Source organism: Uranotaenia lowii, chromosome 2, assembly GCF_029784155.1.
Source record: "Uranotaenia lowii strain MFRU-FL chromosome 2, ASM2978415v1, whole genome shotgun sequence".
NCBI classification, from domain to species: Eukaryota; Metazoa; Arthropoda; class Insecta; order Diptera; family Culicidae; genus Uranotaenia; species Uranotaenia lowii.
In genome coordinates, this window is record NC_073692.1 from 258,406,276 (window position 1) to 258,478,364 (window position 72,089).

The 72,089-nt window shown below is 34.1% G+C and overlaps 1 protein-coding gene across 1 annotated transcript; it reads left to right on the top strand.

Annotated features, from left to right (window-relative positions):
• The first annotated feature begins 10,497 nt into the window (after positions 1-10,497).
• Positions 10,498-57,169, top strand: LOC129746563 (uncharacterized). Its single transcript, XM_055740261.1, has 2 exons — positions 10,498-11,108; positions 56,354-57,169. Exons 1-2 carry the CDS (start codon positions 11,095-11,097, stop codon positions 57,165-57,167), a joined length of 828 nt encoding a protein of 275 aa, XP_055596236.1. The 5' UTR covers positions 10,498-11,094; the 3' UTR covers positions 57,168-57,169.
• The last annotated feature ends 14,920 nt before the right edge of the window (positions 57,170-72,089 follow it).

A 72,089-nucleotide genomic window follows, 5' to 3' on the forward strand; every position in this document is an offset into this window, starting at 1 on the left:
ACGACACTTCAGTGTCTGTTATTCAAAGTCTAAGAAAAAACCCTAAAAACTTTTTAGTAAAAAGCACGATTCGGGAAAAAGACTGTAGATTAGCTAAGGAATGCTAAAAAAAACTCGCTTAGTGTCAAGCAAGCTGAAGAAAGAAGCTGTACGGTGCACATAATAGTTTTTTTTTTAAATAAATTTAAGATCATGACCACCAAAAATGTAAAACAGTGGCCAAAATTGTTTAAGTCACACCAGATAAATTTTGAAAAAGGATTGAAACGTTTACGTTATTTGGCCCTTTTTCGCATTTTTAAATTGTAAAAATACGAAGCACAGAATGTTTGACGAATTTCCAAAGGTAGCTGTTTTTCAAATTTTTTATCAATTTGCACTTTTTTTTTTAGATGTTCTTGCACTTAAATTCAACTTTGCTCTGGATTTTTAGTATGTTTACACAAGATTTCCGCAATATTCACAAGAAAGCCAATTTCATACCGATTCTAGTAATGTAATATAAGCGTTGCGATACTTCACAAAAATATGAAAAGCAATAACATCAAAGATATTCCTATTTTTGTGTAAAATGATTCTTCAATTTTCAAGCATTCAAGTTTCATTGAGTCCAAAGACTCAAGAAACAGCTGCTAAGTTTTCATTAAAATAGTTCGCTAGCGAATAATGTTGAATTTTAATTCTACATTATAATTATTGTTTGTTTTCTCATGAAAATAAATTTATCAAACTGTTTTTTTGGAGAAGTAGCAAAGCACACCGGGTAAACTAGTCTTGTTAAATCTTTCATTTTGCTTATTGATATGCTTTACTTAAATTTAAAACCAATTGCTTTACAATTTTTGGACGAACACAAACAAGAACCTACAGGACCTCAATGAAACTTCATGTTTTGGCTTAGAAGACTTCGAGGCTATTCTCGTGGCGTAGACGCCACGGGTTGCGGTAGATTACGTTCTATTAGTAAGTTCATATCAAGATTTAAAAAAATCATAGATGGATAGAAGAAGATTAGAAGAAAATGACAGGTATTGAAAATGAGCGAGTCGCGAAAATGTGTTGAAATGGTGCTGAAAATGATCGAATAATATTCATCGATCAAACCGATATAAGGCGAATTTTTCAATATCGGAAGAAATTTAAGCATGCTTTTTATCACATATAAGCTTTATTAAGTTTAATCTTAGGAGTGTAAAGACTGTAGGTCAAAATAATTACATAACTGCTGAACCAACCAACCATAACATGCATTGATTTATGTTTTCATTAACTGACATCACATCAGAAGCCAAGCATTCTAACTACTGAGCCCGAGCCCGAGCCCAAATCCAGAAAGTGTAAACAAAAAGTATTACTTGTCACAAAAAAAAAAGAATTTAGATCTGAAGTGTTCCATCTTAAAAGTCAAATGCTGACATGTTGATTGAAAATTATAACTGAACCGAAACTGGAAATAACCAATCTAATTAATATTCACAGTGATCACAAATAAAGGCTCGCGTGCACTAGCAAATAATTCCCACCGCTGCTGCTGGCGTAAACAATAGTCCTGTAATAATCTTTATTCAAACAATTCCCGAGTTAAAACAAAAAACATCTAATGTCAGCTTCATTTGCCATTAAAACAGATCATAAACATTTGAAGCACTAAATTTACACCACGAGACCCTGGCGTTAGCTGCTAATTTTCTGACGACCACGATAAAATTCAATGTTTAGAATCAGAATGGCGTAACGGGCGTTTTGGGGTTTCTCTCTGTGTCTTTCTAGTGTTCACGGGTAAGTGGAATTAAAGTCCATTAATACGTACGACTGTTTAGTGGTCACCGCATATCTACCGTTTGCCGTTTGCGGGATCCGTTTATGAACAACAACAACAACGAGATCGCCTGGCGGACGGAGCTTATACTGTTAGGTAGTTTGCTTCACTTCTATAATGATCATTTAGCCACTGTTCGGCAATTAAAACTAATGCTTCGGCATAAATCAGCCGTAGTCTTTGCGAAAAATAAAGTGAGAGAGAGAGGGAATGATTCGTTCTGGCTACTGCTGAGATGGGGCCTGACGGGATGAAATTTAATTAAATCGATCAATCATCGCACTTTTAGACCGGATTTTGTACTAAACTCAGAAATTTCAGAAAAAAACAATGTGATTATCTTATCAACATCCGTTCTGCAGCACTCGCTCGAAAACGATCAACTTTTATTTCTTGATCTTGAAAGCAGATCGCAAAACTTTACAGTTAAAATCTTTTGGGTATGCATCAATGCAATTAAATTTTTGTTTTCGCAAATAAAATGTCAACATTAGAAAGACATCTGTGATGTGAACAATTTCAACGGTTTAACCCCTTCCTTAAGATTCATTGACGAAATAAACGTAGATACAAATTAGGTCACAAACTTTTTGTTGTCGAATTACTTTTGTAGCTACATTTTTAGTGAGACATTGAACAGAAAAATCCGCTAAGTATTATTAGTTCCGTAGTTTTTCAATTCTATGCTAGTTTATTTAGTTATCTTCTATCTTCTATCTTCTAATACTATATAAGGGTATATACGGGCGATTTTTCAATAACATGAACACGAAAAACACAATGAATAAATTCAATAAAAAATTTGAAAAGACTATCAAAACTTACTTGGCCAAACATGGGCCAAATTTCTTATAATGATAAATATAAAGCTTCCGAAATTTCGAATAGTCAAACAATTCATTTAGATTTATGTTTTATGTGAACCCGAGCAAAGCCGGGTAAATCAGCTAGTTAGTTTATAAATTTATGAGTTATATATGTACATGTTAAATATATATACATGAAACTTCACATTTTGTTTAAATATTCAAAAATATTTCAGGTACTTCAGAATTACCAGTTGTAATTGAAATCAGTTTTATTTATTTTTTAGCTTCAAGGTTTCGCTTGAACAAAAATGTGATGCGAAAGATGGGAATGATTTTAAAAAGATCATTTTTTCCTTCATGATAAGCTTGTCTTGAGAACTGATGACTTCTTGACGTGGAACTGAGCGAGAGAAACTTCGATTGCTCAAAAACATGCGTTTTCGCCTTACCCAGAGAAAGGGGTTACTGCAACGCTGGATTAAGCGAGGGGGAGGGGCAATAAGGACAATTGCCCTAGGCCTCCCGGCTTAGGAGGCCCCCCGCGGAAGAAAAAAATAACATAGCGAAAATCACACTGCTTTTGATTATAGAAACAAGAATTGAAAATTAAAATTTAAAATCTGTATTAAAACGTTAAATAAAATAGTATAGCCCTCCCCCCCTCCTGAAATTATGGTTCGAAAATTTTACACTTATAGAAGTTTAGGGGGCCCCATGTTTCGAATGTTTTTTTTCTAAAAAACTTGAAAAATCTGTAGGTTCAATTTCAAATTTTTATCGAATCGAAATCCGAAAGCAAATTCTAGCAAAATGCAATTTTCATAACCGAGATCCATGGGAAAAGTGAAGAAAATCGTACTTCTTTCAAATTTTTCTTTGAAAATCTGGACAAGTCCAGAAAAATCCTGCTTCCTAAATTGCTTACTTTACAATAAATAAAACAACATTTTCTCTTCGTTTTTTGTAACAAATAATTTTTTATTTCATAGCGGGTAAAACCATGTAATTTTTAAATCTTTCTCCACATTTCACGATACAATTTTTCAGTTCACACTTAAACTTTGGTTGATTACGATATTTGGAAAAAAAAAACTACTATAATTAGCAGTCAAAGATTTGAAATTCGATTTAAAACTTACTCAAAACTTTCGATGTTTATATTAGAATTTCTATTTTTAAATTACCCTCTATTCAAGCTAGTACAGACCCCGTTCGATTTTGGCAACATGCCCGTACATTTTGTGTTGCCAAAATCGAATGTTGCCAAAATCGAACGGTTTTTTTCTCATCTTGTTTTTTCAGATATTTTTATAAAATAACTATGATTATTATCAAAAACGTTTTTTTCAGTATATTTTCGACTATTTGTAGTAATTTTTTAATTTTTTCATCATGTTTTTGATGCATTTTGCACTTTTCTTGTTTTGTTTATAACATTTGTTTTCTTCTGTCATATTTGTTGTTTTGGTTTTTATTGTTGCTTTTTATCACCATTCCAGAGTATAAAAACGTTTTTATGATGTTTGTCTGAATTAAATTGGTCAGAAGAATCTTAATCTGAATTTCGCATTCAAATTCAAAAAAAAAATTGTCAAATCGCTTGTAAACGAGTTTTTGGTGCCAAAGATATGAATTTAGAATAAACATTTAAATTTTGTGTATTAAATTTGGTATTTCCTACTTTGGCTTTGATATCGATTTAGATTCTCATTTTTTTCTCAATTTGTAATTTTTTTACAATTTGTTTTCGCTGAATTCCCAAACCGACATAAAGAAAACATAAAAGAAAACAAAAAAAAAACAAAATTTCTCTGAAACGTGATATAAAGTAATAAAAATTGACGAAAAATTGTCAAAAAATGACCAAAAAAGTACTCAAATGGTAATAACAATGGTTCATTTTTAGTAACAATTAAAAAAAACATTTTCGATTTAGGCAACACAATGTATCTTGCAGGGGGCTTCGACAAGGTGATGGTCTATCCTGCATGATGTTCAACGTGGCGCTAGAAGGTGTTATTCGACGAGCGGTGGGCGAAATGCGGGGCACGATTTTCAACAGATCCAGTCAACTTATCTGCTTTGCCGATGACATTGATATAGTCGGCAGTTCATCTGCGGTGGTGGAGGAGATCTACCGCAAACTGAAACGCGAAGCAGGAAGGATTGGGTTGATGATTAATACGTCCAAGACGAAGTACATGCTGGCCTGCGGATCCGAGACCGACCGAACCCGCTTGTCCAGTAATAACAAGGTCACGATCGACGGCGACGAGCTGGAGATAGTCGAAGACTTTGTCTATCTCGGCTCACTGGTGACCGCAGACAATGACACCAGCCGTGAGATCCGGAGGCGAATTATCAGCGGAAGTCGTGCCTACTATGGACTCCACAAGCAACTGCGGTCGAGAAGACTTAGCCCTCGCACGAAGTGTAACCTGTATATGACGCTTATTAGACCGGTTGTTCTCTACGGGCACGAGACATGGATATTGCTAGAGGAGGACCTGCGTACACTCGGAGTATTCGAGCGACGAGTGTTAAGAACCATCTTTGGCGGCGTACAGGAGAACGGAATGTGGAGGCGAAGGATGAACCACGAGCTCGCGCGACTCTACGGTGAACTCAGTATCCAGAAGGTGGTGAAGGCTGGCCGGATACGCTGGGCGGGACATGTTGCGAGAATGCCGGATGACTGTCCTGCGAAACAGGTGTTCGCCACGAATCCGGTAGGAACAAGACGAGCGGGGGCGCAACGAGAGAGGTGGTTAGACCAAGTGGAGCGTGATCTGGCGAACGTGGGGTGTCCGAGAAATTGGAGAACGGTTGCCATGGACCGAGTGAATTTTAGGAATTATGTTCGTCAAGTTATGTCTTAAAGCTTAGTTCTTTTAGAAATGGGACACTTTCATTTGCTAATAGCTCGTTAACTAGTTATTGGATATTAAAAATTTTGACAGCATTTTGTTGCCTGTAAAAAGTACTATTCGACCTATTTTTTTCAAAATTTAAAATTTACTCGTTTTTGAGATATGTACGATGCAAGAGAAAAAGAAAAAAATAATTTTGCACAGTTTCCTTTAAAATTCGTCATTATCAAATTGATAGCTGACAAAACCGTTGATTATTCAAAGAATTACTGAGTTTTTGTGGTGGATAAGTATGCAAACACTGTCAATAATGTCCACAAAGTTCAAATCAAGTATTGGAGTGAAGCACATGATCGGCAACAACGGTTAAGGGTCATCAAGGAAGTCAAGTCTCATACCAGCCTTTTTAATTTTCAATAAACGAAAAACTAAGGGTAGATCGCTGAAATGTCCAAAACAATTTTCTCCGATAAGCTGAAAGTGTTGCCTAGTGATGACTCATTGAAACTCAACCTCAAACAACCATTTTTTGATAGTTCCAAAGCTCTTAAGCTGTTAAACCGGTACAAAAAAAAAAACGTTAAAAAATGTGATCAAAAATAATCAAATTTGTTCATTTCGAAACAACTGTATATTCACTGAAATGCTTCCAGTTTCTTTTAAAAGAGAAGTATTGGACCGAAAAGTATCAGAAATTGAAGAAGGAAGGTGAAGCCACCTAAAATATAGATTTTACGAAGTATAAGTTGAAGAAACTGATCAATACCATGACTGAGAAAAGTGTGCGCCGGCCAATGGGAGATACCAAAAATAAAGTAGAAATTTCCTTAACAAAAAACAGTAAATATTTTTTTTCAAATTTTTTCATGAAAGATCATAACATTACCTTCATTTTCTTCATAGAAACTATTTCGTTCAAACGAATAGTTTTTGAGATACAGGCATTCGTAACTGTCCCATTTCTAAAAGAACTAAGCTTTAAGACGGAATACTATGTAAATAAAATAAATAATGTATTCGGGCGTTTTGCAAGAATTGAAAGGGGCTTGTACTTCTTTTATTGTAGACTAGGTGACTAAATTAAATTTTCTAAAAAATATTCAAATTTTAATTGTTTTGTGAGCATGGTTTTAAAAAAAAATTACAACATAAATCAAATGTCACCGCTATAGAATGAGAGATGCAGCAGAAATTTCTAATTTCATTACAAAGATTACATGAATTAATTTTCAGAATCTATCTGAATTTGTTTTGAAGCTTTGAAATTTTCATCCTGTTTTTATAAGCTGCATAATTTCGTTAAATTTATTAATTTATATAAATTTTCCACTTTCTCCCCTTTCCAATTGCGGTAAGGGCTCACGTAGGGGAACATGCCCTATTATGCGCCACCTAAGCGAATCGCTGATTTTCTGTGTATTCCACGTACAAATTGTGTTAAAAATGGGTGTAATCGTTGAAGAAAAGTGTTTTCTACAAATTCCTATGATTTTTCATTACTCAAATTGCTATAGTTTCTCCAAAAACATGATTTTTAAAAACCATATTCAAAGCCACAGAACGAAACTGTGTTGCGAATACGCGCCGCTGTGTATTCAATACGCGCCTAGCAGCCGAACACACCCGAGAGCAGCCGAAGACCGAAAACACACCAATACATACAGACACTTTTACTGAAAAGAAAATCAAAATGGACTAATAGAAATTTAACAAAAAATGAAAAATAGATTTTTTGGGCTGAATTAACGCTCAAAATATGGCTTTGAACTTTTTGTTCATTTTCAATGGAAATTGGCCTTTTTGAAAAATTAATGCTATTTTCAGCCTACTACGATTGGCGCGTTATAAAGAGCGCATGGGCCGTGATAGAACATACCCATGAAAAGCATACCTTAGCGAGTTCAGTATGATTTTTTAGCATAAAATCATAATTTAGATTCTCTTCTATCGATGTGTCAGAAAATATTGTCTTATTCGTTTTTCTCTGCTTGGTGACACCTTATTAAAAGTGTTTTAAAATTTAGATCAAAATGAAGAAAAACCTAAATTGTTAAATTATCATGACACAGGGGCATTTTAAGGAAAAATTCATACTTGCCATGACCAATCACAGCATTTAAAACAAATTGGTAATATTTTGCAGGCTTAAAATGTGTCAGATTCTTCAAAACAAGAGTGGCGCGTATTAGCCACATGGGGCGTTATATGAACTTTTCCCCTATTTACTTTACCTAAGAACATATACAACAAAATTTATATGGAACCCTTTTCCATGCCATACTTGATTCCATTTGCTGGTTTCGTCAACATCAATTGAGAATTTATGCTAACAAAATTGTATTGGATCATCCTAAGCGCTGATCTGGTCTAGCGGATAGGCTGGCGCTAGTCTGGTAACCCTGGTGTTCTGGGTTCGATTCCCATAAATTGCTTACAGGTAAGATGTGTTTAATTGTGTAAGTAACTAAAAGCACTAAATATTTCAGAGGGAATGCATCTGGGATTTATCTATTGCAAGCGGAGTGGATTGACAACCATTTTAGGTCTCTGAAGGTTGGATGTCTTTCCTCGACGAACCATCGGCCGTGCATAAAAAGGAATGATTTCAATAATCTTAGAAATATTTCAATGCCATGCCAAATTTGTTTCTATTTGCTTCGTTAGTCGAGTTATGCAAAAACATGTAAGAGAGTCACATTTCCCTCTTCACTCTCCATTGGATGGAGAGGTGAGTACTTAATATTCATAAAAATAGTTTTTTGTGCTCAAATACCCTTTGATGTCAAATTTGGTTTCATATGCTCAATTAATTCTCAAGTTCCGCTAAAAAATTGTATGAAAGCTCCTTTCGCCATTTATATTTCCCCGCTGAAAGAAAGGAGGGGCCTCAATATTTCATACAATGATTTCTCGTGTTACAATACACTCCCATGCCAAATTTGGTTTCATTTACTCTATTAGTTCTCGAGTTATGAAATAACCATAGAACCATTCCTCGTGTTGAAATACCCTTACATGCCAAATTTGGTTCCATTTGCTTGATTAGTTCTCGAGTTATGTAAAAAAAAATTAAGAGAGCACTCCTCCATCCTTCCTATCTCCCCACTGGAAAAAAGGAGGGGTACCAAACCATCATACGAACATTCCTCGTACCAAAATACACTTCCATGCCAAGTTTGGTTCCATTAGCGTGACCAGTTCTCGAGCTATGAAGACTTGTTACTTCTATTCGAGAGACCACCTCCCTACTTCTAGTGAGAGGGAGAAGTCCCAAACTATTAAAAGAACCTTCACCGGCCTCAGAAGCTTCCATCTGCCTAGGTTCACGTAAATCGGTTCAGTAGTTTTCGAGTCTATAGGGAACAGACAGACAGACAGATAGACAGAATTTCATTTTTTATATACGTATAGATATAACTGATTTATGGAGACAATAAACTTTCGGTTGCTTAAAATATAAGGTATTTGGGATTACTTTGAAAAAAAAAACTATTTTGAGGGCCTCCAAAAAAAAATGCACAGGGCCTCCCGAAGGATAATCCGGTCCTGGGAAACTGGTTACAAATTTGGTTTTCAATGAGAAATCTAATGAAAACCTTTAAATATCTATGCATAGCTGTGCCATGAAGACCGTATCTACGTTTTTTTAAATTGATTGCAGTATTTATTGTTACGTTTTACACTTTTCATGTCATTCAAGCTGACATTAGAAAATGCATAATGGGGTTAGGAATGTTCGATTTTTTATTGTTTTATGTAGTTTGAAACTTAAAAACAAAAGTTTCGACGGAGGAAATTATAATGTTTACAAACGTGTGTTACAAAACAATCATATTCGAGCGTGTAGAAACGACAGGAAAAGAAGTTCACATGACATTACATTTTGTAGCATCTTTTCCAAATAGGAAATCGAATTGTAAAAATACTTATTCAAAAATACGGTTGTTTTCAGGAAAATATTGTTTCATGTTGTTGGTATGGAGTATCCGAACCAATATGAAGTTTGGGGGTGTGAATGTACGTTATAATTTTATTTAATTTTTTTATAATTTTTTTTTATTTTTGTAGCGGCCCACCACACTCCCCCACACCAAAAAGCTCATTAGAGCCCCCTGGTAATGGACGCTACTGTTCTCAGCATGTCTGGCAGCAACAAAAACTAATAAAAAACGCGAGCAAAATTTTACTCATGCTGAGAACTGAAATGTTTAAATTTAGTGCGAGGAAATGTTTTTATTATTATTTTACAATTATTTTTGGAAAATAAACAAAGTTTTGTTCGAAATACTTAATTCCATCAAACATGGAGCCAGTTCCAAAGTAGCTGTCCACGCCGTACAAATTAGTCGTTGTTTTTTACTCTCCGTACGATTACTTAGCTTTTCAAACTTATGCTGCTTAATCTAGAAGAGCTGACGATTGGCCAACCGGATTATGTCGAGCCGATGAGCGAATGACCACTACACCGCACCTCACCGGCCGACAATTTTTCATTCTTGCGTCGTTCTTGAGTTCTTGAGAGTAGGTACGGTACGGTTATGTTCAAGGAGACGAGGGCAACTTTTGGGAGGTGGTGATTCTTTATTTTGCACTTTGGAAGCTCGCTCTTGTTCTAAGCTCAAATTGCGAACCGCGCCACAAATCAGTCTTTGATTTGAAACTCTTTCGCGCGCATTGCTTCTAGACACGAGAGCACTACCGTTGTTTGTTGCTAAAGACTTTTTTCCCGGGTCCCGGGCCAGCTTCGGCAAGGCAGCCAGCCCAGCCTTCTTCTTCGCACATGAAGACTGCGTCGTCGCGTCGTCGTCGTCTGTCCTACTGATTACCTGTGTTGGGCCATTCTCTCCGGCCGGATTCTCGATTCTGGACCCTGATGTGATGAGGTTTGTTCAGGTTCACATGAGGAGACCTGGCGAAAGAACGTAACGCCACTAATAGCAACAACTTAGTCATTACCAGTGTGCCTCTTGCCCTGTTGGATGGAAGAAATAAAGAGAGAGAGGAGAGATCGAGCAAGGTCTACGCGGAGGAAAATCTTAACTTTGGCTGGTTAGGTGGTGTCAAGATCCAGACCAAGAACAAACCACCAACTCGGGAATCCAGGGACCCATCTTCATCATTATTATGCCGGGCCGGGAATAAGAACAAGCCAGAACCGATCCGTTGTGTTGTTGTTCTGTTGTATAAAACTAAAATGTTGAAAAGCGTTTTAATTCATTGCGGTTTTGTATAGCGTAGCGAAAAGATGTTCGCGTGGCATTGAAATTAAGCGATTCGAAAAATCGCCAAGTACCTACCTGATTGATCAATGAAAACAAGGACCATCAAAAAACTCTTCACTTACCCTAACTGTATGAACGAAGCAAAAAAAACTACTGCAATAGACATTAAATCGCCGGTTGATACTGTTGAAATCTAGCCAAAATCGTCTATCTCCTCGAGTGAACCGAAACAAAAAAAACCATTCAGCAAAGTTTTCGATAACAACAATCGAATGCACATGTGAGCAGATCTTTTGATTTTTTTCCACCGGCAGCAGTTTGAGAGAAGAGCTTTCTAGTGAGATCGAGAATTTGTTTCCAAAAGAGTAGCAGAAATGTGGCTTCTGAAGTAAGTTTTGTGCTTAATGGAAATTATAAGTGTCTGTATCGGGTGTAATATGATGGTGAATAAAACGAAATTTGAGGTGATTATTCTATCTTTGAAGAAATTGTGTATAGAAAAGCTTCAACAGATAGATCTTTCTAAATCCATAACGGAATTCCCTGAAAATTAGATACAATTACACCTAACAAGGTGTTTTTGGTGAGTGTAAATCATTGTTTGTTGAAGAAATACAACAAAATGTTTAAACTTCAAGTGGCGAAATGATTGTTTATTGTAAAAATAGGTTGTAGGGGAGATAAGTGCATATTTAACGAGGACGGACACATATTTAACCATAGGAAAAAGCTATAATATGTGAGTTACATCATTGTTTCGTGCTCAGACACTGAAAAAGTCTATTTCCTAACTGGCTGGAACTTGAAAAAGTAAGAAAAACGTTATAAAAAGCAATATATTTTTTTTTTGCCGAAAGCTGAAAACAGTCATACAGGGGCATACGGTCCTACGCCGTTTGGCCTAAAGTCATTTGGCATAAAGCCGTTTGGCATAACGCCGTTTGGCATAAAAGTCGTTTGGCATAAAGTCATTTGGCATAATGGTCATTTGGCATTGTTGTTTATTGTTGTTTATTGTTTATAAAAAACCATCTGACGTAAATGTCTTAATGGTTTACTTAATCTAGGTCTATCTTGACATACATTCAAAGTTTTCTTATTAATTAGTTCTTAATTGGTCACTTATGCTGGATTCGATCAAGCGTTTAAAGGTTGCAGTTGAGACATTAAAGTCAAAGAGAGCATAATTGCGTAAGAAGCTTACTTTTGCAGAACGCAGGGGGTCATTGCTACCATAGCGCGTATTTCTTGATTCCAGTGATAGCCAGTCACGATTTCGCAGGGTTCTTTCTGGAGCATAAATATGACAGCGCGAAAGTATCCAAGAGCAATCGATTTCGTTTTTGAGAATTTTCGCCACAAACAGTGATTGGCTAATATCATGGCGATTCGACAGCGTATGGAGGCCAAGCAAAGCGCAGCGTTGTGCATAAGGTGGCAGATTTCGAGGATTATCCCACGGTAGATCACGCAGAGCATAACGTACGAATTTTCGTTGAACCGCTTCAAAACGCGCCACCCATGTAGTTTCGAATGGCCACCACACCAGATTTGCAGATTCTAATATTGAACGAACCAGGCAGCAATACAGAGCTCGTAGACAAACAGGATCTGTAAATTCTTTACTCAGACGTATGACAAACCCCAGCATTCGATTGGCCTTTTCAAGTGTAACAGAGTAGTGTTCCTTGAATGTCATATGACTATCCAAAACAACGCCAAGGTCCTTTATTTGATTAACACGATGTAGAAGTTCGCCCTGGATATAATAGTCGTACAAAAATGGAAGTTTCTTGCGTCCAAATGTTATGATACAGCACTTAGAAACGCTTAAGGCCAGTAGGTTGACAGCACACCAGTTCACTACTGTATCGAGGAATTGCTGTAGTATCTGACAATCTGCCAAACTGTTAACGTTCAGAAAAATTTTCAAATCATCCGCGTACATAAGTACTCCGCATCCAAAAAGCAGCATATTAATATCATTGCAGAACAGGGTGAACAATAAAGGGCCCAAATTACTTCCTTGCGGTACTCCTGAAGTCGGAATGAAATCTGAAGATTCAGATGTTCCGACTTTAACAGCAAGACGACGATTTGTTAAATAACTTCTGATCCACGCACAAAATCTCTCAGATAATCCCAGGCGTTCTAGCTTTAAAAGTAAAATTAAGTGATTAACTGAGTCAAACGCCGCAGTGATGTCCGTGTAAATTGCGTCGACTTGTTTGCCACAATCCATGTTAGATATGCAAAATGATGTGAACACTGCCAGATTAGATGTTACCGAACGTTTCGGAAAAAAACCGTGTTGATTGTCCGAAATCCAGTTCCTGCAGGCTGAAAACATAACATCGTTGACAATCCTCTCTAGGACCTTCGAGCAGGCAGCTAGTGATGTGACACCACGATAATTGCGAACCTCTTGCTTATCACCCTTTTTGAAGACTGGGCTCATGAAAGATCTTTTCCAGGTGGCAGGGAACCGATGTTGTTGTAAGGACTGATTAAAAATATATGTCAGGGTCAGTATAGTGCAACACTTTTTCAACACGCACGCAGGTATTCCATCCTGCCCGGCTGAGGTAGAGTACTTTAAGTTTTTGATAGCCTCGAAAACCATATCCTCACTAACAGCAAACACGTCGAGATTCAACACATCGGTAGGCAATCGTGTCACGGCTGCGCTAATTTGTTCTTCTGTTGGCGATTGACTTGAAAATATACTGGAGAAATGCTTTGCAAAAAGGTTACATTTGTCAGCAGATGATTTTGCAATTCTGTTATCTAAATGTACCTCCGCAGGTAGGCCAGATTCCTTCCTTTTGGATTTAAAAAAATTCCAAAACTTTTTAGGGTTCCGACGAATATTTTCTGGTAGCATCATTAAGTTTAGATTTAATGAATGGGCATCTAGAATTAGTAAATGCTCGAAGCAATTTCGAGCGCAGCTGTTTCAGTCGTTTTAAACGAGAATTAGTCCAAGGAGGTCTAAGCGGAGGTCGAACCATGGGCACAGATTTGTCAAAAACGTCGTCCATAATTGAGTTTTTATATTTTTATGCCAAATGACCGTTATGCCAAACGGCCATTATGCCGAATGACCATTATGCCAAACGACTATTATGCCAAACGGCCATTATGCCAAACGGCTTTATGCCAAACGACTTTTATGCCAAACGGCGTTATGCCAAACGGCTTTATGCCAATCGGTATACAATCGGGGCATACCTAATGATGACCCCCTGGGGCAGTAGAAGCACCATTAATCGGGGCACGACGAGCGTTTTCTGCCGTAAAATCTAGCAGCGAATTCAACTCGATGAAGATAACTAAATTATAGAGCTACAGCTTGACTTGTTCCATATGACAATTTAGCCTATTGGTAAGGTGTCTATGAGATCATGAATGGTAAATGAAAAAAAAATCGCCTCGACCAGGAATCGCACTCGAGTCTTCGGATTACCTATCTGACACCCTTCCAATTGGCGGTTATATGTAAACTAGGCAAGTTGTAGCTCTATAATGCAGTTGACTTCATCGAGTTGAATTCGCTGATAGATTCTAAGGCAGAAAATGCTCATCGTGCCCCAATTAATGGTGCGTATACTGCTCCAGGAGAGTTCTCATTATGTCCCTACAGTGACTGGTTTTTAGCTTTCGGCAAAAAATTTTAAAATGCATTTTTAAACGTTTTTATTTACTTTTGCAAGTTTCATTCAATTAGGCAATAGATTATTTGAGTGTGTGAACACGAAACAATGATGTAATTCACATATTATAACTGTTCTCTATGGTTAAATAAGCGTTTAGTATGTTATATACAAATCAATAGTGGGTTTTTGAGAGGGTGTTCCCAGCGAGCAAATAGATGCTCTTTAAAAGGAACACATTGTTGTTAATGTTATTCATTTAGGTTTATAAAATTTGAGTTAATAGTAGAAAGAATTGTGCAGCACATTTTTAACTCGATAAATGCTTAAGCGAAGTTGTGATAGCGGCGGTATGTTGAGGCGATGGTGTGATGAGGCGTTGGTATGTTGAGATGGTGGTATGGTGAGGCGGTGGGGTGGTGAGGCGGTGGTGGTCTAGGCGGAGAGGTGATAGATAAGAAGCAATATACAGGTGTAACAGCGTGGCAATTGACTTGATTTAGTGGAGGTGCGGTTGCTTGCAGGATGAGTTCAGTTGTATTTTGAAGCGATGGATTGTCGAGGTTTGCTACAAATTTTCTGGAAGTCCGTTGTACACCGTGCTGCAGAAGTAGCTCAGCTTCCTTTTGCCAAATTCGGTATTGACTCTGGGTAGCCGGATGAGATTGGTCTGTCGCGATGCACGTTCCAATGCCACCCGTTGCAGTACGGTATTGTGGAGTGTTTCTGGGCACGTCAGTATGTCTATGTATGAACGTTATGCTCTGGAACTCCCGAAGTCCACGAATGGGTAGAACTGAGTCCTCGATGTCGTTGTATAGCAACGAAGGTAGGGCCTCCTATGGACCGCTTTCAATGCATTGAAGTTCTCTCAGACGACTTCTGGCTGCGTTTCCCCATAGTGAGACCAGGTATTGCAGCCTCGAATGGAAGAGGGCAAAGTACAACTTCTTCAACCACGCAGTCGGAACGAAGGACGAGACTTTTTAGAGGGCACCGCAAACTGGAGCTAACTTTTTTTTAGTTGCTCAATGTGTGCACTCCATGTTAGGTTTTCGTCCAGTACTAGGTCCAGATATTTGAAGTCTTTGACACGATGGATTTCAGTGTTAGTGATGCTTATACATGGCAATTCAGGAATCGGTCGACATCCGTAGTTCAACAACATGTATGTTGTTTTTGTTGTGTTCAGAGAAAGCAGATTACAGATGAAATACTCGTTTAGGAGCAACAGGTCGCTATTCATCCAATGGGCTATTTGGATGGGATCGGGGCTGCTGTAGGAGATCAGGGTGTCGTCGGCAAACAGGCGAGGTGTCCCTTGGAGTTGTAATTTTGAGAGGTCTTTTATGAACACCAGAAACATAAGAGGCCCTAGGTTGCTTCCTTGCGGAACCCCAATGGTAAGCATTTTGTTGCTGCTGTTAGTGCCACACCAATAAACAAATTGTTGACGGTTTGAGAGGTAGTTTTCCAGCAAATGTAGGGCAGGTCCCCGTACCCCGTTTATTTCTACTTTTTTTAGCAGTAGCTCATGATTGATGGTATCGAAGCTTTCTTGAGGTCCAGAAAAGTGCACCAGAGTAGCGTCGGTTGTCGAGATCACAGTAATCTTCCAAAAGTTTTCCGGTCGCGGTGAGTGTGTCGCATCCTTTCCTAAACCCGGACTGTCTGTTGGTTAATATGTTTTGAGTTGCTAGGAAGTTCGTTTGTCTACTTGAAATCAGCTGTTCCAGTATTTTGTTCATCGTAGACAGGGTTGAGATAGGCCGGTAGTTGGATGGGTTGGATTTGTCACCTGATTTGAAGATCGGCGTGACTCGTGCTATCTTGAGAGTTTCCGGATAAGCTCCAGTCTCTATGATTTCGTTGAAGACATCCTTGAGGATCTGTGCGAAGGCTAGATGCTGGGTTTTTATTGCAGAAGCTGGTATATTGTTTGGCCCTGGCGCCTTATTTGTGTTGAGATTGTTGATCAACATGACAATTTCTTCTACGGTTGCTGGCCTCATGAATAACGATGAAAAGTGAGACCTTAACGTGCCAAATTTACAAATGCCCTTGTCGCTAATCCGAAGCCAAGTTGTGTCCGATGTTGCAGAAAAAATCGTTAAGGCAGTCCACTGCTTGCAAGGGATCATTTATGGTTCTTCCGTCTACCAATAGAGAGGTGTTGTTTGAGCTTTTGTGATTTCTACCTAAGATTTCGTTTAGGACTTTCCAAACCTTTATCGTAATAGCAGTCTGCAAAAGTTTGAAGTAATATTTTTTGCATTGTCTCTTTTTTTCGTTGAGTTTCTTGGAGGCCTGTTTCAGTAGGTCTCTTAACCGTTGATCTGTGGGGTTTCGCCTACTTGCAACTTATCCTTGGTTGACATTTTTAGCAACTTATCCTTGGTTGACATAAGTTGCCAAACATCTACGGACATCCAGGGACAATGCGCCTTCACCTTGGCTTCAATGGTTATCGTTCTGGTGGCTCTGTTTTTTATTTCGTTGTATTTTTCAATAATATACATTATTTTTCCGTTGGCATCCGTTACTGGAGGAATACTTAGGAGGGCAACTCCTAGTTCCGTATTCAATTGATGCTGATTAATTATTTGTTTATTGAGTGTTTGAATAGAGCGTGGCTGGTTTAAAAACAGTTTAGTGATAACTACTGAATGATCACTTGCATCGGTAGGAATTGTTTCGTTTGTGACCGACGAAAGGAGACTTTCCGAACAAACTACGTGGTCTAGAATGTTTCCACTCGATGGACGTGTTACAACGTTATTTGTTACGAGCATATCACACGACTCAAGGATACGTAGATGTGAGGTAACAGACAAGAAAAAAAAGCAATCATATCCTTGAATTTTGAAGATTTCTGAGTCTCCCTATTTACCCAAGTCTCGCTTATTACTACAACATCAACTTGGCTATGGTAACGATCAAGGAAATGTTTAAGGATGTCGAATTTTTCTAAGTTGTTCATGCCCCGGATTTCCATTGAAGTAATTTAAGACCACCTTTCTTACTTAAGTTATTTTTATTGCTGAAACAATCATTCTGTCTTTGATATGGTATATTTATAATATTGGGTGTGTATATAATTATTTTATTACAGTTTACTGAAGTTGAGGAGTTGTTAGCAGCGCTTGGCTGGAGGTTCGATGACCGAAGAGGACAGTAAAATGGAATCCGACATCAAAAAGGCCATAGTTCTTTTAGAGCTCAGTTGCAGTTACTTCTGAAGATCGTTCAAGTCCCTAATTTTCCGGATCTTGGAGACTATTAAGATGGCAGGCTAAATTTTTCATTCGACCTCTCATGAGTTTTCCGGAAACTACGCCTACTGTAGGTTGTCGTGTTTGATAAACATTGGCTCGATGGCCAAATCTAGTCAACAAGTTCACGTTTGATTTGTTTTTGATTGGGGATGGGGTTTTGAACTGTAGTTTGCGTATTTTTGCTCAAGTCATACTATAAATCAATACTCTAAAAGTCAACTGTAATATGAATTTCTTTATTCCGGAATACAACAGCCACAGCAGAAATCCACCCGGCTAAGCACGAACGAATGAATAACTTTCTAAAATTCAAATAATCAAGGAAAAAAGATTGTTTTTCGTAATATTTAGAGAAGAACAACATTCTCATAATGCTCAGAAAATTTTATATTTGAGATGAAAACAATCGTCTGAAATCGGTTAAGCCGGATTTGATAAGAAGTTCGCCATAAATATGTTTGTAAATTATTAAATGATTTCGCTCATTTTTTCTCTCGCGCGGGTTTCAAATGAGAAAATTGTTGTCCCTATCCTTTGTCATTGAGTTTGACTACTATAAAAATTACGGATCCACGATTTTGTGAAAAATCCTAGAGAATTATGGTTGATTGTATACTCACACAACAATCATTCTGGTTCCTCATTAGATGGAATTTTGACTTTTTCAACTCTGTACTACTTTAAGAGGAAAACAACATGAACTTTGCTTCCGATCGGTTTCATCGCTTTAGAAAGACCAGAAATTTACGTATGTTAACCGCCTCTACTTTGGTAAGTAAAAACTGTTACTTACATACGATCATTCTAAAATGTATTAGAACGTACATTAAAACAGCATAGGAGTATGGCAACAAAAAATTATGCTGCTTGTTGCCCAGCCCTCCAGTGAGGAATATATCGTCTGCTTCACACAGCTTATCCAGTTCAAGTATATCGCTCCCAGCAGATAGTGAATCGATGAACACTTTTGCACCGCTAGCAACGCTTCCACCAAAATTGATACAAATAGCTGGATCTAAAATGGGATCCACATATGTATGTCCCCTGCAGGACGAAGACTATCAAAGGATAGCGAAGATGAAGAAAATTCCGATAAATTTTTAGACAAAGCTCGTGTCTGAAATTCAAGGAAGATCATAGTTTTTCCATTATAAAATTTTAACAACAAAAAATTAAATTTTGCATTCATTGATTTCTCTAGGCCCTCGTGCAATTCCCCTTTATTTTTTTTCAATCCAACCCTACCATTTGATAGGGTTTCTAGCTTTTTGTCCTAGACTGGCTTACTCTTGGAAAATGTCCTTATTTTTTGAATATCAAAAATTTACCTCAAAATTCAACAAAAACTACACGAAAACTAAATATTTACTAAGGAAAAAGTTTGAAAACGTAGAAAAAAGTTTTAAGATATTTTAACTTCAGACTTATTTATTGATGGTTATGTAGAAACATTTCATGTTGATCAAAGCTACCCTGATGATCAATGTTACCCCGTTTTACGGTACTTAGAATCGATGTGATGCTACAAAATCATAGTCTACATGAAAAATCACGTATAATTAATTTCTAAATTATGTTGCATATAAGATTGCAGTTAAAAGAATAAACGAGGAAAATTCATTGTACTCTAAAATTCAATTTAACCTTCCAAAGTCGTTCGGGTCAATATGACCCGAAGCGCACATTCAAATCATCATAACTCTTCGAGAAAAAATCGCAAAAATTTGATTTTAAAAACCTCCCTGTGGAATCACGAAATACACAATCTGTAGTACCAGGCAACTTCCTGTGACCACCGGAAGTGCTCCCTCAAAAAAATCCGTAATTAGGCTGTTCGGGTCTATATGACCCGAGAGTTTGCGTAAGTTCCCCTGGCCGCAAATATTGACCGATTTCGATGAATTTTAATTCATTGTATAGATAATTTATTCTAGTTTCTCAATATTGAAAAATAAAGTCGAAATATTTTACGAAATCACCAGTAGCTGATTCCGAATGAAAAAAGTCCCGAAAAAGAGCTCTTTTTAGAATGCCTATAACTTGAGACAGGTTCCAAATATTGCGCTGATTTTATAATATTTAGAATTGTCAAGAATAACGCTATCCATGGATGTAAAAATTTTTGGTGGTCCAAAGGAAGTTTTGGCCGCTATCCCGGAACTTCCGGTAGAAAAAATTCTTACTTCAAAAAAGTCACCCAATTTTGGCTTTGCATTGCTGTATCTCGGTTACCAATGGATCAATTCTCTAAGTTCAAATTTTAGTTTTTTTTTGTTAACTTTATTATTATTTTCGTAGAACATAGTTGGTTCCTCAAAAATCTCAGTTGTTCAGTATATGGTAATGAAACTCACATCTTTTTTGTCATTTTTCAAACTCCCCCTCGTGTCGGTGGGTTTACGCGATTTTGTTAGCGGGATTTCACTAAAATTTGAACTCAAATTGGTCCCTTTTTATATACCTAGAGATTCATTAGAATCTCCTCTTTCGATTGACATACATTTTGTGTGGTGTTTTGAAAATTTGTAGCAACGTTTTTCGAATTTACTGAAAGCTGCCAGATTTCAACCAGTTTGGTCCACGTTTTCAACAGGTTGGTGTACAAATCTCGCACCCCTCACGTAGCTGCGGGAGAAACAAATCCTGTAGCTCTCTTTTTGTCTCACCAACCCAGCAGCAGGAGGAACTGCCGTCTCGCCGCGTGGTTTGTTGATTGATTGTGCTGATGCTGATAACGAAATAAATGCTTTATTGTTGTAGGAATTGCTTGATTCTTTTTTGATATATTATTTTAATGGATGGGCAACATTTCTAAAGTTCACGTCCATGATTTCAGATTCAGATTACAAATTTCAGATTGCAGATTTCAGCTTCAGATAACAGATTTAAATTTCAAGATCCGATTTTAGATTCAGATTTCAAATTCAGATTCAGATCTCAGATTCAGATTTCAGATTCAGAGTTCAGATTCAGATTTCAGATTCAGATTTCAGATTCAGATTTCAGATTCAGATTTCAGATTCAGATTTCAGATTCAGATTTCAGATTCAGATTTCAGATTCAGAATTCAGATTCAGATTTCAGATTCAGATTTCAGATTCAGATTTCAGATTCAGATTTCAGATTCAGATTTCAGATTCAGATTTCAGATTCAGATTTCAGATTCAGATTTCAGATTCAGATTTCAGATTCAGATTTCAGATTCAGATTTCAGATTCAGATTTCAGATTCAGATTTCAGATTCAGATTTCAGATTCAGATTTCAGATTCAGATTTCAGATTCAGATTTCAGATTCAGATTTCAGATTCAGATTTCAGATTCAGATTTCAGATTCAGATTTCAGATTCAGATTTCAGATTTCAGATTTCAGATTCAGATTTCAGATTCAGATTTCAGATTCAGATTTTAGATTCAGATTTCAGATTCAGATTTCAGATTCAGATTTCGGATTCAGATTTCAGATTCAGATTTCAGATTCAGATTTCAGATTCAGATTTCAGATTCAGATTTCAGATTCAGATTTCGATTTCAGATTCAGATTTCATATTCAAATTTCAGATTCAAATTTCAGATTCCGATTCAAATTCCGATTTCTGATAAAAGTTTCTGATTAAAATTTCAGAATATTTGTTACTTGAATCATAGATTTTGTGTCTCCTGCAGTAGACACTGCTTGAAATAAAAGAAAAGAATCATGATAACATTCAAAACAAATGTATCACTGAAGAATTTCAATGATAAAATATCTAAAAACATTCAAGAACCTTTTTTCAATTTGGAAAAATAATCTTTCTCTATTTTAAAATCAAAACATTTACTACGCAAAGAATCATCAGCATCAGCACAATCAATCAACAAACCACGCGGCGAGACGGCAGTTCCTCCTGCTGCTGGGTTGGGTGACCTGTGTTAAATGCGCAAGTAGAGAGCGCGCAAAAACTCACTCATTTTTCCGGATTTGGCAGCACGGCGTGGCATAAACTTGCATGCAAGAATGAACATGATGAACTCTCGGGTGAATTTTTTTTAAACTGGCGGTTGTTATAATTTCAAAAAAGTAGTTTTAAAACATAAATTAAGCTGAAAAGTATATCATAGACTGTTTACTAAACCAGACAAAGTTGGACATCAACTGAAAAACAAGGCAACACAAAAAAAAACTTGGTACCTCTTGAAATTTCAATGAAAACTGTTTTTTTTTTTAAATATACAAACTGAAATTTAAAGAAAAACTTTGTTCAAAAAATTGCATTGCATCACCGAAGCACTGATACCGTATGTTGTTGATAGTCCCAGCAACAAAACGTTGTACTCAGAATTTCCCGCTTTGCTTGGAATTTCCCGGAATTTCCACTTAAGTAAGTACATGTCAATTTTTGCATTTTTCAACATATTTAACTTTGAAGAAAAACTTTGTTCAAAAAATTGCATTGCATCACCGAAGCACTAATATGGTATGTTGCTGGTAGTCCCAGCAACAAAACGTAGTACTCAGAATTTCCCGCTTTGCTTGGAATTTCCCGGAATTTCCACTTAAGTAAGTACATATCAATTTTTGCATTTTTCAACATATTTAACTTTGAAGAAAAACTTTGTTCAAAAAATTGCATTTCATCACCGAAGCACTAATATGGTATGTTGCTGGTAGTCCCAGCAACAAAACGTAGTACTCAGAATTTCCCGCTTTGCTTGGAATTTCCCGGAATTTCCACTTAAGTAAGTACATGTCAATTTTTGCATTTTTCAACATATTTAACTTTGAAGAAAAACTTTGTTCAAAAAATTGCATTGCATCACCGAAGCACTAATATGGTATGTTGCTGGTAGTCCCAGCAACAAAACGTAGTACTCAGAATTTCCCGCTTTGCTTGGAATTTCCCGGAATTTCCACTTAAGTAAGTACATGTCAATTTTTGCATTTTTCAACATATTTAACTTTGAAGAAAAACTTTGTTCAAAAAATTGCATTGCATCACCGAAGCACTAATATGGTTTGTTGCTGGTAGTCCCAGCAACAAAACGTAGTACTCAGAATTTCCCGCTTTGCTTGGAATTTCCCGGAATTTCCACTTAAATAAGTACATGTCAATTTTTGCATTTTTCAACATATTTAACTTTGAAGAAAAACTTTGTTCAAAAAATTGCATTGCATCACCGAAGCACTGATACCGTATGTTGTTGATAGTCCCAGCAACAAAACGTAGTACTCAGAATTTCCCGCTTTGCTTGGAATTTCCCGAAATTTCCACTTAAGTAAGTACATATCAATTTTTGCATTTTTCAACATATTTAGCTTTGAAGAAAAACTTTGTTCAAAAAATTGCATTGCATCACCGAAGCACTGATACCGTATGTTGTTGATAGTCTTAGCAACAAAACGTAGTACTCAGAATTTCCCGCTTTGCTTGGAATTTCCCGGAATTTCCACTTAAGTAAGTACATGTCAATTTTTGCATTTTTCAACATATTTAACTTTGAAGAAAAACTTTGTTCAAAAAATTGCATTGCATCACCGAAGCACTAATATGGTATGTTGCTGGTAGTCCCAGCAACAAAACGTAGTACTCAGAATTTCCCGAAATTTCCACTTAAGTAAGTACATGTCAATTTTTTGCATTTTTCAACATATTTAACTTTGAAGAAAAACTTTGTTCAAAAAATTGCATTGCATCACCGAAGCACTAATATGGTATGTTGCTGATAGTCTCAGCAACAAAACGTAGTACTTAGAATTTCCCGCTTTGCTTGGAATTTCCCGGAATTTCCACTTAAGTAAGTACATGTCAATTTTTGCATTTTTCAACATATTTAACTTTGAAGAAAAACTTTGTTCAAAAAATTGCATTGCATCACCGAAGCACTAATATGGTATGTTGCTGGTAGTCCCAGCAACAAAACGTAGTACTCAAAATTTCCCGCTTTGCTTGGAATTTCCCGGAATTTCCACTTAAGTAAGTACATGTCAATTTTTGCATTTTTCAACATATTTAACTTTGAAGAAAAACTTTGTTCAAAAAATTGCATTGCATCACCGAAGCACTGATACCGTATGTTGTTGATAGTCCCAGCAACAAAACGTAGTACTCAGAATTTCCCGCTTTGCTTGGAATTTCCCGGAATTTCCACTTAAGTAAGTACATGTCAATTTTTGCATTTTTCAACATATTTAACTTTGAAGAAAAACTTTGTTCAAAAAATTGCATTGCATCACCGAAGCACTAATATGGTATGTTGTTGGTAGTCCCAGCAACAAAACGTAGTACTCAGAATTTCCCGCTTTGCTTGGAATTTTCCCGGAATTTCCACTTAAGTAAGTACATGTCAATTTTTGCATTTTTCAACATATTTAACTTTGAAGAAAAACTTTGTTCAAAAAATTGCATTGCATCACCGAAGCACTAATATGGTATGTTGCTGATAGTCTCAGCAACAAAACGTAGTACTTAGAATTTCCCGCTTTGCTTGGAATTTTCCCGGAATTTCCACTTAAGTAAGTACATGTCAATTTTTGCATTTTTCAACATATTTAGCTTTGAAGAAAAACTTTGTTCAAAAAATTGCATTGCATCACCGAAGCACTGATACCGTATGTTGTTTATAGTCCCAGCAACAAAACGTAGTACTCAGAATTTCCCGCTTTGCTTGGAATTTCCCGGAATTTCCACTTAAGTAAGTACATGTCAATTTTTGCATTTTTCAACATATTTAACTTTGAAGAAAAACTTTGTTCAAAAAATTGCATTGCATCACCGAAGCACTGATACCGTATGTTGTTGATAGTCCCAGCAACAAAACTTAGTACTCAGAATTTCCCGCTTTGCTTGGAATTTCCCGGAATTTCCACTTAAGTAAGTACATGTCAATTTTTGCATTTTTCAACATATTTAACTTTGAAGAAAAACTTTGTTCAAAAAATTGCATTGCATCACCGAAGCACTAATATGGTATGTTGCTGATAGTCCCAGCAACAAAACGTAGTACTCAGAATTTCCCGCTTTGCTTGGAATTTCCCGAAATTTCCACTTAAGTAAGTACATGTCAATTTTTTCATTTTTCAACATATTTAACTTTGAAGAAAAACTTTGTTCAAAAAATTGCATTGCATCACCGAAGCACTAATATGGTATGTTGCTGATAGTCTCAGTAACAAAACGTAGTACTTAGAATTTCCCGCTTTGCTTGGAATTTCCCGGAATTTCCACTTAAGTAAGTACATGTCAATTTTTGCATTTTTCAACATATTTAACTTTGAAGAAAAACTTTGTTCAAAAAATTGCATTGCATCACCGAAGCACTAATATCGTATGTTGTTGATAGTCCCAGCAACAAAACGTAGTACTCAGAATTTCCCGCTTTGCTTGGAATTTCCCGAAATATCCACTTAAGTAAGTACATGTCAATTTTTGCATTTTTCAACATATTTAGCTTTGAAGAAATACTTTGTTCAAAAAATTGCATTGCATCACCGAAGCACTGATACCGTATGTTGTTGATAGTCCCAGCAACAAAACGTAGTACTTAGAATTTCCCGCTTTGCTTGGAATTTCCCGGAATTTCCACTTAAGTAAGTACATGTCAATTTTTGCATTTTACAACATATTTAACTTTGAAGAAAAACTTTGTTCAAAAAATTGCATTGCATCACCGAAGCACTGATACCGTATGTTGCTGGTAGTCCCAGCATTAAAACGTTGTACTTAGAATTTCCCGCTTTGCTTGGAATTTCCCGGAATTTCCACTTAAGTAAGTACATGTCAATTTTTGCATTTTTCAACATATTTAACTTTGAAGAAAAACTTTGTTCAAAAAATTGCATTGCATCACCGAAGCACTAATATGGTATGTTGCTGATAGTTCCAGCAACAAAACGTTGTACTCAGAATTTCCCGCTTTGCTTGGAATTTCCCGGAATTTCCACTTAAGTAAGTACATGTCAATTTTTGCATTTTTCAACATATTTAACTTTGAAGAAAAACTTTGTTCAAAAAATTGCATTGCATCACCGAAGCACTGATACCGTATGTTGCTGGTAGTCCCAGCAACAAAACGTTGTCCTTAGAATTTCCCGCTTTGCTTGGAATTTCCCGGAATTTCCACTTAAGTAAGTACATGTCAATTTTTGCATTTTTCAACATATTTATCTTTGAAGAAAAACTTTGGTCAAAAAATTGCATTGCATCACCGAAGCACTGATACCGTATGTTGCTGATAGTCCCAGCAACAAAACGTAGTACTCAGATTTTCCCGCTTTGCTTGGAATTTCCCGGAATTTCCACTTAAGTAAGTACATGTCAATTTTTGCATTTTTCAACATATTTAACTTTGAAGAAAAACTTTGTTCAAAAAATTGCATTGCATCACCGAAGCACTAATATGGTATGTTGCTGATAGTCCCAGCAACAAAACGTTGTACTCAGAATTTCCCGCTTTGCTTGGAATTTCCCGGAATTTCCACTTAAGTAAGTACATGTCAATTTTTGCATTTTTCAACATATTTAACTTTGAAGAAAAACTTTGTTCAAAAAATTGCATTGCATCACCGAAGCACTGATACCGTATGTTGCTGGTAGTCCCAGCAATAAAACGTTGTACTTAGAATTTCCCGCTTTGCTTGGAATTTCCCGGAATTTCCACTTAAGTAAGTACATGTCAATTTTTGCATTTTTCAACATATTTAACTTTGAAGAAAAACTTTGTTCAAAAAATTGCATTGCATCACCGAAGCACTAATATGGTATGTTGCTGATAGTCTCAGTAACAAAACGTAGTACTTAGAATTTCCCGCTTTGCTTGGAATTTTCCCGGAATTTCCACTTAAGTAAGTACATGTCAATTTTTGCATTTTTCAACATATTTAGCTTTGAAGAAAAACTTTGTTCAAAAAATTGCATTGCATCACCGAAGCACTGATACCGTATGTTGTTTATAGTCCCAGCAACAAAACGTAGTACTCAGAATTTCCCGCTTTGCTTGGAATTTCCCGGAATTTCCACTTAAGTAAGTACATGTCAATTTTTGCATTTTTCAACATATTTAACTTTGAAGAAAAACTTTGTTCAAAAAATTGCATTGCATCACCGAAGCACTAATATGGGATGTTGTTGGTAGTCCCAGCAACAAAACGTAGTACTCAGAATTTCCCGCTTTGCTTGGAATTTTCCCGGAATTTCCACTTAAGTAAGTACATGTCAATTTTTGCATTTTTCAACATATTTAGCTTTGAAGAAAAACTTTGTTCAAAAAATTGCATTGCATCACCGAAGCACTGATACCGTATGTTGTTGATAGTCCCAGCAACAAAACGTAGTACTCAGAATTTCCCGCTTTGCTTGGAATTTCCCGGAATTTCCACTTAAGTAAGTACATGTCAATTTTTGCATTTTTCAACATATTTAACTTTGAAGAAAAACTTTGTTCAAAAAATTGCATTGCATCACCGAAGCACTAATATGGTATGTTGCTGATAGTCCCAGCAACAAAACGTAGTACTCAGAATTTCCCGCTTTGCTTGGAATTTCCCGAAATTTCCACTTAAGTAAGTACATGTCAATTTTTTCATTTTTCAACATATTTAACTTTGAAGAAAAACTTTGTTCAAAAAATTGCATTGCATCACCGAAGCACTAATATGGTATGTTGCTGATAGTCTCAGTAACAAAACGTAGTACTTAGAATTTCCCGCTTTGCTTGGAATTTCCCGGAATTTCCACTTAAGTAAGTACATGTCAATTTTTGCATTTTTCAACATATTTAACTTTGAAGAAAAACTTTGTTCAAAAAATTGCATTGCATCACCGAAGCACTAATATCGTATGTTGTTGATAGTCCCAGCAACAAAACGTAGTACTCAGAATTTCCCGCTTTGCTTGGAATTTCCCGAAATTTCCACTTAAGTAAGTACATGTCAATTTTTGCATTTTTCAACATATTTAGCTTTGAAGAAATACTTTGTTCAAAAAATTGCATTGCATCACCGAAGCACTAATATGGTATGTTGCTGATAGTCCCAGCAACAAAACGTTGTACTCAGAATTTCCCGCTTTGCTTGGAATTTCCCGGAATTTCCACTTAAGTAAGTACATGTCAATTTTTGCATTTTTCAACATATTTAACTTTGAAGAAAAACTTTGTTCAAAAAATTGCATTGCATCACCGAAGCACTAATATGGTATGTTGCTGATAGTCCCAGCAACAAAACGTAGTACTCAGAATTTCCCGCTTTGCTTGGAATTTCCCGAAATTTCCACTTAAGTAAGTACATGTCAATTTTTTCATTTTTCAACATATTTAACTTTGAAGAAAAACTTTGTTCAAAAAATTGCATTGCATCACCGAAGCACTAATATGGTATGTTGCTGATAGTCTCAGTAACAAAACGTAGTACTTAGAATTTCCCGCTTTGCTTGGAATTTCCCGGAATTTCCACTTAAGTAAGTACATGTCAATTTTTGCATTTTTCAACATATTTAACTTTGAAGAAAAACTTTGTTCAAAAAATTGCATTGCATCACCGAAGCACTGATACCGTATGTTGCTGGTAGTCCCAGCAATAAAACGTTGTACTTAGAATTTCCCGCTTTGCTTGGAATTTCCCGGAATTTCCACTTAAGTAAGTACATGTCAATTTTTGCATTTTTCAACATATTTAACTTTGAAGAAAAACTTTGTTCAAAAAATTGCATTGCATCACCGAAGCACTAATATGGTATGTTGCTGATAGTCCCAGCAACAAAACGTTGTACTCAGAATTTCCCGCTTTGCTTGGAATTTCCCGGAATTTCCACTTAAGTAAGTACATGTCAATTTTTGCATTTTTCAACATATTTAACTTTGAAGAAAAACTTTGTTCAAAAAATTGCATTGCATCACCGAAGCACTGATACCGTATGTTGCTGGTAGTCCCAGCAACAAAACGTTGTCCTTAGAATTTCCCGCTTTGCTTGGAATTTTCCCGGAATTTCCACTTAAGTAAGTACATGTCAATTTTTGCATTTTTCAACATATTTAACTTTGAAGAAAAACTTTGGTCAAAAAATTGCATTGCATCACCGAAGCACTGATACCGTATGTTGCTGATAGTCCCAGCAACAAAACGTAGTACTCAGATTTTCCCGCTTTGCTTGGAATTTCCCGGAATTTCCACTTAAGTAAGTACATGTCAATTTTTGCATTTTTCAACATATTTAACTTTGAAGAAAAACTTTGTTCAAAAAATTGCATTGCATCACCGAAGCACTAATATGGTATGTTGCTGATAGTCCCAGCAACAAAACGTAGTACTCAGAATTTCCCGTTTTGCTTGGAATTTTCCGCAATTTCCACTTAAGTAAGTACATGTCAATTTTTGCATTTTTCAACATATTTTACTTTGAAGAAAAACTTCGTTCAACTTAAATATGCGGCGCTTAGTGACTTGAATAGGTTTGTTGATTCTGATACTCAAAACAACAGAATTTTTAGTCATCCAATGATCTTTTCGCGAAAAAACATTTCTACAAAATAAGTGGGTTTTACGTCTTTGTATGCATGTTTTGAGTAATGTACTCTGAAATGTGGTCAGAACTGAGTATTCCATAAGGTTAACCCCACAATTTTCCAATAATTTATTATTCGAAATCATAGTGTTTTATACCTCAGAAATATTGGGTACAACTTTTTATTGCATGCAAGTTTGTCTGGTAGGATTCATTTGCAAGTTTCTTTTTGAGCTTACACCGAACTTAAAATAACTGTCAGTTTTACTTGTACAATTATGTTAATTGTGAATTTATTGGAATAGTGGATTTTATGAAAATGTAATGAAAAATCAAATTTTACCTATTTGTATTCAAAATATTTTTGTTACTGAAAGCAACTCATTATAAGAATACCATCTTAAATGTTTGAAGATTGAATGACAAGTATACTCACTTCAGAATAAACTGTTATATAAATCTTCGAGCAAGATGACATTTGTGTGTTCTCATACTATTTATCCTAAAATACTTCTATTAGCTTTCGACATAGTTTATTGATAACCTTTCTTTTGTTATTTCTTACAAAGAAAAGAAGGGATTAAGTGTAAAAATCAAATCAGTTCTTCTCTTACATCCATGTTCTAAATTTTGTGATTAGTCGTTCAGCTCTATTGGGCTTGGGCTTGCTAAAAAGAATAAAGCTTGCTCTTCACTCTTACACAGATTTCCATAAGAATGACAGCTAATCGGAGTGAAATTGGAGTGAAGGCTATTGCTTTCTCTGTTTGACACACGAGAAATCATATACCGGGATTTCGAGCGCGCCCATCGCCCATAAGTGAAATAAATAATTGTAATGAAATAAACGCTACCATACGAATTTTTCCATTCACTGTCATGTACTTTCAAAAAAAAAAAAATACTCTCAATCAAAATCTGATTAAATTTAGAGTATGTTAGAATTTTTGTCACCAAATTTTCTTTGTTTGCTATGCATTACAATTATAGAATTCGAGAATTAAAGAATTATATAATAATAAAATTAAAGAATTGAAAAATAAAAAAAACTAATGAATTAAAGAATTAAATAAATTAAAGAATTTAAGAATTAAAGAATTAAAGAATTAAAGAATTAAAGAATTAAAGAATCAAAGAATTAAAGAATTAAAGAATTAAAGAATTTAAGAATAAAAGAATTAAAGAATTAAAGAATTAAAGAATTAAAGAATTAAAGAATTAAAGAATTAAAGAATTAAAGAATTAAAGAATTAAAGAATTAAAGAATTAAAGAATTAAAGAATTAAAGAATTAAAGAATTAAAGAATTAAAGAATTAAAGAATTAAAGAATTAAAGAATTAAAGAATTAAAGAATTAAAGAATTAAAGAATTAAAGAATTAAAGAATTAAAGAATTAAAGAATTAAAGAATTAAAGAATTAAAGAATTAAAGAATTAAAGAATTAAAGAATTAAAGAATTAAAGAATTAAAGAATTAAAGAATTAAAGAATTAAAGAATTAAAGAATTAAAGAATTAAAGAATTAAAGAATTAAAGAATTAAAGAATAAAAGAATTAAAGAATTAAAGAATTAAAGAATTAAATAATTAAATAATTAAAGAATTAAAGAATTAAAGAATTAAAGAATTAAAGAATTAAAGAATTAAAGAATTAAAGAATTAAAGAATTAAAGAATTAAAGAATTAAAGAATTAAAGAATTAAAGAATTAAAGAATTAAAGAATTAAAGAATTAAAGAATTAAAGAATTAAAGAATTAAAGAATTAAAGAATTTAAGAATTAAAGAATTAAATAATTAAAGAATTTAAGAATTAAATAATAAAAGAATTAAAGATTCAAAAAATTAAAGAATTAAAGAATTAAAGAATTAAAGAATTAAAGAATTAAAGAATTAGAGAATTACTTTGAATAATTTAGCTTTGAATTTACTTTTCAGTAAAGATTTAAGAACCTAGAAATTTTTGAAGTTCAAGTTGAAAGAAATATATCATAACTATTATATTTAATGAGATAAAATGTATTTCACTTTTTTACATTTACAGAACAGTTACTTTCAGATTCAAGTAAATACCTACTTTTTCTTATGTAAATATAAATTTATAATTATTTAAAAATCTACACATTTTTGTCTCCCGTGGAGTCTGGCGCATTACATTGCACACTTACACTTTACTCATTAGTTTAACATTAAGTAAGGAATTTGTTGTTGCTTTTCACTTATATCCTCGTAGTGAAACATACAATTTCAACATGAGCTCTAATTTCAGTGGATATTTTCCGGATTCATCTATGAGCTGTCATATAGGTAACTTTGTTTTGGGTTCATCAAATTAATTCATTTGTTGATTTCGTTCCATTGATTTTATCGGAATAATTTTTTATAGTATGTAGCCACTTTAAAAGAACACAACATGTTATTATTACATTATAATTATTTAAGCCGATATCTAAGGTTTGATATGAGGAGAAGTTGCCGAGCAATAGATTCACTATTCAATGGTTATTGCTTGTTTGCGGTCTGCGAAAGGTCTGCTATGGTAAGTACATTTTGATTGGAATTGGAAGGGTCGCTTTTACTAAAATACTCTACTGCAATAATTTTGATTCCAGACGATTGCAGTATCCCTAATAATCGAATAGGTTCCGCTGCAGCCCAAAATGATCGACCGGAATGTGGCATGCACAGTTACATTAAAAAGCTGCCTAAGGAAAAATTTGGTCTTCAAGCCTCTAACGACATAAACGCCATCGAAGAAGGGATTCTTGTAATAATTTAAATTGTGAAGTGGTGCAAATTGATATGGTGCTGCATGTTTCAAGCTAGTGCAAATTATTCAGAAGAAAATGAAATTAATATGATCTAAATCTAAACGCATGATTCCACGTTGAAAAATTTAAAAAGTGTTAATTTATATAAGCTTGTTTTAATGGTTATTCCAAATGCTAATATGAAGAAATTTTTTTTTTATGAAATTGGTTTTTCATATTTTGAAAATTTACGCAGTACATTAAAAAAAATATTTTTTTCTAAATTAAAGAAATTGAATTATTTACTATTTGAAATCCGTAAGGGAGTGTGGGGTATCGTGGGCCACTGTTTTTTCTTTCTTCATAACTTATTTATTATAAAAGAAAATGAAAAAATAAATGGAAAGGTTTTCTACATTTCTAAAGTAAGGCATTTTTTTTTATTTATTCAGTACATTAATTTTCCAAGTTCTGACTGTTTTGAAAAAAGTATTTTTTTTTGAGTTTGAAAAACTGGTTGACCCTATACTGAAACTTAATAATTCATTTAGATATTCAGATGAGGAAATAAAAAAGAGAGTTGTGTATGATCGAATAGTTCCAAATTCTTGGCTCGCGAACGTTTCGGCAAATTGTTCATCTCTATCGCATTGGAAAAAATGGAGAAAATATTTTTCACAACTTTTTATTTGGCATAAAAAACATTGCAGTTAGAAAAAATATATTTTAAGTTCTGAACGTGTGTAAAAACATCAAAATATGGGTGGCCCAAGATACCACAAAAAATGTGGCCCACGATTCCCCACAAGCTATGATTTGCAAATTGATTGCGTTTTTGTGACTTATTGATGTTTCATCAAAAATTCCTTTTCTACGTGAAAGGACATGGCAAAACCAAGATCATAAGCGTATGAGCATATTTTTGTTATATACTTGAGGTATCCCACGGATGCAATTTGCTAGAATGCTAGTTAAATAAATGAAGTATGATACGTACATAATTCAACAACATATAGAAAAATATGCTTACGAAAAGCAACGCCGATGAGATTTTTATCTCAACACACAGCTGAGATATTTAGTGGCCCACTTTTCCCCACGCTTCCCTAGGTATTGAATGAACTAATGAACCCCTTAAATGCAAATTAGGAAAACAAGATAATTGAGCAACTGCTTGCGCTCTCTTTTCTCACGTTTTTCATTCTTGACACTCATTATGAGTTCCTCAGGCGTACCGACGTCGCTGTTTAAAAAACTGCACCACATTTTTTCAGATTACTTTTTTCCGGAAAATGTAAAAAAAATGTACTAATAGAAGAATTTCCTGTGTAAAAGGTCTTGTAGCTGAGAATCTTGTCGGTCTCATTCAGTATTACTAATTTAGTACTGCGTTTTCTTTGTTTATCAAATATTTCTTATACATTTTTTGATCATGTTGAAAAATGGATATTTTCACACCAGGGAGGAGAATCCGGAAAATTCACGGGGTAAAGGGAAATTTTCAGTATGGAATTTTACTCTCAAGACTTAACTCATTGTTTATTTTAATATTTAGTTTGTTTCACAAACTTATAAATTAGTTGGGAGATTTAGTTACGGATCCAATATTTAAAAATACATACTAACATATATTTTTTCACTCGAGTGGAAATTTCGAAAAAATCACGGGGTGAACTTAAATTATGTGTGCTAAGTATTATTATTAGGATCCAAATCAAGATATCTTTCTACATTTGTTTTGTTGATCAAACTTTTAAAGAAGTTAGTGTCGTGACAACTCCAATATTTCAACTTATATTCATTTAAGCGGAAATTCTGGGAAATTAACGGGGTTAGGGGAAATTTTGAGTGCAAAGTTTCTTTTCTAGGATCTAAATCAACTCAGTTGGTATTGGGATTCATTGAACGAACTTTTCAATATAAAAAAAAAAATCCTGGAATAACCTTATACTGGAAGAAATTTTCAGTATAAATTTATTTCAATGACTATCTTATTTTTCCTCGATATGATTGGCTTAATGCATTTTTTCGTTTTACAAACTTTTCAAAAAAAGTTCTTAGAAAAGTCCAACATATTAACATTTACGAGGTTAGGAAAAATCTGAATGATACGTTTTGGTTCCAGTATCAATATCAACATACCTAGTATCAGATAATTGAAAACCTAATGATTTACTATACCTACACTCACATTACCGTTAACAACTGTATAGAAAAGATATGCGTGCGCACTTATACTTAAAATTTGAACATCTATAACTTACCTTTTAGGTTAAAATTTCCTTAGTAAGATAGATCATCTATTGCACTATTACCTCACGAAAATTGAAGTTTCTGAAATATTTGTTACCTGAGATACAGAAATTCTTTGAAAATGGACTGTTCCAACTCTCATCATTTTTTGTGGTATCTCAGGAACTAAGTGTAGAGATGTAGGATACAGATGAACTATATCGGAACTGAATATCCTTGCTATCCGAAAGAGGATCGAAGAATCCGACAATGGCACATTCGGTAGGACGTGTTCCCCGGATTAGGTAAGCATTTCCCGGATTGAAAGGAAAATTTGAATAGATGGGCAAAGTGAATGTAAAGAACAAATTGAAATCCAAGTAGTTTAACTACTACTAATAAATAGAAAGTGCACGAAATTTTTGATACTTTGAGCTGAATGACAATTATTAAAGGATTCTAAAAAATATTTATAATAATAAAGAAAAATTTTATTTTAATTATTATTCAAATTTATAAGAGTCCGTTCTAATCTAATAATCGTTCTAATCTAATAAATTACTACAAAAAACGTTTATCATCCCAATAAAACAGTGTAGAGGTTTTGTAGTAAATATTCCTTTTTTTGACATATTACTAGTAACAGTTTCTATTTACGTCAACACATTATACAATATTGTTTCTACGTTTAAACACCTTGTTTCGATCGCTATTATCAGAAAATTATATAATCTTAAATGGTTCAAATCCTAAAGATCTAATTATATCTTTTGGCTATAAATTACTGAAGATTAGATTCAAAGCTTCCGTTCGAATCAAAATGTTTCTGGATGCACGATGCTTGGAGTGAAATACAGCGTACAGTAATCCAGCAGTCATGGAAGAAAATTGGAGTTATTTTAAATAACAAACTCGTTCACGAAAAGGATGTTCCCTTGATCCATTTGATTGATGTAAACAACAGCGATGAAACTATTTTGCCACAGGACCCTGGAAGAGATATGCAAGTAAAGCATTTACGGATGAAGAAATTCTGAACATGACGCTGGATGATCAGTCAGCATTGAACGAGCCCCTCGAATCATTGGAGCCATTAAAAATTTCGGTTGTAGCACCAGACTCAGACTCAGCGGCATCTACTCCAAATGTTTCATGTGAAACTTCAGGGAACATAAATGATGTTGAAGCTGTACGTTTGTTGGACAACATAGTTGATTGGGCTGATGCTTTAGATCTCTCGATAGATGATGTCATCTTCTTGCGACGTATAAGAGAGATTGCTTTGAAAAAAGCCCAAACAAATAAAACACAACTTTAAGGTTAATTGAATATGTTCTGTTATACCATTATATTTAATTATAATTGAATTCAACAACTTTGATTTAGTTAAAATTCTAATAACAAAAAACCTGTTCAACACTTGACATTTTTGTGTAAAAATCTTGATACGTCCCCGATCAATCATCTTCACTTTCAATATCGATGTAATCATCCATCAGTTTTGTCCCTTCAGAATGATTTCAACGTTAAGATATTCAATGAAAATGAAAAAAGGCGATATTTAGTATTATTGCGTTGAATAAAATAAGATGACAAAATCGGGTGAAAAAATGAGACAAAATCGGGGGTAGACAAAATCGGGGGTAGACAAAATCGGTGTGTGACAAAATCGGGTTTTCACTGTATAATCGTTTCTAGGGTATGCTTTAGAATGAACGTTCGTGTTAATGGTGTTCTGCATGCGTGACACTGCGAGGATCGTCATACCCTGACGCGTGCGCAAGAATACATTTTGGTCGATAAGAGAAGAAGTCCCTATATGTGTATGTGAGTGCAGATGTTCGAAAATTGTTACCGTCAACTGGGGCAACATGCAACACTTTTCAACTTAAATGGTTCCCAAAACACTCACGTCCACAGATAAATATACCCGTTATGCATCAAAACATTTAAGGTTAGTGGGATATCAAACTGACATAGTTAGAAAAATTATTGTTAACTTGGGATAACTTGCAACTAGAGTGTTCGTCCCGGGATTTCCCGGGAATTTGAAAAATTCGGGAATTCCCTATTCCCGGGAATCGTAGTTTCATTCCCGGGAATATCCGACATGTATGAAATTCTTTCTCTGGAAAAGCCTGGAAGATGTTCTTTTTGAAAATGTAGTCATACAAAACTGATTGAGAATATGCCGATTCCTGTGGCAGTAGAGATTTTGCAGCCATTTGGTTCATTTTTTTATTTTCGAATAGGTAAATTTTAAAAGATTATATGTATTTCCACACCGTATTCATTGAACGAAACCCCACAAAAGTTCGAAAAATATATAAAAAATTGCGTAGCAGGTAGACTGATTCTCGAAAGTAACAATCGTGCACTTGTTTCCTTTTGGCTTTGAAAGCCAGATAAATTTTAAATCCTTAAAATGAAGAATAAATAGTTTTTTATATGAAGAGCAAATATGTGTTTAGAAAAACGAAAAATGGTAGGAATAATCATATAAATAAAAACATATTTTTTAATCAACTCCTAATTGCATGGATGAATTCTTCATCATTCATTCTTAAAATAATATAAAAACATTATGAAGAGTACATTTTGAACTAATTATGGGCTTGTATGCACGAAAAGTTCGATAAGCTAGGAATATTTGAATCGAAGTGCATATATTTTACATGTTTTTAATATTTCCCGGGATCCCGGGAATTCCTGGGAAACACGCCACCAGATTTCCCGATTCCCGGGAAAGGGAAAATGGCCGGGAAATGGACACTCTACTTGTAACAAACTTTGATTTTAATGAAAAATTAAAAATCTTATGAAAACGTGTGTAAATGTATAGTTTTGCTAAATTTTGGATCCAAAAAGGCCATTACGCATAAAAAAACACTAATTGCAGTTATTTCTGGTTCTATTGAAACTATTTTTTACATTTTTTATGAACATGAGGTTATTGCATACATTTAGGGGTTAAAAAATACTACACAAAATTCTACTAGCTGAAATCATAAAAATAAATGTTTGGATGAATGAAATTTTAATGTTGACAAATGCGTGATGCAAAACAATTATATTCGAGCATATGGACACGAGATTTACAAGTTGTCTATTTGATTTGCATTTTGTTGCATCTTATCCCAGGCAGGTATCTGAATTATAAAAACATTTATTAAAAAAATTTGGTGATTGTTCGAAAAATATTTTTACACCAACAGTGTTGGATTAGGATGATAAAACCGGGAAAAAGTTTGAAGGTGATATTATTAAGCCCATCCGTCACAATGGGTAAAGTTTTTTACGGCATCGAAAAATGTTAAAATTTGTACATTTATTGATATTTTTTTTAAATTTTGAATGAAAATGAAAAATTTTAAAATACTAGCTTAAGATGCGAAAAATGTTGTCATTATCATTTGGTTTTCATTCAAAGATGACTCGATTACGTAATATAAAATAAAAAATTATATCAGTGCTGTGGTAGGGGAGATGAGGGCATAACGAGCACCCGAGGCATATGAGAACTACGCTTGTCTACGAAAGTGCGTATTTTCTTAAATAAATTTTCATGAGGATTTGTTTCGTACTTCCTATAGTATTTATTTTTCACAAAAAAAGGAATCTCCTTATCATCTTTACAGAGATATTTAATAAAAAACTAGCTTGGTTCTCAAGTTACGAAAATATTATAATTTTTGAGCACCACGAAATAAGCTCTTATGATCTTAAAATAACCTTGATCTATAATGTACGCACTGTAACATGATGTACACATTGTTTCTCAATTTTTTCCATCAAAATTTTTTTGATTTTTCACTTTTATCAATTTTAAAACACGTTTTTACTTAAATTTGTTGACTAGGGGCATATAGAGCACCATATTATCGAGGCATAAGAGGCATTTTCTGCCGTAGAATCTAGCAGCGAATTAAAATTGAATTATAGCGCCACACCTTGACTAGTTTTCATCCGACAATTTAGCCTATTGGTAAGGTGTCGGAGAGGTAATCAAAAGACTAGAGTTAGATTTTTTTCCATTCACAATTCATGATCGATTTTTTTTTGTTACATTATACGGCTAGTAGCATCATCCTCCGAACAAAGCACTTAATGTATGAGCGTGCGTGAATTGTTTGTATTCTACAAACAGATCTAGATTATTTTGTTATTGCTTTGTTTGATGAATCTACGACTCACCTGACTTCATCGAATTGAATTCGCTGCTAGATTCCCCGGCAAAAACGCACATCTTGCTCTGATTAATGGTGCTCATACTGCCTCAGGGGGGGTTCTCATTATGCCTCCACAGTGGCTGGTTTTCAGCTTTTGGCAAAAATTTTTAAAATGCATTTTTTAACGTTTTCATCTAGTTTTTCACGTTTCAGCCCGTTAGGAAATAGGCTTTTCAAGTGTCTGAACACGAAACAATAATGTAACCTCCATATTATAGCTATTTTCTATGGTTAAATAACCGTTTTCCTTAAGGTGGCCATTATGCCCCCATCTCCCCTATACAAATCTTGCATCTAACCCCGCTGTTGCATGATGCCCCGTTTCACGGTACCGGGAATGTATGTATGTATGTATGGGTCCCCCATCGGTAGCAAGGTCCAGCCTATGTCTATGTGGCTTGGCCTTCGAATTACATCTAGGGCTTCCACGGCCGATGTTTCGTCGAGTGAAGGCATCCAACCTTCAGAGATCTACAATGGTTGGCAATCCACTCAGCATGCCATAGTCTCTTCAGGATATCCCTAGATGGATTCCCTTTGAAATATTTGGTACATTTAGTAAGTTATACAATTGAACACATCTTACCAGTCGGAAACTTATGGGATTCTAAACCACAAGTTTTCTTGCCGATACCAGGAATCAAACCAAGTACGCCTGGATTACCAGACTTAAAAAAAACGAACACAAACACATACATTTATATTCTACGATGAAAATTTGCAAAGTTATGGGCATTTGAAAAGAGTAGGGGAGAATGTGGATACTTGATCCCTGGGGATACTTGATTCCTTAGCTATATCTCGAAACTGGAATGTCTTACTAAGATCAAATGTTCTAGAAAAATGTGCCAAAATGAGCAAAATAACAATGCTTGTAGTTTAAATTTTTTTAACAAAATGATTGTTTGAGTAATTGAACATTGTTTGAAAAATTTCACAAAATGTAACTTGAAGATCTTTTTTCATCACTTTAAAATGTTCCTTACATGGGAAAATTATGAAAAAAATTATTTGTTCCAATGTATCAATCGTTCGAGCGTAAAATGAACTACAGAATTCCATATTTTCAAAGCAATGGAAAACTCTCCACTTTTTTCAGAAAAAGTTTTCTAAAATGTTGATTATGGGTACAATTGATCCCCTAGAGTTGGGTACAATTGATCCCCCTTCCAAACGGCATATTCTTCTTCTGAATTGATCGTTATGATTGCTGATTACGAAATTACTAATATTTATCCAAAAACTAATATTTATCAAACAATTGTTTGAAGAAAAGAGAAAAAATAATTAATTTTCTCTTAATTATAAAAAATAGCGCCTTTAAGTATGCAACGTTATTAGCGTTGAGACAAAGTTATAGAATTTTCTTCTTATGTCTGCTATAAATTGTGAAATGAGAACAATCATGACCAAAAAAGTCAATTAACATTCTATCTTGGGGTTTTGTTTGATTTTTCTACAAGGATTAGGGCTTCCTGAATGAAAGATCAAGTCTTCTTCAAAAGGGGATCAAGTCTCCCCTAACTTCAGAAAAATCGCAATTTTTTTACTCCCACGAAAATGCTTCTAGTTCATAAACGGGTTCAAGTATCGTTCTAATTTTTGGAGCATAGAAACTTGAAGTTACAAGCTGTCCGAAAATGCCAAAGACGGCGAGTTGCTAATTTTTTCCAAAAAGATATGGTGAAAATAAGAAAAGGGGATCAAGTATCCCCACTCTCCCCTATAGTAAAAAAAAAACTGATGAATATCATGACTGAAAAAAGTGTGCGCCGGCCGATGGGAGAAACCAAGTATAAAGTAGAAATTTGTTTTACAAAAAACGATACATTATTTTTTTTTTATGAATTATCATAAGTATTTCGATCAAACTAATGGTTTTTGATATACACGCATTCGTAACTGTTCCATTTTTAAATGCACTCTATAAGCTTTATCTTATCTGTTTAAGCATTGACAAAACTGTTTAATACAGAAAAACCAGTTTATATGACACCGCTGGCTACCTTGTAGTTATTTGTTTTGTTCATTTTTTTAAAACGTCAAAACAGTAAAAAATGAACATTGTAATGAACAAATCGCGTACAAGTTAGCAAAACGAGAAATTTGAGAGAGCTCTCGCTCTCTTTGCTTTCGTTTTTTACTCTGGTCTCTCATCATGAGCTCTTCGAGGCGTCGCTCGGCGTCGATGTTGAAAAACGTGCATAGAATTTTTAAGCGTTAAATTTAATTCCCACACTCGGGCGTTTAGAATTTCGTGCACTTTAAAAGGAACAGATTTTTCTTAACATCAATAAAAGACAATAACCGACATATTAAGTAGTGGCTTAGTGCCGCATTTGAACTCGTTGAATAATCTTTTCAAATTATGTTGATGTAATGAAGAATGTAATATATTGAGATATTCCCACGTATGTGGAAATTCCGGAAAATTCACAGGGTAAGGGAAAATTCTGAGTACTAGGGTTTGTTTCTAGACTAAAATCCAACAAACTCAGTATATAAATCGATATAGGGAAAATCTCAATATATTAACCTACACGCACTTATGTGGAAAACTCACGGGGTAACATAAATTTTTGAGTACTACGATTTCTTTCTACTATCAAAATCAACATACATAATATAGTGACTAAGTGCCCATTTGGGTTTTTTGGATAAACTTTTCAAGTTAATTTAATATAATGAAATATCCAATATATTGACATATATGCACTTTTTTGGAATACTCGGAAATTCACGGGGTAAGGTAAAATACATAGTAATACGTTTTGTTTCAAGTATCAAAATCAACATACTTAGTTTAGTGACTAAGTGCGCATTTGGCTGTGTTGAACAAATCTTTCAATATAGTGAAATTTTCAATATTTTGAAATACACCTTCTTTTGTGGAAATTCCGTACAATTCACGGGGTAATCTGAATACTACGTTTTGTTTCTATGTAGTTTCAAAATAAACATACTTTGTATATAGTGACATAGTTCCGCATTTTGCTTTGTTGAACTAGTATTTCAAGTAAAGTTTTATAGTGAAAATCCAATATAGTGACACAAACATATGCACTTTGTGGAATTTCCGGAAATACACGGAGTAAGAGAAAATTCTGATTACCTTGTTTAGTTTCTAGTATCATAATCAACATACTTAGTATAGTGACTTAACAAACTTTTCAAGTTAAGTTAATACAATGGAAAATCTACCATTTCGATAAGTACACACTCAACCTTCCGAAGTGTTTTCGCAAAATATCCCTTTCGGAAAAATTTGACCTGTAGTTTGTTGGCGTTCCCCCGATATATAAGTATCTAATAAATAAAGTGTCCAATCAAAATTGTTCCCGCTATCTCGGATTTTGCGGAAGAGAAAAATATTATTTAAAAAAATTACATCCAATTTAGATTTTCCTTAACTGTATGTCATTTCTCCATGAAACGATTTTTTTAGACTTTAATTTCATTTTATTTTTGTTAATTTTACTATCATTTTCATAGAACATACTTGGTCGCTAGAAAATCTCAGTTCTTTAGTATATTAGAATGAAGATTAGGATGATCTGAATGTGCATTTCGAGTCATATTGACTTGAACAGCTTGTGAAGGTTAAGTGGAATTTCCAGAAAATTCACGTAGGCGGTAAGGTAGTTCTTAGTTCTTAGTTTAGAAAAAAAGTTCTTAGTTTAAAAATCAACGACATCTGCATAAAGATTTCTTTTAATATTTGTATTTTTTTAAATTAACTTATAAATTTATTTTCTTTTATTAAAAATTCCAATACTTCGCTGATCAAATGCATTTCTGAGGGAATTCCAGAAAATAAAAGGGGTGGAGAAAATATTTATACACGGTTTTGTTGCTTGGGGTCTTTCTAAATATAGGTATTTGTTAATTATTTTTCAAATGTAGAGATATAAAAAAACCTAAGTGCCTTACGTTTGCTGAAGTTTCAAAACGGCAGCTATTCGCTAAGCATTCAAAATGATTTTTAAATTGGTTTGATTATATTAAAACCATATCGTAGTCATACATCTTATCATCGCTTATGCTTTAAAATCGATTGAGAATAGGAATATGGCATTTTTCGCTTCCATGTTTGGAAATATTCAGTAATTTTCAGATTTTCACTTTATTTCCTAACTCAAATTATTAAATTATTTTCACGAATTTCCCAATTATGAGTGAAATGAGTTAGACGTGAGAAAAATTGTCTGCAAGTTTTTATTCAGCCGGGTTGCCAAAGAGGCAAAAATGGTCACTCATTTTACTTGCGCAAATCACTCACTGCTTGCGCATTTAACAGCAGTCTAAGTCACATCACATTGTACCTACCTACTACCTACTTCTTAGCTTGCGGCAGCACAAGAATGCTCTTCTACTCGGACAGCTGCTGACAAACAAAAATTTATCTCGCCAATGAATGGTTTTGCCGATTCCGCAGCTAATGCTTCACTTCCATTTGACTTGACCATCGCCCTGCGGTGCCGATTTTCACGTTTTTTTTACAATTTCTAAGGTGGGAAATTTATTGGGTAGGGTGGGCTACTCAATTGAAGGCATCTGTGGTTTCTTGTAAATCATTGTTTCGACATTTTTTTTATATATGTTGGCTGTACTAATTCAAAAAAAGATGAGATCATTCAATCTATTTTATGGAAATCTTTCGAACTTCGTTGAAGCATGAACAATTAAGTAAAAAAGGAAATAGTTAATACATTGTATTCTGCGGATTAGTTGAGAAATAACAAAAGATAAGTTCTTGTTATACATACTGACTAGAAATATTCAAAAACAATTTATTTGTATAAAGCTTTATACATAACTCTTGAAATTTGGAACAAGGTCCTCTACTAGTACTTCAACCATGACAAGCTTGCGGTATCTCGCCTAACGCCATCAGAACAGACAAACTTCAATGCACACTAACTGAAAACCTGAATCAGTCCCCGTGTGTGGAAGCGTGAATGACTTGATTAAAATTTTGGCGAAAAACGTTGGTGGAGAATTGATAATCGAGTCCGTTATTTTTCCACGAGCAGAAATAAATCAAATTTATTTTTGGACCTTTTTTCATGCCAAAGCCCGGCTTAAGTCTGGATACTGGACAAGAAAAGAATTTTTGGAACCGTTCTTACGAGAAGCTGCTATAACCTGTTTGACACATCAGGTTGCATTTAAACATTTTAAGTGACATGAATCCAGGAAACATCATTCGATTTTAATATCTAAGCTTTGAAAATCATATAACGGTTTTTTTTATTTGGATTTGAATGCTTTCGTTAAATTCAATTTCATACCAGACTTAAACATATTGAGCCCGCGATTTTGATTTGAAGATATCTAACAATCAGTTTCGTTTAGTGAACTTGAAACTTTTTCCGTAAACAATATTAATTCGCGTGACCTATCGAAAATCCTTTTCATTTTCTCTGGTTCGTAAAAGCATATTAAGTTCAAGAAGGTACATACATTTTATGGCTGTGAAACAAATTTGCTAACCAATAACAAGTCGCACACAGCCAGAAACATTAACAGGATCGTTAAACTTAATAGGTTTATTTTAGTTTGTAATGATCTTTATATTAGCGAATGTGTGCCAAAAACAAACGTTATGAGGAGTAAACTACGGCTCTCTTTCTTCAAGCGAAATGCGGATGGATATCAAATAATTTTCTACGGAGTTTTACGAGTAAGTTAACTGGAGAAACATGATGTTTTATCTCTGAATTTCGATGGTGAACTTGAATTTTTCCGATCACGTCAAATTTTTATCCTAATTTATTTTTAGTTTTTTTTTTCGATTATAGTCGTTTTACCATTTTGATGGCATTCGGGACGGAGTACGAGTTGGCTAGGGGAATCTTCATACTTCAACAGAATGGCTAAGAACAAGAACCGAATCAGGAAAATGGTCCAATCTACATGTACGATTGATTTCAACAAAACATTTTCTTTAATATACAGAGACCAGAGATGGATGATTTTTTTACACGGGATTAATCCACTAACAATCATTTCTAATCTAAATAATGTATTTTATTTTTTTTTAAAAACTTACATTTAAGAATAAATTTATAATAAATATTTTATTTAATTTTTGGCATTTCGGCGAGTTGTGAAAATTCAAGGTAGAATATTTAGAAAGAACATGAAAGTATTATAGGTGGAAAGATCAAAGCTAGAGCGCTCTAGCTTTGATCATTCCACCTATAATACTTTCATGTTCTTTCTAAATATTCTACCTTGAATTTTCACAACTCGCCGAATTGCCAAAAATTAAATAAGAATATATCCCAGCGGCGATTAAAATAAGATAACAATAAATATTTTATTGAATCTACGAACTATTCATTTTACTTCTTTAAAAAGTAAATTATATCATCTTGGCGCACTTTCAAATTCATTGAAATTTCCTATAAAAATAATTATCTCTATTTTGACCGCCTATTCGTAAAAAGTACCTTTAGTGCAAAATCACTAGAATTCCCAATAAACCGTATACCCCGATTTCATTCAGTGTAAGATGAATGATTATCTGCAGATATTTTTCATTAGAAGCCATTGAAATTGAAAAGTGTTGCTTGTTACCCTAGTTGACGGTATCTGGTTCTTCTGGTTTATCTGGTAATTTTATCAAAACTTCAAATACTTAGATAAATCACAACCCTCTTAAATTATCTTAAACATTTAAGATCCTTTTACAGTTTCTGACAGTATGTAAATTCGTTGATAACATACTTAAAAAATTAGGACAGGATTTCTTAGGATTATTTTTTTAAATGTTTTTTTTAAGGTTAAAGAAGACTTTAGGGATCAGGGGACCTTAACCTTTTTTGCGGTTAAGGTCTATGTGACCCGAACCAAGGCCGTGCAAAGGAAAGGGGTTTTAGGGGTTTAACCCTTTGGAGAAAGACTAAAATTGAGAAAGGGGAAATGGAAAATGGTGAGATGTATAAGAGAGAAAAAACCCCGGATAATTTCTTAAAGTTAAATTTTCAGTACAAGAAATGAATTCAACGGGAAATCACTTGTGATTTTAAGATGTTTAAAAATAAGTGTTAACAAACAAGTCAGAAAATGTGTTCACCTCCGCGGAATTTAGTCTTAGATCATCCTAGGCCCAAAACATTTCTTTGGTCAACTCTCTTTGCTGTTCTCGAATAGAAACTAATTTTATTTGTAGTTTTCGATTAGCGATTCACTAATCTTTTGTATTAAAACTCATATTTTGACACACAAAATCACTACCTCGTGTTTAAAATGGGTTTCTACTAAGAAGTGTAACTAACCAAGTTCAAAATTCGAACTTCAAAATTCATTCATCAAAAAAAGATCATTCCAAATTTCATGCTGTTATGAATTATTTCTCAAGAAACCAGTTTCAGCTTCAATTGTATTTTGTATTTCTCATTCTTCTGAATGCGGAACTCCATATTCAAAAAAGTTTTGATAAATTTCTCAAGGCCCCAAAATTTAAATTTTTCCGAGGTGCTAATATTTCAAGAGCTAGATTTGATAAATTTGGGTGCCTTAATCCTGGAATGCAAACAGATTTTTTTTATAGCTTTTGTTTTTAAATCTCTTCGGTTCAAGGTAGAAATCATTTAAAAAAATTTAAAACAAAAAAAATACAGATTTCAAATCAATTATGAACTTTCCCCCAACATCGCCGCTAGTATTGATTTCAACGAAAAAAGCTAATGAAGTATTCTACTTCATCACTTTACTCCATTTAAACAAAATTAAATTTCAGATATTTTTTATTAGTAAAAATCAAATTCAGGTTTGAACAAAATTTTTGAATTAAATAAAACCTATTTTTGGAAATTTCTTCAGTAGGGTCGGAATTGCTTTTAATGGTTTTTTTCTCTATTCAAAAAACATGTTTAAATTAACTATTTTTGAACATTCATCATCATCTGTAATCTCAAATTAAATGAAATATGCTTAGCTTAGCTTACCTAAGTTTGATTGACTTATTTCTAAATTAGATGAAGTATCTATATTCAACAAATTAAGAACCAGTTTTTTTTCACTTTCATTTTGATTCTAAAGAATCATCAGTTATCAATGAATGATTTCACACATAACTGATTCATTTTTAAACTTATAAACTCCATACCACCAAAACTAATGTATATTTTTAATCTTCTTATTTTATTTTATTATTCAAATCAATTTACCAAATTTTCTAGTATGTTTTTTTTAATGTTCAAATAAAATCACCGGATTTATTTAAGTTTTTAAAAGTAGTTTTAATAATTTTATCATTGTTTTTCAATTATAAATTGTTGTGTTTTGTAAACGTAATTTTCTTGAAGCCTTTTAATAAGAAAATCATAGTTTCTCCCTTTTGTCCTTTCCAGGAGCCAGGAGCCAGTATTTCGACAGCGACGAAGCGTTTCACCAATTTTTATTACTTTAAATATTTAATTTTGAATCGTTCAATTTTTGTAATAAATGATTCGTTCGAAAAATTATTCGAAGTAGCAAGCTGAAATTTAATAAACAACGGTAATTAAAGTATTAGCTTTTGCTTTCAATATTTACCACAAAACTTGGAATTCCTTATTTTTATTTTTATCAGTTTTTTACTGGCCATTTAAGATCACCCATTCTAACAACGTGTATTTTGTCAGCATAAGCTTTGAATGTTGAATTGAACGTGTTGATTTTTTTAAAAAAGTTTTTTATGAGAAATGAAATTTTTCAGCCTTAGCCTTATTTTGATAACTAGATTAAATTGAACACATAAAATGATTGATCACTGGCACTCCTGGATAAAATTTTCTTTTTTGTATCAAATTAAATTCAATCTTCAAGCATTTGTGTTTTGTATAAATTCTCTTATGTTCAAAATGATTTTTTTCCTAATCCTAAATTCAAATATTTCCTCAAATACAAAATATTACTGATGAATTTTTCGTTCAAGCCTTCAATTGAAAATGAAAGAAAAAAAATCCAACATACAATTATCATTTTGCTGATCAGTTTTAAATCATGATCCATTCTTGCCTGATCTGGAATTTATTTTGGAATTCGGATTTAGCTTCGTTTTAAATCTGAGTCATTTGAGTTCATCTCAAAACGCGATGCCGATCAGACGTGTTTCTTGACTGCTCGCATCAGCACATTAGGATTTTTTTCGGAAGCTTGTTTCAGTTTGAGTGTAATAGTTTTGGTTTTGCTGAACGACGACATATGGAAATCATGGACCTTCAACGTGAAAATACTATAAAGATCCGGTTCGGAGAACAAACCAGAAACCCTACGAACTCTGAGATTTTTTAGTTCTTTAAAACATTAGGATGGAGTTGTGATAATTTGAGTGCTATGTACGATTTATACAGACAACTTTTATGAATAATGCTTTGGCTCAGCTAGGTACCCAAGCTTCTTTCATCTACTCTGACGGAAATAAAATAAACGTTAGTGTGTCTCAGGCAAACCGGATGGTAAAATATATTCGAATATTTGGGCTGCCACCGGAAGTTGAAGATAGCCAAATTACTATGGCCATGTGCAAATTTGGAAACATACAACAATTAGTTCGAGAACGGTATCCAATAGAGTCAGGGTTCCCAATATTGAGCGGAGTTAGAGGAATCCATATGGAAGTATTGTCAGAAATTCCATCGGTGATGCACATACAGAACATCAAAGCAAAAATTTATTATGATGGAATTCGCAACAAATGTTTTGTTTGTGGATCATTAGAACACATCAAGGCCAACTGCCCGAGGAGAAGTAGTGTAAATGAAAGACTATCAGTAAATCGAAAAGCTCCAACCAGTTTTGCAAGTGTAGTAACGGACGGTATAAATAATTCGGCCTCGACGTCATACGATACAGAAGTGCTCAATTCGGCACGGACACGAACGGAATCGAGCTCCGGGCACAATCACGATCTCGAAAACATCACAGCCTTGCCAAATTTGGATCAACACGGAACAATAGTGGAAATAGCGACATCTATTGATAACGAGGGAGATGAAAAGCATTGGCAGCGGACCGACAAGGGGAAAAAGCGAGAGAGGGAATCGTTGTGTGCTGTCGTAGGCGATGACTCATCAGAACACGAAATGAGAGAAGCGAAGCAAGTTGTGGTTCCTGCACCTTAGAGCACCTGCAACGGTTCAGGCGTAAATATTGGTTTTAAGTATACCAGATTTAGCAAAATTTGAAATTTTAGAATCGGCTAAAACACCCACTCCCCACCGGTGTAGGGGCAAATTTAAAACGGAAACACTTTCATTGCAGACACTCAATAATTGAGAAGGAAAAACCCATTTTATTAGAAAAATTGCATAAGTTTTGAGTTTCACGGTTAATTGTCTTAAAATTAATTCTACGAATATTCTTTTTGACAGAACAATGATTTCAACTATTCTACCAGGATTTCATTAATTTAAAAGCATAAAAGACTACACAACGAGTAAAAAAGGTCAATTGAAACAATTCTTCAATTTATTTAATCAAATTTCTTTGAATCAATGGAATACAATTTTGTTAAAATGAAATGAAATAGCAATTTTTTTTCAAGTTATTGCTGGCATTGATAAGGAAACGAGAAATGTTTATCCCAAAGTCAAATTTTCCTTTGATTTCTCGACATTGTTGTTTGACAAAAACTTTTTTCACTATTTGCAAATTTATGTATGGATACAGAAAAATATGCTGATATTGACGAAAACTCCGAGCAATCCATACGAAACTAAACTGCCCCTACTTTCTAACAGTCTCATATGCAAAAACAAGCAAGCGAGAAAATCAGCTTTTTCTGTTTTGGAATATATTTTTGAAAATGTGACCATAACTTTCAGCATAAACGAAAAACATTAGATGGAATGTGTTCTAGGTTGTCATAATAAATTGTAACACCTGAAATTTTCAAAATTGGGTTATTGATACGGTCGGGAGCACCATTTTTTTCGTTATGGGACTGTTATGCGAGCATATTTCAAACCTTTTTTGAATCTACTCGCATAACAGTCCCATACAGAATATGTTTTTTTCACCAAGCTTCTTCCTAAGACTTAAATTTGATCATTTTTGAACCTTTCAATACAATTTTCATTAAAAGAAACATACTTTTGGAAAAATATCGTGAATTCCGCATTGTAAGTTGAATCTTTTTACGATTTTTGATTACATCTGATAGTTTTTCGCTTAGGAATACATTCCTAGGGTGTATAACTCGACATCGAGTGAGTGAAATCTTTTTTAAATGATTCAAAGCAATAAATCAAAGACTATAGGCGCTCGCACAATAGCACGTCGGACGTCGCGTCGCGTCAGCTGTCAACGCTGTCGTTGAGTACTAAAACGCTGACGCGACGCACTGGGATTTTTTTGCAGCATAATACAGCGTCCACTGACAAAGCTTTCCTGCCTTTTTTAGACAAAACTCGGGGTGCCTAACATTACAAAACACATAAAAACGACGATAATTTTATTTTTGAGCATATGTGTGTCAAACTTTGACAAAAAAGCATAAAAAAAATATTCTAAACCCTGCTGACGCGCTGGAATTTTGATTTATTTCAAAACAAAAACGTCGACGCTGGAGAACGCTGCTGTTTAGAACAAGTTTAGCGTTTTAGTACAATGCTGTCACTGACGCGACGCACCATTGTGGTGGCTCAAACGGAAAACGGTATCCCCAAAATGAAATGTCAACGCGACGCGACGTCCGACGGGCTATTGTGCGGGCGCCTTATTTCGCCGAAAGAAGCATTGAAAAGTAACCAAATTCATGGTATTTCACATATGGGACTGTTATGCGGGTATATTTCGTATGGGACAGTCACAAGTTGATATTTTTTTCGAAATTTTCCTAGAACAAAATCTTTTTTTTTATTGTTTTATATTGAAGCCCTATGTTCAAAATGACGAACTGTCAGGTTAGATGAAAATTGACGAAAATTCATATAGGACTGTTATGCGAGTAGGGGCAGTAAAAATCTCTCAATATCTCAAATAATACAAAAATTATAGAACAAACAAAAATTATAGAACGCTGGCTGGATTAACTAATTCGTCGAGCCCTAATGAAAAGCTTCTTATTTATTTATAAAATCGAGAATAATGTGACATCTATTAATTATACTTGATATGGTTTTTATTAACATCTATTCTCAATTTATGTTACGTATAGGGTGGTTGAAGCGAAAAAAAAACATTCAAATAATATCTTAAAAAGAAATTATTATCACACCCAATGTTACCCAAACATGTGTGAAAGAAATCATTGTTGGCTAAAATTTTCTCACCGTGAACTAAATCGGTCTGTCGTATATTTTGAAATCCTGTTCCAAATTTGCATGAATTTGGAACAAAGGCGTATAACTGTTGGGAATTTCGAAATCGATAACTGTGCTAAAACAGCAATTTACGCCACCGGTGCCAGCCGAAATGTTTTAGCGTGGTCGAAAACCGTGTTTTGCATCTACCGTTGGGACAGCCCTTATGATTTACTTCAAGCAGAGATGATACGGAGACCTTGGAGATTGCGTGATAAGAGGAGCAGTTCTTGTAACTCAAATAAACGTAATAAGTAAATTTGAATTAGTTATCAGACTACATTTCAACTGTGTAGGTGAAATGGTTTGTATTTGAGGACGTAGAGTTTTAGATATTAACAGTAATTGTACTAAAGTCAGAGCGCACTCAAGGCTCTTATATTTCATAAAAACCTTAGAGTTCCATGGAGGCGTTTAATTTTAAATATTGATTGTAATGAACAAAATTAGTTTTAAATAAAAAATAAAAAAAAATAAAAAATAAAAAATAATAAAAAAAAAGAGTCATAATTTATTTATTTTATTTCTGCGATTCTCATGTCCGAAGCTTTAAATTCTAGTTTTATTCGAAATTTTAATTCGCTTTCTTGTTTTGGGGTTTCGGAAATATTTATGATAAATGTGAACCTGGCTGTTTTAAGTTTATTTTCAAGCAAATGTCTAGTTCAGATTAAGGAACGTCATATTGAATTTTTTTTACCTGTATCAGTTAAATTTATCATTTTTGCGAGTTTGTGGGTCATAAGTAAGAACATGGTTTAATCAATTTCATTAATTGCTGTGTATTTGTGGTATTGTTATAATTTCTAGCTTAAATTGCGAAAACCCCATGGACGGGTAGGGGAGGAGCGGGCTATATGCGCCCATTAAGCAGAACACTGATTTAATCAAATATCACATCAAATATGTGTACAAAAACTATATACACGTGTGCAGGCATATGTTTTCTATATATTGGAGTAATTTTTATGTTAAAATTTTCTTCTGTTTCCAAGAAAATGATTTTATCATAAGTGTTGTCTAAAATGCCGAACCTCAAACCGTGCAGGCTAAATGCGCCTATTTATGTTTTGAACAAAATTTCTGTTTTTTGGGCGATATTTCCGTATAATTTCATTGAAACTGCTAGAAAGTAATAATTTCCGTACGACAAAGCTGAAGTTTTATAAAAATCTATGTATATTATAATTTTATGGAATAAAACAAAAGTTAGGGTTGCCATACTATGGAGGCAGTTCATCCATGAGAAAAACTTTATCAAATCTGTTTTTAGATCTTCAATTCTCTCTAAAGATGTTGTTCAGAGCTTAGATTTGAAGGTTAAATGATAAAAATCATTCATTTATTCTATTTAACCTGTTATTTTAGGATGGGGGCATTTTACAAACATGATGGAGGCATACAAAAACACTCTATTATTCCACTATATAATCATTAATTAACCTCCACAAAAGCTGAAATATGTTTAATTTCTAAAGTTCATTTGAGTAAGAAACAAAAACCATCCTAGTTTTTGTTTTAAGCTTCTTTACGTATAATTTTTAAAAGTCGAAATATTACATCAAAATGTATCAAAACCTTGTATGATTTTTTAATTATTTTTGAGTTGGTATATTCATATTATTCTTTCTTGCCTTATGCTAAAAGCGTATCACCCTCAAAATGTATTGGTCAGATAAGCTGTCTAGTCAGCCATTTCATCAAACAGCCGTAGGGTCATTTAACCCGATAGGCCCATTTAGGAAACCTTTCCCCTACTTTGCACGGGCCTGACCCAAACTGTACTTTCTCGAAGCGACAGGAACGGTTAAAGCTAATACATGAAATATTCCAAATTTTCTCTACAATTTCTCATTCTTAGATTTTTGAATAGGGTTACCAGATTCACCCAGCAAAAAAAGGACAATTAGCCGGTTAGGGTCATAAAGACCCGGATTATTGTTTGGTTATAGAATCAAAACTACTGAACCGATTTTCATAACCACTACCATTTTGAAAATGTCCAAATGTCTGCTACCAGATGCTTCTTTAAAAATTGAGTTTTGATTTGATTTGATTTTGATCACTGCTAGTATTTAATCATAGAATTTCAACATATCGAGGATCAAATCTGAGGTACATCGACTTTTACTTTATGCTTTTTGTCAGCCTGAGCACAAAAACTCTAAAATGTTAAATTTAATTTCATCATACGAAATAAAATACGACACCTATGTATGTGAAATCTGCACATTTAGTCCATTTTATGTTGAAATATGGATCATCAATTTTCCGGAATCTCTCGTTGAATATTTTTCGTGGTTCTTAATGTGATAAAAAAACCACAAAAAAATTAATTTAAGCTAGTTGCCATTAGTTTTTATAATTTTACTAGCTGACCCGGTGTGCTTTGCTACACTTTCCAAAGATAAATGTAATTTATAAAAATTTATTCAAATTTAGATTTCTGTAAGCATTTTTAAAAGTCAAACCTCATCATAGTTCAGAACCAACAACTTTGAAATGAGAGCTTCAACTGGATTTTCGAATTGCAATTCAAAGATAGTAAATATTTTTTACTGAAACTTGACCTCTAAATTTGTTTTTCAAGACCTGAAAATTGTACTCTGTTTTAATAGTTTTATAATGACTTAAACAATGTCAAAATTTATGGATTTTCCACCTTTTTTCCCAAAGTGGGAAGTTACGAACTTCCATGAAAACATTTGTCACATTCATTTTTGAGTTATGCCAAATACCCGCCAAATATCCGTATGCCAAATACCCTCATATAAAATACTTCTTTGAAAAGCTCTTTATCTTAAACTTACATGGGAGCTCCCCCATCTTTTCCAATTTTGTCTTTCATTGCTTGAAGAAGGTAGGCTGATTTACCCGGCTCGAGTTTACATAAATTTCTAATCGAAAGAAAAAGATTCGTATATTGGAATTTATTGCATATTGTACTTTATGGAGATAGAATTTTGAAAACCGATCAATAGCGTGAATCGGGACAGCTTTTCGAGTATATTTCTAATATTCTGTATTATGAGCACTTCCAGCTCCTGATTAGTTTTCAATGGTGTATTTTTTTTAGTTGAAAAAATAAGCTATAGAAATTTGAAAAAAACGATGAAAAAGATTTTTGATAACCATTTCAAACAGCTTACTGCACCATCCTTGCCCTTCGAAGCAGTTTGAATATCTATCCTTTTTGCGCCAAAAATTATGATAAAAAATGTTTCGCCATATGCCAAACTCGTGGACATGAGACATTACAGCTTGAAGTTTTCCCAAACAGCACTTGTCATGGTATGAAAATTATCGATTTTATACAGTGCAAATTAATTTTTTTTAAATAAATTTATTGAAGCAAAAAATATTAATATTTAAAAAAAAATGTCAATTGTATCACTAAATAAATTCTCAGCATTTTTTTTTTCTCTTTGAAAGTCAAATATTCAAAAAAGTTGGCAAAACAAATTTCTAAGTTAACATTTGTCCCGTACGTTGGGGCAAGTGTAAATTCAAAGCTTATTTTCAAATGCTTCAGAGTAATAGCTTTAAAATGGATTTTATACTTATTTCTGTTTGTTTGTTTTATCAAGTTTCACTGATATATTTGCAGTATTCCTGCAGTACAAATTTATGTTTGTTATTCCACTTTTAACGAATGCTGTAGTTCCCATTTCCATTTCGAGATTCGTTTCAGTTGTGTATTTAGGCCGAAGAAACAATTTCTAGGAGAAAACATAATTTTTTATTTTTTTGTGACAGAGAAAAGTCGAACGTTTGAACATGCTCTAGTGTTCCTTGAATAAAAATTCTTTCGGAAAATGAATTCCCTCACTTTTGGTCAATAAAAATCACTTTATTTCACTGACACCATTCACTTACGCACATGTCAGTCCTATCTTATCTAATTTAAAAAAAGGCTCTTAATTAGTTCATGTGTCGGATCGGATTTTTTGATCTTCTTCATATTTAAATGGCGCTTGATAAAACTTCAATTAAGTACATTTTTACATTTTAAACAAAATGTTTCCGATCTACCTCTGTAGAAAACATATTATTCATATTTCTGTTATCAATATGATTCAAAAATAACCTAGCAAAATGGGTTAATAAATTTTATGTAAACTCTTTGCTTTCTGCATATTTTTCAATGTCCACAAAGTGTCATACCATTAATTCATTAGCACCAGAACTAAATTTATATTTTTTAAACAACAAATGCTACCTTCATTAAAACGAACTGAATATGGAAGTATTTTTGCAAATCTTTCAATTGGTTTTGATTCGATTGAAAATACCAATCCGTGTCACATCTAGCCGTCATTTATTTCCACGTGCTGTGTACAATTGAGCAAGAAAAAACACATCTAGGTTGCATATCGCCCCCACGTGCATAAGAAATATAGGTACTTGGGTGAGAATCAGGTGCCTTATTGTTAAATTTTTTCAGCGATCAATGAACAGTATATTTTGGTTACTATCCACTTGCGACGACGTTTGCTTGACCATAGAGACGAAAAACAAACCCCTCAAAGAAAGAAAAACTCTAAAAATGGATGCCATGACTTTTGAATTTCAGATTTTGGCAAAAAAATGTATAGGTATGTTTTATTCGATCGGAAAAATGTCAATCTGGGTCACATCTAGGCGTCATTCAAACCATGTGCTGTACAAATAAGCTAGGAATCAAGAGGAAAAAAATCACTTCAAGGCTTCATATCGCCATCCCTTGCATTGAAAATATGCTTGGTTGAGAAATACGCGCCAAAATATTCCCACTGATCAGTATGCTATGCCATGGTTACTATCCTCTCGCGACGTTGGCTCGCGACCGACGCCTCGACCATGGAGACGAAAAACAAACCGCTCGAAAGAAAAAAAATCTCGAGAAAATAGATGTCATGACTTTAATTTGTTTCGAAAAACTACAAATTTTGTATGGGAGCCCCTCCTTCCTTAAGTCGGAGCGGTTTGTAACTATTATAGAAACCATCCCCGGCCCCAAAAACCCTCAGATGCCAAGTTTCACGATGATCGGTTCAGTAGTTTACGAGTCTATAGGGAACAGACAGACAGACAAACATTGATTTTTATATATATAGATAGATTTAATAATTTCTTAGCCCAGTTTCTAAATAAAAAGTAAGTTAAAAAAACATTAGTTTTCAAGAAGAAAATCTATTTTTATTTATATTTCTTATATTTATGTTCATGACATATGACATCGGAAATCAATAACTTTTATTACTTTAAATGAATAATTAAACACGCCAAAATTTAACTGACATAGTGAAATTTCATTATTTCAACCGCGATTGTCACGATCTCCTTTCAAATACGTCATCCTTTTTCGATATTTGTCAGTTTAGAGATTTTGGCTAGTAAAAGAGAATATATTAACTATGATTACACATCTAACATGTTTATAAAATTATTAGTATATGTTTTTTTATACAAAAATTAACTAACATTTTATCATCTTGCGGATAGATTGTATTCGGTTTCATGTTTTAAGTGACGGATAATTTTTGCCCCTTATTGGTAGAAAGACGAAAATCTTGTTTGCTAAATTTGATCTAAATATTTATGAAAATGTATTACCTTACAAGTTGTACAAGACTTCATTGTAAAGATGTATATATCTAACTGGTTTAGAAAGCCCGTTCTACGTGATCTAACGATGTTCCCGTATGGACAAAAACTCATAAAATTTTCCATCATATTTCTTCCAGATGCCTTGCAATCAAGTTCTTCCTCATGGTTCTGGCTCATCAAAGCTCAGCTCAGTTCAAAATACTCGGAGTCTCATCGACGCGCTCGAGGGGTGGAGGAGAAAATGGAATAACGCTAGTACAAATCAAACCACTTCAGCAGCGGCACACCGATGCCGTTGAGTCCAGGTCGTTTGGTGATTCTTTACAAGACCCATCGGTAGCCATGATCGATGCTAATTTGGACAACAACATCACCAACACTCCGATTAAATCGACAACTCCAGTAACGTCTGCCGCAACTCTAATGACTTCTTCGAGTAAAAGCCCAGTTCCAATACCAACCAGTAGAATCATTAAACTTCAAATCATGAACTCGACTGAGGCAGTCAACATCTCAGCACGGGAGGGCAAACTGCAGTACGATAATCAACGAACCGATAACGACATCATAAACATATCTCCTCTACGACCGAGCGCAACTATTGGTAGTCCAACATCCTCCCATCGACGGAGAGCGACCGGATCAATCAAATTGACCAACAACAACATCGGTGGCACTAACAGTGGGGGCGTCGAGGTCCGAGAATCTGAGCTTTTCTACATCAACAAACATTCGCAGTCGAAACCGTCGTCATCCTCGACATTCAAAAAGCAACACCCCCAAACGCTACCGAAAGAGAACGACATCCGCGACCATTCGGCGTCGATAGTTCAGCGATACAAACGCCGGAAGTACAAGTCGAAATGTCGCTGCGAACGAATTTGGAATTGTCCCCGGATACAGATCTCAATTGCACGGTGTGCGCCAGATTATTTTATGTGCTGCTTCTAGCTGAGTGGATTGCGGTTAGGAGAAAAACGAAAAAAAACAGTCAAGTACCGCCCATTTTCGAATGTCGGATCTTTTAAGAAACATTGATATAGTCTAAGCAGCGGGGGAGCTCACAGTAGAATAAGAAAAATAAATCTGTACAAGCAACCTTACTGGCGAAGGTTTCTTGTCTTACTTGTAGGATATTATCAATAAAAGAAAACAAACACACATTGTCACTAATCACAATCAGGAAATCACAACTTAAAATCTGAACTCAAATGATGATTCATTTTTCTAAGCGTAAGGTTTGTATTTTTAAATGGATATGCACTCTAAATCCAGGAAACATTTAGTAAAACTGCCGTAATTTAGATTCAGAGTTTGAAAATAAACTTATAATTTAAAATTCAAATACACATCATGACACTCATTACTATAACCCGTAATGCTCATTTTACAGACAAAGAGAAATAAGCAAAACACTGTTTTTTGCCAATTATGCCTACATAAAATGACTTGAACGCGATATAAGTTAAGTAAAGCATTGCTCATCAGCAAGAATGGAAGTGATTGATAGAATGCCTAGTATTTAAAACTATTTATTAAGTAAACTACTTTGGAAAACTATCGATGTTGGTTTTGTATAATCCGAAATTTCTTTCAATAACAATAACTGAACTCCAAATCAATCATGTCCTAACACGACAAACTTTCGAAATTAATTTTCAACAAGGTATGTGTTACCTATCACATGAGTCAATCTGGAAGATAAAATGAATCGAATGTTTCTACGAATCATCGATAATACTCTTGAACCAAAATGAAGCTGCTGAGTATCACGCAAAGGCCCATTCAAAGTTCGCGTGAAAATGAATGTGAACAAATATGATGACTAGTTTTTATTAACATGGGGAATAGACTGCCCCAAATGACCCGACTTTTGAAAAAGTTATACGCTGCAGGCTAAAATTGATCATGGGTCTAGTACAAGATCTCATGCCTAATTTGGGCCAGATCGGATCACGGGAAGGGGTCGTTAAACGAGCCTGAAGTGTGTATGGGATTTTGAGACATTTTGTTCGAGAGGAACATGAAAAACTAGTTTTTCATCAATAACTTTTGTCTCCTTCGACCGATTTCTTTCAAAAATGAGTTTTCTTAAACCCTAAATTATGACAAACATTTCATCCGAAGGTTTCATTTCAATTAAAGTTAAGATAAAAAAGTTATTAAGCTTCAAAAATTGGCTAACTTTTTTAAGGATGATATTCATCACTGTTTTAATGAGGCGGCTAAATTAGGGTTACCATACGTACTCTTTTAAGAGTACATGTACTCATTTTCGATCGAAAATTGGGCGTACTCTTCTTTTTGTGAAATTTTACCAAATGTAGGGGAGATGGGGGCATAATGGCCACCTTAAGGAAAACGGTTATTCATCCATAGAAAATAACTATAATATGGAGGTTACATTATTGTTTCGTGTTCAGACACTTGAAAAGCCTATTCCCTAACGGGCTGAAACGTGAAAAACTAGATGAAAACGTTAAAAAATGCATTTTAAAAAATTTTGCCAAAAGCTGAAAACCAGCCACTGTGGAGGCATAATGAGAACCCCCCCTGAGGCAGTATGAGCACCATTAATCAGGGCAAGATGTGCGTCTTCTGCCGGGGAATCTAGCAGCGAATTCAATTCGATGAAGTCAGGTGAGTCGTAGATTTATCAAACAAAGCAATAACAAAACAATCATGGTCTGTTTGTAGAATACAAACAATTCACGCACGCTCATACATTATGTGCTTTGTTCGGAGGATGATGCTACTAGACGTATAACGTAACAATAAAAAAATCGATCATGAATTGTAAATGGAAAAAAATCACCTCGAACAGAAATCTAACGCTAGTCTTTTGATTACCTCTCCGACACCTTACCAATAGGCTAAATCGACGGATGAAAACTAGTCGAGGTGTGGCGCTATAAATCAATTTTAATTCGCTGCTAGATTTTTTGTAGCGGCCCACCACACTCCCTTCTACGGCAGAAAATGCTCATTATGCCTCGATAATATGGTGCTCTATATGCCCCTAGTCAACAAATTTAAGTAAAAACGTGTTTTAAAATTGATAAAAGTGAAAAATCAAAAATTTTATGATGGTAAAAATTGAGAAACAATGTGTACATCATGTTGCAGTGCGTACATTATAGATCAAGGTTATTTTAAGATCATAAGAGCTTATTTCGTGGTGCTCAAAAATTATAATATTTTCGTAACTTGAGAACCAAGCTAGTTTTTTTTTAATATCTTTGTAAAGATGATAAGGAGATTCCTTTTTTTGTGAAAAATTAATACTATAGGAAGTACGAATCAAATCCTCATGAAAATTTATTTAAAAAAATACGCACTTTCGTAGAAAAGCGTAGTTCTCATTATGCCTCGGGTGCTCGTTATGCCCTTATCCCCCTACTCTTTTTTTTGTTGAAAGACAAACCGACGTATTTTTTTCCATTTCATGAACTTGATTTACATCTCATGCAAAAACTACAACAGGAATACAGCTTACAACAAATTACTTTAACATTTTGTTCTAATAATCATGCATTTTTAGTCGTTATAAACAGTGAGCGCGAAAAGCGCCTTTGAGTATTCAAGCAGTTAACAATATGTAAAAAATTAAGGTATATTACAAGAATATTTTGAAAAAAAATTTATAATTGTCATGTAAGTCACATAACTTCCAAGACATTAACAGTTTTTGATTGAATTGAAATATCTCGGTGCCTCAGATAGCAATGGGTTAAATTCCTACGGTATAAAATTGACATTTTTTAAACGCGAGGTACATTGAAAAATTCCATAGGGGAGAATGAGGATACTTGATCCCTGGGGATACTTGATTCCTTAGCTATATCTCGAAACTGGAATGTCTTACAAAGATCAAATGTTCTAGAAAAATGTGCCAAAATAAGCAAAATAACAATGCTTGTAGTTTAAGAATTTTTAACAAAATAATTGTTTGAGTAATTGAACTTTATTTGAAAAATTTCACAAAATGTAACTGGAAGATCTTTTTTCAACACTTTAAAATGTTCCTTACATGGGAAAATTATGACAAAAATATTTGTTCCAATGTATCAATCGTTCGAGCGTAAAATGAACTTCATAATGCCATATTTTCAAAGTAATGGAAAACTCGCAAGTTTTTTCAGAAAAAGTTTTCTAAAATGTTGATTATGGGTATAATTGATCCCCTAGAGTTGGGTACAATTGATCCCCCCTTCCAAACGGCATATTCTTCTTCTGAATTGATCGTTATGATTGCTGATTACGAAATTACTTATATTTATCCAAAAACTAATATTTATCAAACAATTGTCTGAAGAAAAGAGCAAACAAAATTAATTTTCTCTTAATTATAAAAAACAGCGCCTTTAAGTATGCAATGTTATTAGCATTGAAACAAAGTTATAGAATTTTCTTCTTATGTCTGCTATAAATTGTGAAATGAGAACAAACATGACCAAAATAGTCAATCAACATTCTATCTTGGGGTTTTGTTTGATTTTTATATAAGGATTAGGGCTTCCTGAATAAAAGATCAAGTCTCCTTCAATAGGGGATCAAGTCTCCCCTAACTTCAGAAAACTCGCTATTTTTTTACTCCCACGAAAAAGCTTCTAGTTCATCAACGGCTTCAAGTATCGTTCTAATTTTTGAAGCATATAAACTTGAAGTTACAAGCTGTCAGAAAATGTCAAAAACGGAGAGTTGCTAATTTTTTCCAAAAAGATATGGTGAAAATAAGAAAAGGGGATCAAGTATCCCCACTCTCCCCTACTTTAATCTATGCATTTAAGAACCTAGCTATGCGCCTGAATGATATGCAAAACCAGAGCAAAAGGATTGGGTTTGTCGCTGTATTTCGTTTATTTAATCCGAGGTTTCACTTATCCGAGGTGGTCCTCCCCCCATTACCTCGGGTTCTACTGTACATCCTTTTGCATACCATCCGGACGCAAAGCTCGCTTAATATTAGGATCTTGGGTCAACCTGATGGCTGGGATAACGCGGGAGCTCAGAAAACTGGAGTTCGGCTGAACGGGGTTCTACTGTTCCACGTTTCTCCTGACTTTTGGATAAATGATCTCAATGTACTCTTTTTGGTGTCGCAGGATATGGTAACCCTAGCCTAAATGTCCGACCAGGACTCTCAATGTGAAATGCATGCCGTTTCGTCAAATAATGAACGTTGTTGCGCTCGATTGCAATGTTCGATGTTTTTCTAGTGTTTGTGTTTGGATGATATTCACTTGATAGTTCGGAAAGAAGTAAGGGCAGAAAAATGCTTGAAAATTTAAAAAAAATTGCATAACCACAGGGGCTTAGGAACATGACATAATAGAAACGTGAGAAAAATGGGAAATTAAAATCCTATGAAATGTTATGCGCTGCAGGCTAAAATTGATTCTAGTCCTAGTACAAGATCTCATGCCAAATTTGGTCCCGATCAGATCACGGAAAGGGGTCGCTCAACGAGCTTGAAGTTTGTATGGGATTTCGAGACATTTTGCTCGGAAGAAACATGAAAACCCTGTTTTTCGTCAATAACTTTAGTTCCCGTTGGCAGATTTCTTTCAAAATCGGTTTTTCTTAAAGGATGGTATTCATCACTGTCAATGAGTCGGGCGGCGGAACATATTGCCCAACAAAAACTTTTTGCTGCATAAACGCTGAAAAAATATTGTGGTTCAATTTTTAATCAGCAGTCTGGCTGAAAGAAGGCCTCAAAAATTTCTCTAATTAACGTGTCTTCAGCCTTTAATCATCTTGATCTGGAGAAGTTATTCAGCAAACCTCATTAAACGTCAATTGACGGATCGATCCAAAAAAAACAAAAAAAAATAATGTCCAATGTCTGTCAGATGTTTGGCACCCACTTTTTCTCCTCTGTGTTGTTGTTTTTTTGACGTTTCGTTTGCCCCGAACTTTAAATCTCCAGCTTGTTGGTCGCATGCCGCAATACGCAGAACCATTCATTAAGTCTGCGGCGCGATGAAAATTTGTCGATCTTAAGCGACCAAAATGCCTCTCAACCGAAGATATTTTTAAGTATGTGTGAGAGAAATGATCTTTTTTTACAGTTTTTGGGAACAAAAAATCAATTTTTTGAGGAAATCGACTCTTCATTTCAAAATAAAACTGAATAAGAAATCATAAAAAAATGTCATTGAATAAGGAAAACAAAAATTCCCCTCTCATTTCAATCAAGTCGCCATCGTGCAGGGCAGTTTTACCACAGTTCACAGTCTGTCAAAATCCAATAGAGTTGTTTTTGACATTTCTTATGCACACTTGCTGAGCGTGTATAGATGAGACGGGACAATTAACCTCAAAAACTCTCGGTACAAAAAACGGGCACACATGGTTGTTTTTGAGGTTGATTGTCCCAAAACTGATAAGTGTTGGTGAAACAACAAACATAATATCACGAACACTACCAGCGGCAAATAGGACTATGGTAGCGAATGGTTGAACAAAGGCTGAAAAAGTGTCATGGAAGCAACTCTTCAACTCCTCCCATTGGCTGCACTGAGACTTTTTTAAACGCTGAAACATGGTTACAGTTTGTCTTTATTCAACCAGTAAGCTTAAGAAGCAATTACGCTTAAGCTCAGCTTCTGTTCAGCAAATTGCCGTTCTTAAGCAGCCAAAGTGTTTATTGGGTGACGCCTCATTAACAGTAATGAATACCACCGTAAAAAAGTTAGCCCATTTTTGAAGCTTAATAACTTTTTTATCTTAACTCTTATCGAAATACAGTCTTCGGATGAAATATTCATCATTATTTAGGCTTTCAGAAAAATTGTTTTTGAAAGAATTCTGCCGACGGGAACCAAAGTAATTGATGAAAAACTGTTTTTTTTTATTGGCATCACAAATCGTCCTGTCATGTTACTAAGCCCCTGTGGTTATGCAATTTTTTTTTTAAACTGTCAAGCATTTTCTGCCCTTACTTCTTTTCGAACTTTCAAGTGAATATCACCCAAACACAAATATTAGAAAAACATCAAAAATTGCAATCGAGCGCAACAACAATGGTTAAAATCGGTCATTATTTGACGAAACGGCATGCATTTCACATTGAGTGTCCTGGTCAGACATTTAGCCGCCTCATTAAAACAGTTATGAATATCATCCTTAAAAAAGTTAGCTAATTTTTGAAACTTAATAACTTTTTTATCTTAACTTTAATTGAAATGAAACCTTCGGATGAAATGTTTGTCACAATTTAGGGTTTAAGAAAACTCGTTTTTGAAAGAAATCGGTCGAAAGAGACAAAAGTTATTGATGAAAAACTGGTTTTTCATGTTCCTCTCGAACAAAATGTCTCGAAATCCCATACAAACTTCAGGCTCGTTTAACGACCCCTTCCCGTGGTCCGATCTGGCCCAAATTTGGCTTGAGATCTTGTACTAGGCCCAAGATCAATTTTAGCCTGCAGCGTATAACATTTTAAATTTCCCATACAAATTTGGGGCAGTCTAATGGGGAATCTATAGGGAATAATTGAAAAATAAAATTCCTAGTGGACTTGTTTAACACATTTACATTTATTTCCTATGTTCGGCACAAAAGCACTAGCCCGCTATTCGCTAGTAAGTCCGCTCACTTAACGTTAGCGGTTTAATTTTGCCGCTAATTTTTGATTGATTTAGCGAATTAAGAATTTTCGCAATTTTTTGGTTCCGCTAATCGAAGACCGCTAACTCCCATATATTTGTTTCAATCTCTCTAATTATCAGTGGTAAAATAAACTTTTTCATTAATCAAGTTAAAGTGACATTGGACATCATTCTGATTGCTTAGTTGGATTCATTGGAGAAATGCGTACTCGAGTTAGAGAAAGATGTATTTAGTGTCATTCTTCTCTCTTTTAGCTTATTTTCGCAACATTTTCAGAAGAAGATAACAATAAAAGGTGTTAATTAATATACAACTATTTTTAACATCTCTCCATCAGCATTTGCTTTCAAGTGGTTGAGATATTTGCTTTTCACAATACAGTTTTTCAGACATTTTACAGATCAGTTCATATAAAAATTCCATAGAATCACCATTGTAGCTTCCGTTTTAAGTTCAAATAGAAATTGCATAAATGTTCACGTTTAACAATGCTCCAGCAAGTTTGAAAAAGGGCAAAACAGGTTATAGATTTTAAGTGAGGAGAATGTTAAATAATGCCAAAATCAACTAAATGAAATGAATTGCACAAAATATTGTTTGCAACAAAATTACATTTTATCTACTTTGCACAAAACCGATAAATCAAGTAAATTTTTAACCAAATTTTAAAAAAAGGAATATAGCACCCATCTTCCACATTCTGTTCTTTTGCTCTTGTAATTTTTCGAAAATTCGGATGTTTTTATTTGTAGAACACAAAGACTTGTTATAATTCCTATCTTTGACAGTTTTGGTTTTGCTCATATAATTTTATGAAAATTCGATCAATTTATCTTATTTTATATTAAATACTTGAAACTTTATTTATTCCTCCTTGGGGAGTTATAAAAATCGAAGGGGAAGGGCGTGACTGAAGAAGAATTTGATATTTGTTCTGGCCTTAATGTTGGTCAACAGTTAGCGATAAGCATTTAGCGCTTTAGGTTAAAACGATAACTTTTTCGGCTATTTTTTCGTTTTTAATCAGCGATCGCTTACTTTGTATAAGTTAACGATTTAATTAGCGGTGCTATTTTGTCAGTTAGCGATGCCGAACACTGTTTATTTCATCTTCTTCTTAATTAACTTAAATAATTTAAGGTATACACAAAATCAACAATTTGAATGTCGAAAGCTACGTTACGGATTCGATTTTTTAATTTATGATTTTGAAACATCTGTGGACATTTTAAAATCGTGTATCTCGTAGAAAGTCATGGACAGTCTATTTCACCATCTATTAGCTTCTTCACAAAAAAGTGCGAGCTATCATGCGCCTTCCGTAGAGTATAGCTAACAGGAGACAGTTTTGTTTGGGTTGTTCTATTAGACTAAGTCGATTTGGGGTCATTTTTTAATTTCTCAAACCTTGGGGTCTAAAAAGCTTTCAACCATAATTTTTTGCATAATTTTTAAGTAACGTTTACATGAGTAGATTTAGACTTTTTGTTGTGTATGGGAAAATTGAATATCTTGTACTGAAAAAAACGACATCTTTTTTTATTCTTCTGTGGAACCGAGCATGCTAATGGTTTTTGTGCCAATTTATAATTTCTATAAAGGAAATTTTCCGTTGAACAATCGTAACTTTATAGCTTATTAGAAAAAAATATGCCTAGAAACGTGTGTTAAGTCCAAACGACCGGTTTGAATAATTTTTATGGTTTCTGGTTGAGTCACCAGAAAAAGTACCTATGTTTTTAGTCGAGGGTGAATTCGAGATCCTTTATCGAGGCAATATTTCCTACCAGTTCAAGATTCTGTATCTCCATTGAATTACGTTCGTTTCTCGTGTAAATGAAATTATAGCACATTTAGAAACACTTATTGTCATTTTATTGACTGTGCACCAGCGCTCGAATGTGTCAATGATAGTCACTTTCGGAAATCTGCATAGCAAAAAGGGTATTCATCCGGCAGATTATTCAGTATAACGTTGAATAAGAGCTGAAAAATAACGGGCCCAGATTGCTACCTTTGGGCACGCCAGATGGATTCCAGAATTCAGTTCTCCGCTAAGTTCTAATTTGACCGACACTTGTCTGTTTACCTCTGGTACAGCTCTTAAACCTCTCTGTTATTTCGATTTCCTTGATTTCCCCTGCATGGCGGTGAGGTTTCAAATACCGAAACAAATAGGAAATTTCTTATCCGATTCATAAACAACAGAATCCTTTTTGCCTATATCGGTAGTGAATTTTGAATAGGGCGAATGCGCCAAATGTAAACAAATGGAGTTATCAGCTGAGTGATAAAGTACGTTCGGAGATCTACATTTTGAGCGTCAACGTTAACTGAAGGATATTTAGTTTTCGAGAAATAAAGAAAACAAAATAAAATGTTTGCTGGAAGCTTATGGAGCTGTCAAACTTTGAACGCGTTTTTCTCGAAACAGTTGTGTTGGCGCATTCGCCGTATTCAAAATTCGATACCGATATGGTATTTAAACTTATTTTGGATGATATATACAAATATTATCATGCTGAATTCGAATCTGGCGTCACCACCCTCAGTTGGACATCATTTCAAAAGTTTTGATTTGTAATTTCAAAATGTTTATAAATTTCATATTTATACATATTTATCTAAACGGAGTATAAGGACCAAAGAAAAAGTTCTCCAGCCTACTACTTGACATTTTTTAGGATTTTTGAAATATTTGAATGGTTTTAACTCTCTACTGATGCCATCATTACGGTTAAATATTTCAACCACATATAATGCATCTAAAATCTAGTTGGCAATCAAAGAACCTTTAAAAAAATGGAATGAATATAATCTTTTTTTTCTATTAAAACTATAAAATTTACCGTCTTAAAAACAAGCACTGCTGAAGAGAAGTAGACACACATTTAAAATCAGACTTGCAAAATCAGTTAGGAGTCGATCTCAGATATGAAATTCTTTCCAGACGAGTAAGTACCTTTTGCATGTGGCATTAGCAACGTATCCGATAAGTATCGAATGGTGCACCCCAAAATATCGAAAACTTAAAATTTCATCGCCCGCTATGCTCTCTTACATACCTTCAGGCGTTTTACCGACGGACTGAAAGCTTAATGTGATTTATGCCATATTCGTTTTCATCTGGTGGAAAGATGGTAGTGCACCAACTGCTGTCATCTTCATATAAAAAAAACGCTTTGACAGCACTTGGTGCACTACCGGTGCACCACCAGGATGAAAACGAATATGGCATTAGTTACAATTTCTTGTCTACCAAAATCCTACCTTCCTGAATCGGAAAACATAGCACGTGTGATTTATTTGTCTTCTCTGAGTAGTTTGTTCTAGCAACAATTTGAAGTTGTATTTTGAATGTTCTATTCATTTTTTTTAATTTTAACGTGAGATATATTTGAGAATATATGCAATAAATTAAAGAAAATCAAATTATTTGCTAAGTTTTTTTTGATAATTTTTTATTATTAATTACCTACGGATATTCCATCGAAGTTTAAAGACTTTAAAAACATTAACATCTTCCTGATATATTTGATTAATATGTCTTGATAGTTAATAATAACTTTTTTCAATGAAGATTAAAAATTTCGATTTCCTTGAGAAGCAATGAGATTCAAAATTGTTCCTTTACCCTTGATGAGTGATAACATTGATAACTATCCTGAGACTGAAAATAACGTCTTTAAATTTGGTCAAATGTACTTTTCCACATCATGTTACATCGCAGGAAATATTTCCTATGTCGGCATTTCTAAAATCAATTTTTGAAACATGATTTCCAGTACTCCGTTAGATCAGCCTCCACAATCATCAGACAAGTAAGAAGGAAGAAGGTTAACTTTCCCCACTCAAAGAGTTTTGATGCCATGTTTTTGCCTGCTAAAAGCTTTCCTGTGAATAAAACATCGCACTTGTAGAGACTTGTAAGCTGTGATGGAGACGCATGATGTCTGAAAGATCTAATATATTAGATAGGTATTAGGTTAATCAGAGTCTAAGAAAAAAAAACCGAAAAACATACTTCGGATAAAAGGCTGTAGATCAGCTACGGAATGCCAAAAAAAATCACTTAATCACGTGTCCACAAAAGCTGAAGTTAGAAACTATACGTTGCGCATAAGGATAAATTTTATTGAAATTATTTATTCTCATTTCCACAAAAAAATGTAAAAAAGTGGTTAAAAAACCGTACTAAAAACCGTCAAAATTATTTAAGTCACACCTGACAAATTTTTAACAGAGGATATAAAAGTTGACGTTATTTGGTACATTGTTGCATTTTAGATTGTCAAAATACGAAACACAGAATTTATGACAAATTTACCATACGTAGCTGTTTTTCGAACTTTTTGTCAATTTGCTGCTTGCTCGTTCCGAAATTAGGTGGGTCTGGGCGGCAGAAACGACCAAATCATAAGATGGTTCATTTCTGTTGAGTATTTTGGTGTTGAACGTTGCCTACATTCCTTTCTATTAGCGCCAAAAATGCTGAACCTACCTAATTTTTTCCAAATTTGATAAAGACGGGTGAGCGACAACAGACAAAAACACGAGAGTTTACTTTAAGTTTTATATTTATCTTACTTTTGTAAAGTATTGCAGCGCTTACTAGAATTGGTAAACAATTAACTTTCTTGTAAATATAAATTCATTGCGGACATCTTCAGTTAGTATACTGAAAATCCAGAGCAAAGTTGTATTTTGGAGCAAGAAAATCTGAAACAATTCCAATTGACAAAAAGTTCGGAGAACAGTTACCTTTGAAAATTCGTCAAAAAATCTGTGTCTCTTTTCAAAATTTATCTGGTTTGATTTGAATAATTTGAAGGTTCATTGATTGAAAAGTACGGTTTAACACCACTTTTTTACATTTTTTGTGGTCATAATCTTAAGATATTTCAAAAGATATATCCTTATGTGCAACATATAGTTTCTAGCTTCAGCTTTTTCACCACTAATTGAAATTTTTGAGCATTTGAGTTGGTGATCTACAGTCTTTTTTTCCGAAGCATGTTGTTTCGGATTTTTTTTCTTAGATTTTGATTAACGGAAAACTGAGTGTTGTTGTAGGTGGATATTGCATGAAAAACATATTTGAATTACATTACGAGGTTTCCAAAACTATAAATTGCAAAAATCGGTTGAGAAACAAGAGAGATATAGCGGTTTTAAGCGAGGATTGACACTCAAGGTCTGATTAGGTGTGTGATTAAGGTGTGTGATTAATTAAGCTTATGCTAATTAAATCAAAAGGATAAATTCATTTCGCAAAAGTCCAATCTTAGGTCCAGAGGAAAAAAGCAGTGTTGATTATTTAACAAAAAACAAAATCAACAGTTTATAACCTTTTTTAATGAATTAACTAGTGCAGTTTGCTCGTTTTTTTTTCCTACTGGAATAAATCGTGTTGCTTCAAATCAACTTTCAGTGCGAAAATTGAATTGAAAAACTATCGAAATTTATGAATCCATGTATATCTTAAAACTTATTGTTTATTGTTATTTTAAACCAGGCAGATACAACCTTTTAGAAGCCGTGTGGAGAACATCTCTCAGATTTAAGTTTTTTTTGTCAGATTTAAGCTTTTTTATCAGATTTATGCTTCAACTTCAATGCTCTCAAGGCAAAAAAAAGATTAAATCTGATAAAAAATAAGTTTTAAAACGAGATTTACTAACACTTAGCAAATAGAAGTTGGTCCCACGTTTTATAGAAAAATTGTGTAATTGCATAGACCTGATTTAAACGCATGCTTTAAATTATGAACGTCGACACGTACTAATATCCAAAGGCAAAGCACATACGGAGCTTTCGTTTCAATGACAGTCAATGTATACAACAAAACAGCCAACAAAATGGAAGCTTTCATCGATTTCCGTTTGACTTCATGTGTATTTGTGGGGAAGGACGAAATTGTAAACAACAATGATGGTTGCCGTTCGGAGTCTCGATAAGTAGGTATCTACATAGTGACATTGAACTCGGAAATGGACTCGAACATAAAAAAAACCGGTTCGCAGTCGAATGATTCGAAATCAAACTGACAAGCAGGTTGACAAAGAGACAAAGTCACGTGCCTAGAGTTGTCATCTGTTGAACAAGAGAAGTACAAGATTGTGGAATGTTTTGTTTATTTCATCTAGTTTGAAGCAATCATAAAACTTTAACGATCCGGTGGAATTAATGCTTTAGATTTTATCATCAATCGTTGATGATGACCAGAATTATTTTTATTTTATATTTGGATTTGATTAAATATATTTAGGAAGTCGCCGTTTTTAGTTTTTACTATACATATGTACCGTAAAACGGGGTAATATTGATCACCGGGGTAAATTTGACCAACAGTAAACTTTTCTACAATATTATCAATAACTCAGTCTATAGTTTGAATTTTCGAAAACTGTTTTCTACGTTTGAAAGCCTATGAATTGAGTATCAAATAGGCAAAATTTGGTATGCATTTGAATTTTTTTTTCTGTTAGAAAAAATCTTATTTCAAAATTTTAAAATATCTATTTTTTCCAAGGCTCACAAAAAACAGCTCTCCTGATGATACCAGAAAGCATTTAGAACCAAACGGATTGTTTAATTTGAAAGAACTACTTTTTTTCTTTGTATATGAACAGTAATTGTGCTATTTTTCTAGTCATTTTACGAAAATTTTTGGATATTTAAAAAATGAGGACATTTTCCAAGAGTAAGCCCGAATTGGATTAATGGATAAGAACCTTCTCAATTCGTTAACTTTGAAGAAAAAACGAAAATGGAGATAGTTGGAGGGCCTAGGGGAATGAGTGAAGGTAAAATTTCATTTGAATTTTGAAGCTCAAACTATTTAGCAATTATTATAATTTTTGCCCCTAAATGTAGGCAGCATTATAGTTCTTTTTTCGATTATAAATATTTTTAAAATTAAACGTTAAAAATAAAGTAAAATTTAGTTTATCAAGCATTTGTAGATATTATGAAGGTGTTTTGTATCCTTTATGATCAAGAAAGCTCGATAAAACCGTCAAAATAGAGACTGATCAATGTCACCCCAAAGCATCAAATTCTGAACAGAGACGAAAACGATTTTTAAATCAAATTTAAAGTAGTCTAATAAATTTCTGCATCCATGTTTTACGTTCATAGGAGTCCAGTACAGGTTTTAAAAATATAAAACTTGCCACATTCCCCTTAACAGATAAAATAATCGAAATATATTGAAAAAAGTGATCAATCTTACCCCGGATTACGGTACCTCTTTTTCCGATGAATAAATAGCGTGAACTGCTAAAGATATGTGGAAAAGAGCAATATTTAAATGTTTCTGTATAGAATCTCTAAAACTACAACATAACTACTGACTTTGAATGAATTTGTAGTAATTCGAATAAATATATAATATTGTTTAATAAGGCTAGTGGTTCAGAAATCTTTTAGAAGCTACCGTCAGCTGGGGCGTCATGCAACACTTTTCCACTTCAATGGCTTCTATAAACTTAATGTTCACAGATAATCATTCCGCTTATAGATATGTATGTACGTACCTACATAAAAAGTTTTAAGGCTGAAATTGACGGAGTCAGAAAAATTATTGGTTTCACCAGTTATTTTAAAATTCACAAAAACATGCGATTTTCATCCTACTTAGAAAAAAGGGTAAATTGCAACAAACTATTTTTTGTAATGAAAAACCAAATGAAAACGTTTGAAAATTTATTGTTCGAATTAAATCTAACATTTTTTCTGTCAAAAATGTGTTTAGAGAAAAAGCATAAAGGTTTTGCATAGGGGTTAAAATTAGTACAAAAACAACACAAGTTTATCAGACTGATTTTCCTAATCAACATTGTCCTCCGTTTATTGTGAGATTGATTGGAAAATCTCTTTTGTTTCAAATCAATCGAAAGAACTCATCTCTGGTACAAAAATTGTTTAGAAGTGTTGAAAATTTGTGGTTAGGCAGCAATATCGGATTAAGTAGCTGATTTTTCCTCGTAAACTTCCAAACAGCTTGCCGGATATGGGCTGATATGTGGTGAGTAGATATCAAAATGCAACCGACAATCTTGTTCCAAAAGATGAACTGGCAAAATAATGTTTTGTTAAAATGGCGTCTTACGATCTGTCTTGCGAGCTTCGACAAAGATCTTCAGTGGAAAATTTCCTGTAGGGAATTTATAAAGTGGCACAAAAACCATTGGCAGGCTCGGTGGCACAGAAGAAACAAAAATGAAGATGATTTTTCAGTACAATATTCAATTT